A 70,788-nucleotide genomic window follows, 5' to 3' on the forward strand; every position below is an offset into this window, starting at 1 on the left:
TCTGGGGAACCAACATCTGAGGGGAAAGAGGTGGCCTGCAAGGGAGTCAGAGAATGATTAAAGAGCTAAGAAGAAAACCTGAAGTTTCATTCTACACATCACACTCTTTTTCATCTGGAAGACTCCTACTCATCCCTCAAAGTCCAGTTTAAATGTCCCCTTTTCTATGAAACCTTCCTGTGCACTCAACCCGCAGTCTCACACTCTTGAGTTAGTTGTCCTGATGCTTTGGCTCCCACGGCATACCCTTCTTTTCTTGCACTTACCATGATTTGTTTTGATTTTCTGCCTTTATATCTGTCTCCTGCCCCAGACTGTCAATGAATTTCCCTAAGAGCAGAGGTGCCCTGACTGCATCTTCCAGCCCAACGTAGCATGGGGCCTGACAGCTGGTGGTCATAATAAAAGTTAATGTTTGGTGATGGGTTATCCTGTACCAGGCGCTGTGCTAAGTGCTTTACATATGGTAAATCATTTAAATCTCATGCCAACTTTATAAGGTTGAAGAACTGTAAGAAGTGAGAAGTTATTACAACTCAAGTGATCTGTCTCTGTAGCCTGCATTGTTACCTGCTACGACAAGTCGTCCCATCTCTAGTGAACACTGAAAAATAAGTGTTTGTTGATTGAAATGATGGAAGGAGTGTTACCAAAACCGAGGAAAGAGTTTCAGGAATGCATTAGTCAGCTTTAGGTAAGTGTTGCTGCACTGACAAATAGCACCCAAAATCTCAGTTTACAGAACAAGTCCCAGGTCAGCTGCAGGTCAGCTATGGTTCTGCCATATAGCAGGGATGCTGGCTGATCAGGAAAAGGCCTGATCTAGAACATTGCTCCTCTGAGGGGAAAGAGAAAAGATAGAAGGTATGCTGGAGTGGGCTCGTACTAAGGAAGGCTGATAATACGCATCTCTTTCGGACTCCATGCTCAGTGATCACACTGGCAGGTTGAAATCAGTCATGGTGGAAGTATTTATACTGTGGAAATCAGCAAATTCTTGTTTGCCCCCTAGAGGGCCTGTTGTTAAATATTTAACAGCCCAGCACTAGAAAAGAACAATGATGGTAGTCATTAAAGCTTCTGCCCAGAAATGACACAGGTCATGGAAGCGCCACAGGTCACACATACTCCCATTTTACTTGCCAAAGCGAGTCTCGTGGCCAAGCTGCCATCGATGGAACCAGGAATATACTTTTCCCACCGGGACCGGCCTAGGAGGAGGGGCAGTGAATTATTTGTGAACAATGAATAATGTAGTCTGCCTCTCTGAAGGAGTCCAAGATGAAGACTGAAAAAAAGCCTCTTGGAATTGGCCTTGAGGAGTTTGTCCGTGACCTTTAACAAGGGAGTAGGTCCAGTTGGAGGCCGGGGTGGGGGTTGGATGGAGGGGATGAGATCCCTCATTCGTGAGGCTGTCCAGGGGAAAAGGAGGGACGGGTGAGTTGGTAACCAGAGGGAGTCGCCATTTGGAAGGCACGGTGCCTTCCAGAAACAGGCAGCCTATTTATCAGTGGGCCTGACAGTCATTTTTAGAACCAACCCATCTCTTTCTGCAAGTATGTTTCTTCCACCTTCATGCTACGGATGACACTAGGGGAGGCAAAGGAGGAAAGAGAAAGAGTCTCATTTTGAGGCTTCTAAAAAGCTGAGGTCCTGGCCTAAATGGGAGGAAATATATACATATACATATACATATACATATACATATACATACATATATACATATATATATATGTGTATATATATATATATATATATATATATATATATATACATATATATAAAGGAAACAGAGTCTGTGCCACACTGCTGAAAACTAGACACCTCTGCCCGGAGGGGAGAAGAGAGTCCGAGAGAAAGCCAGCTGAACTGTGCCATTGCTGGGCAGAAGCTTTAAGGGCTAACCACCATGATTGTTCTTTTCCAATGCTGTGCTGATAAGTGCTTAACAACAGTCTCTCTAGGAAGAAAAGGTATTTGTTGAACACTCATGGGTCACTGAGAAGAGGGTCACTGTGGCTTGCCCCTCCTTGCCCTGAGTGGCTTGCGGACTGGCAATGATAGGATTCCCAGACAGGAGTGGGCAAATCCTGGAGCAAAAGAGCATCTGTCACTTTTCTGGTGGTAGGAAGGGCCCAAGAAAGAAAGCACAGGACCTCAGAGCCCCACCCCCACCCCACCATGCAGGGCAAGGCCAAGGACTTGAGACACCCCGTGAGAGTTCCCACATGATCCCGTGTGCTGCAGGGGCAGCAGAATGTGTTGCTGCCCATTGTGGGTTGGCGGGTGGTGGGAACTGGTGACAGGTGGACTAGAAGAGGCCTTGATGGGGGTATAGGGAGCTTGCAGCAGGGACCTCAGTGGAACGATGACTGGAAAACAAACTGGAACAAGAACGCGCTGTGTGCCCTCTTGGGAGGAGCCTGGTGCGGTGGTTAGCTGCTGCCCCTGCTTCTACTACTAGAACAAGCCCGTAGTCCCCTAAAACCAGAGCTGATTCAGAATTTGGAATCCTTGTGGACGTTAGACAAAGGCGGTTCGGGTGCACGCAGCGCGCTATGTAACACTGTTTAGTACGGTCCGCGGGCAGCCCCATGTAATGAAATACCGCAGTATTTCTGCAGCAAAATGTATGGGGTACATAAAGATTCTAGAATCTCCTATTGTTTAAAGCAGAATGTGTTTCAGGTCGAATTCTGCTGTCAAGTTACTTTTGATGCCAAATTTAAAAAATCTTTCCTGGTTCCGTCCTGGGAGTCAGCCTGACTCCTTCCTTTTCCTCCTTGCGCTCCTCCAGATCCAAGGGGTCAGCAAATACCACCCATCCTATCTCCTTAACACCTCTCGCGTCCGTCTCCTTCCTTCCATCTCTCCTCCTGCATCCTGGCGCAGGTCACCTTCCCCTCTCACCAGGGTTATGGCAGCCACCTCCTGGCTGGCCGCCTGCAGCCTCCAGTTCTGCTCCATACTGCCCACAGAGGAGTTGCTCTGGAATGCAAACTTGGCCTGGCCGGGGTGTCCCGTCAGGGTAAGGATGTGATTAACTGAGAAATACCAGCAGATCTGAAGAATGTCAACGTTCTTTAATGGCCCTGGGTGTGGAAACTTCTCTTTTGGAGTCCATTAAGCAAGAAACAATTGCACACTCCCAGATGGAGGTACAGGTGGCTTGCAAAGTTCCACACTGAGATGTAAGCTGCTGCTGCTTTTCTGCAGGAGGAGGGTTCTGCTGGGTACAAGAAGCTCCCAGCCCCCCACCCCCGACTCTCAGGAGTCTGGTTCCATCCTGGCCCCTCCTGACTGCTCAGGCAGGAGCCGAGTATGTGCCTGCCTGCTGACCGGATACAAGTGATTTGTGTAAAACACATATCCCAGAGTCAGCTGGGGCTTCAGTTTGCCTGAGGGTTCTCCCTGCAACTCCCAAATCCAATGCTGACCCCCAGAGAGTGTGATTGCTCACATTCATGGCCCTGTGTCATGGGCTACATTGGCCCTGGCTGTCAAGAATCAAAGCAGGCTGGGGCGCCTGGGTGGCTCAGTCAGTTAAGCATCCGACTTTGGCTCAGGCCATGATCTTACGGTTCGTGGGTTCAAGCCCCACGTCGGGCTCTGTGCTGACAGCTCAGAGCCTCAAGCCTGCTTCAGATTTAGTGTCTCCCTCTGTCTATGCCCACTCGTACCTCTGTCTCTCCTCCAAAATAAATAAAACATGAAAAAATAAAAATAAAAAAGAACCAAAGCAGGCCAAGAAGCCAGCTCTCTTTGTGCCCACAAAAACCAAACAGGGTCCCTGGCCTGAGAAGCAGCTCCTGATCCCAGCGGTCTCATGTACGAGAGAAAAAACAGAGAAATGGCAGCTCCCGGCTTCTCATTGTTCTAGCTGCCATAAGGCTTTAATTTTACTCTTGCCTGTGGTGATCAAGATTCTCCATAATTCAATTTTATCGAGCAAGCATTTATACCAGGCCCTATGTTCAGCTCTCTGTATGCACTCTCACTGGGTCATCACGATGCTCTTGCGACATGAGAACTATTATTATCTCTATTTCGTGGTTGGGAAAACTGAGTCCCAACCTGGTTAGTTGGCTTTTGCTTGAAATCATCCAGTTAGTGAGGGCTCCTAACACCTAGCGTTTTCTTTTGTGATGGATTTTTACTGTTTTCCACAGATATCCGATGTCCCTCCCTATTGATATCCTTGCTGTCTTGTCCTTAGGCCAGACCATACGACTTGCTTTGGCCAACGAGATATGAGCAGAAGTAACATGTGTGCCATGTCAGAGTGGAAGCTTTTGAGAACCAGGGTGGGCTTCATACACCCTCTTTCCCTGCCTCGGCAGTTATGGCAGCCTGTGTTGAGAGGGAGCCTCCATTTTCCTAGGTCTCTGACCGCCTGCCTTGAGCAGAGACCCTTAGTTGATTCAAATGAGCCTATGTTATAGGCCAAGGACTTACTTTATTGTTTTAAGCTACTGAGATGTTCCTGGTTGTTTCTTCCTGTATCAAACCTAGCCAATCTTTTTTTTAAAATTATTTTCAATGTTTATTTATTTATTTTGAGAGACAGAGAGCATGAGTGGGGTAGGGGCAGAGAGAGAGAGGGGCACGTAGAATCCGAAGCAGGCTCCAGGCTCTGAGTTGGCAGCACAGAGCCTGATGTGGGGCTCGAACCCACAAACTGTGAGATCACGACCTGAGCCGAAGTCAGACGCTTATCCGACTGAGCCACCCAGGCACCCCAAAACCCAGCCCATCTTAACCAATCTCACCCTTATTTGGGGTCAGAATAAAGAGGCGGGACAGGAGACTCTCGCTCTATGGGCCAAGACCCACTTACTATAAGCTTGGAGTTCCAGTCACCTACACAGACCAATCCCTTCCCACCTGCCAGAGTGCACCCCTTCCTCTGTGCCCTTATCAGGCTTCACTGTCCCACCGGAACTGGCACCCGCTTCCCGATGTTCGTAACACGCTTCCTGCTCTTTTGCCACTCAAACCACAACACCGAGATGTGGTTTTCTAAAGAACTGGCGAAGTCCAAGCCACCTGAATGAGAAGAGCCTTTCGGCTACTGTTTTGAGGTCATTGTGGCCGAACGCTGATTTCCATGAAAGCTACCAGTACTCCAAGAAGATGTTAACCGTGACAACTGCACACGTTGTTGGGAAATGCTGCACCCTGGACACTCCCCGTGAGGAAACCCTTGTGGAATGAACCAGAAGTTTCATTGGAAAATGATGGTGCAAAACAGAGGGCACCGGGTTGGAAGTGCTCCTAGAACAACATGTATTGCGTGAGCACTCACTCTGCCTGACAGTCAGGACTCTGTGGTCCCTGTGTCAGGGATTCAGATGAGACAGACAAGTGTGGGCAGAGGGTGATGACACAGCGCGATAAGTGAGGCTGGCTGCCTAATTTAGTCATTTATTCATCAAATGCATATATATTGAACTCTCCTGATATGCTAGGGAACTGGGTATTAAGTGTAAACGAGACAGGGACTGTCTTTGCTCTCCTGACGTTTATAGTCTAACAGCCCTGAGAGAAATAGACACAGAGTGCTATTAACCTAATCGGCCTCTTTAGCAGAGGCAAATCACCTAATCTGGGGTGCGGGTGTAGTTCTAGGATGACTTTCTGAAGGACGTGACTCCAGAAGAGATTCCTGAAGGATGAGCAGGAAGGAGGCAGCAAAGAAGGGGGAAGGGCATTCCAGGCAGAGGGAACAGTTGAAGCAAAGGCCTAGAAGCATGAATCAGCTCCGCACATCTCCTAAGTGCAAGCAGCTGGGTATGACTAAAGCCCAGAGTTTAGACTAAAAAGGAACAACAGATCCAGTGAGCGACTAGGCTGACGGGGGCCACATCTGGCTGCTGGGTCTTGGTGCTTGAGCTTAACCTGAAGACGGTGGGAGCCGATGGAAGAGTTTGAGCTGGAGTATTTATTATATTAGTTAGGAAATAGACTCAGCTGCTATAACAAAGACGCTAAACTAACAATGGCTTAAACAAGATAGAAGTTTACTTCCTGCTTATGTGGAAACCCAGATAGGCAAGCCAGAGTGGGTGTGACCGAGGGGCCACAGAGTTCTGACTCCTGGGCATAATGGGTGCTTAGTAAATGTTGTTCTAGGAGCACTTCTAACCCAGTGCCCTCTGTTTTGCATCATCATTTCCCACTGAAACTTCTGGTTCATTCCACAATGATGAGGGACCGTGGTTCCTTCTGGTTTGTTCCTTTGACATCTTCAACATAAGGCTTCCGTCTCGTGGTCCAAGAAGCCAGCTCTGGCTCCTACCCTCACTTCTGCATTTCAGCCAGCAGGGAGAAGTAAAAGGGATGGGGGAATATATACTCCTTCCCTTTACAGGCATAAACCAGAACTTGCACATGTCACTTTCATTTATATTACACCCCCCAGAATCCAGTCGTATGGCCACTGCTGGGAGCCAGGGTGCTGGGAAATGTAGTTTCTCTTCTGGGCAGACATGTGCTTAGCTAAAAGGCGGAAGGAAGCTCTATTATTAACGAAGGATGGAGGCTGGGAAACGACGATCCATCTCCAACAGGGAGTGACAATCCTATTTGCCTTTTGGAAAGATCTCTCTTAGAGTGGGTGGAGGAAGGACTGGATGGTAAGAGATCAGAGACAAGGAAATGATCCAAATGAGGGTTACTGAGGCCTGAACCCAGGCAGAGACATCTGGGGTGGAGGAAGTGGACAGAGGCTTAGAGAGAGTTGGAAGTTGAACAGACCAGGACATGGTGACCAACTGACCAGACTTCTTCTTCTTTTTTTTTTTTTTTTTAATGTTTATTCATTTTTGAAAGACAGAGAGAGAGCACAAGCAGGGGCGGGGCGGAGATAGAGGGGGACACAGAATCTGAAGCAGGCTCCAGGCTCTGCACTCCCAGCACAGAGCCCAATGCAGGGCTTGATCTCATGAACCATGAGATTGTGACCTGAGCCAAAACCAAGAGTCAGACACTTAATCAACTGAGCCACACAGGCGCCCCTGTCTTTCTATTTTTGAATGATAATCTTGTATTGGACTCCAAAGCCCAGCAGGCAGGGCTTGTGGTGGGAAAGGAGGTGGACATGGTCTACCCTCTCCTCCCTGCCCTCTGGAGGGAAGGGACAAAAAGGAAAACAGGACCTGCTTCCTTAGGTGTTCCCTACTGGCCCTTGGCTTGTCTCTTCTTCACTGCTTATAAGGTGGCTGAGTTCCAGTCGTCACAGCTGCTCAGCTCATTGTCTATAGTCCCCTAGCATGGAGCTGGGGGCCGCACAGACCATCCTGTAGAAGGACTCCATGCCAAAGAGCTCTCCTCTGCTGGTGGCCTCAGGCTCACCTCTTTGCCTCCAGCAAGACTGCTGCCCCCATCACATCTAGCTTTTGCAGGCCCAACCCCGGGACCTATGGACATGGGCAGAATCTGTCTTTCTTCTTCTCGCCCACTGGCCACTCAGTCACACCCTTGGCCTTCTCTCTCCAGTGCCCTTTCCCCTATTTCAGTTAGCACCAGAGCAGGTCAGAAGTACCATGGCTTGGCTGACATCCATGGGAATGAGAAGTCAGTCCCTTTGGTGGCACCCCAAACCCAACGAATAATTCTCTTGGCTCTGCTCCAATTATCTAGTGCTGTGTAATAGACCACCCCAAACTTCATGGCATAAACAACCATCATTTTATCATCCTCATGGATTCTGTGGGTCAGGAATTTGACAGGGCACAGGGGGGATGGTTGGACTCCAGTTGTGGTAGGCAGCCTCCAAGATGCTTCCCAATGACCCCTGCCTCTCAGTATTTGTGCCCTTGTGTGTCAGTCTACTCCCACTTTGTATCAAGGTGGGTCTGGGGGGGCCAATAGAATATGGCAGAAGTGATAGTATGTCACTTTTGAGTTTAGGTTATTAAAGATATCGTGGTTTCTGCCTCTCTGTCTTTTGGATCACTCTGGAGGAAGCCAGCGGCCATGTTGTTAGGCACTCATACATGGAGAGGCCCACCTGGAGAGGAACTGAGGCCTCCTGCCAACGGCCACGTGAGTGAGCTTGGAAGTGGATCCTCTGGCCCCAGAGAAAGTCTAAGATGAGTGTAACCCTTGGCCGACAGCTAGACGGTGACTTTGTGAGATACTGAGGCAGAGCCACCCAGATATGCTGCTCTCGGATTCCCGACTGTCAGAAACTGTCAGCTGATACCTGTTTGTTGCTTGAAGCTGGGATGACTTGAAGGCTCTGTTGGCCTTGTCACCTGGAAAGCCTTCATGTGGCGTGTCCACGTGGCTTGGCTTCTCACAGCATAGTAGCTGGGCCCTGAGGAGCATCCGTAGAGTAAGCTTTCCAAGAGAACTTTTGGCCTTGCCTCAGAAGTCAAGCAGGGTAATTTCCACCTCATTCTGTTGTTACAAGTGAGTCACCACAGCTAGTCCAGATTCCAGGGGAAGAGATTTGACTGGTTCTCTTGATGGAGGAATGATAAGGTCACATTGCAGAAGAGCAAGTGGGATGGGAGATGGAGTGGCCATCTTTGCAAAATACAGCTGGAGCCCTGCTTCAGGGGGAGAAACCAATCCATTGGTCTGGCCCTCAAGAAGAAAGGGATACATGGCTTTTTACCGGCAACACACCTCCAGCCCTGGGGTTAGTGTTGATTCTGCTGAAATGGCAATTCCTATCAAACCCTGAGAGGAGCCAGCCATCCTCTGAGCTTGGAAGGTAGAGTACTTCCTGTGTTTTCTTCTCAGCTCTGGATCCTGGTGCTCATTTCTGGATAAACAAGGTAGGTCCCCCCTGGCACCTTGTCGCACAGAGGCCCACTTCCTTTTCCCTCCCAGTCACAGTGCTTACGACTTTACCTCAGTCAATCCTGTGCTCACCAACTAGCTAGGAATTATGACCCCATTTTGCAGAGCAGGAAGTAATCTGACCAAGGTCACATAGGCGGAAGCGGTATGCAGGGACTCAGCACCATGACCTCTAAGTCCATGCTCTAGGGCCCTGGGATTCGAGAAAGCCTACTGGGTGTTGGAGCCTTAGCCCTGGTCTCATCAGGGCCCTGCTGTAAGTGAGGCCAGTGTGAGCAGTGTGGGAAGGAGGGGCTCTCTGCCTGATGGTGGGGGCTAATTGTCAGGCATGCTGTTTGGGTGAAAGGGCCGGAGAAACGAGAAAGGAAGAATCCATTTCAACTTTTCTTTTCAGGCCTCTCCCCGGTCAGTGAGTTTTTCAGTGGCCAAAGGGTGACCTCCAGAATGACAGGCCTGGACTCACTGCCCCTCTTCACTTGTTGGACTGAAACCCCCTCTCTGTCCTGGAACCTCTGGTTGGACAGCCCTCTGAGCTCCTGGGACCTGTGGATGCCGGGTCTTGGGGTGATTTCCTGACCAAGCGAACAGGTCTCTGTCCAGTGTCCATCCTTCCCTGCCCCGCCCCTCCTCTCCCTGCAACCCCTACTTCCCATCATGCCACACCCCTAGATCCCAGGAAGGGACAATTCCTAGCAACTATGGCCTGCCAGGCACAGAGCTCATGTTACAGACCCAGAAATAAGTGAGACACTGGTCACAATCTAGTGGGAGGAGAAACATGGGGCATTATCTGCCCGATGTCAAGTTAAGGGCATGTTGAATAGGGTAAGAATCACACAAAGGAGAGAGTGGCTAACTCAGCACTAAAAAGGAATGAGCCATTGGAATACACGACAACATGGATGAATCTTAGAATCATCATGCAGAACAAGAGTACAGACTGTATGATTCCATTTTTGTGAAGTTCCAGGCCAGCTGAAACTATGGATGATACACAGATAGAAATAAGATCAATAGCTGCCTGGGATGAGGGGGGTTGGCTGGGAAGAGGCAGGAGGTGATGGATGTTCTGCAGAGTGTGCTGAGGAGGAGGAATATTCTAGGCGGTGAATATGTTCTAAACCTTGATAGGAGTGTGGGTCACCCGGAAATAGTTACTTGTTAAAGCTCATCTGTACACATAAGCTCTGTGAATTTCATGTAAATTACACGTGTGATGGGCAGTATTCAAAATAGCCCCCGGTGACCCCTCCCCCCGCCTCCTGGTGTGCACGCCCTTGTGCACACCTTGCCCCCTGACTTGTATCAGGTCGGTCTCTGTGGCCCGTAGAATATGGCAGAAGTGATGGTGAGTCAGTGCTGAGACTCGGTTATAAAAGACGCTGCTGTTCATCTTAGTCCTCCCTCTTTCATGGCTTGTTCTGGAAGAGACCATGTGCCGAGCATCCCCGTGGAGAAGTGCCTGTGGCCAGGATCTGAAGCCTCCTGCCAACAGCTGGGTGAGTGAGCTTACAGTAAGTGGATTCTTCAGTCCCCGTTAAAGCTTTCAGGTATCGGCCTCCTTGGCTCACTGCTTGACCACAAACTCACAAGAGGCCCTGAACCAGACCACCCAGCTAAGTTGCCTCCTGATTTTTGACTCTCAGAAGTTGTGTGGGTTAATGAATGTTTATTGCTTTAAGCCATTAAGTTTGGGGAATCACTATAAATGATGAATACAATATTTCAACAAACCAAACGTGTGGGGGAAAAGAGCTTCTAAGTGCTCTCGGCCCAGCTGGCTTTTCCAGGGACTTTCAAGTGCTTTCTGTGACTCAGACTTCTGGGCTCAGTCTCTGGAACCCAGAGGTGAGGGTCCTGGAGCTCTGTCTAGACATTGGGAACTGGTGTCTCCAACGTGGCCACGGCTCCTACCCACGGCACCAGCCCAGAAACAGCTGCACACAGTGGCCAGCCCACACCTGCTGTGGAGAGAGGACTCTAGAAATGCTCCTCCTTCCTCTCTGCCTCATGCCCATGCGAACCTGCAGGAATCCATGCAGGGCTCCGGAGCTAATAACAGCTACTATTTTTGGAACACTTTCTATGTGTCAGGTGATTTGCAAAGTCTTTTAATTTACTCTTCCCAATACTCCTGGAAATTACGAACCCTATTTTACAGTGGAGAAAACAGAGACGGCACATTGAAGCCAACTGCCAGGGTCACAGAGCTATTAGGGTGTGGCAGCTTTATTTATGTATTTATTTTTAATGTTTATTTATTTTTGAGAGAGAGAGAGAGAGAGAGAGTGGGGGAGGGGCAGAGAGAGAGGGAGACACAGAATCTGAAGCAGGCTCCAGGTTCCGCACTGTCAGCACAGAGCCTGACGCAGGGCTCGAACCCACGAACCGTGAGATCACGACCTGAGCCAAAGTCGGATGCTTAACCGACTGAGGCACCCAGGCACCCCTGCTTTAGACTTAAATCCAAATTTGTCTAGCTCCCAAACTGAGAGGCAAGGAAGCAGCAACCCCAGACCTGAAAATACTTTTCTTATCTATTTCCTGTGAGAAAAAAACCCATGCATTCTTCCATCAGAGACAAGGCCACACTCTCAACCCAGATTCCACAGAGCGATGGTATAAAGAGACTGGCCAATGGTACCTCAGCACCAAAAGTCTCAGAGACCATGGGAGTCACAGAGTCACAGAGGCAGGAACTGAGATCAGAGAGGGAAGTGACTTTTCCAAGGACTCCTGCCCAGGGATCTTTGGACCATACTGCCCTGTCTCTGTCACATAAGAGGGGAATGATTGCCATGTGGGAGAAGCATAATAGGGTAAAGGATGGCTTTGGGGTAGGGGAATGAGAGAGAGGGAATTCACAGGTAACAATGGTGAAATTGACAATGGCTAGGGGCTATATAAACCAGCATCACAGATGGTCCCATCAAGAGCCTAGGCAGCCCCAGAGGACATCACAGAACAGCTCCAGAACCGTGCCTGGCTTGCGGCAGGATCTGCTAACAAGCACTGCGTTACTCATTTGCTGTAACCTTGGGTTGCCCTATTCACTCACTCATTCATTCATTCATTCATTCATTCAATAAGTATTTATTGATCATCTGCTATCTGCTAAGTACTGTTTTAGGAGCATGGGATATTTCAGTGAACACAAAATCCTTGCCCTTATGAAGCTTCAAATACGTAGATGTAATATATAAATTCCAAAGTATCCTAGAAAGTGAAAGGAGTAAAAGAAGAAACAGTAGGGGCACCTGGGTGGCTCAGTTGGTTAAGCGTCTGACTCTTGGTTTCAGCTCAGGTCATGATCTCACAGGTTGGTGAGTTCAAGCCCCACCTCAGGCTTTGAGCTAACAGCGCAGAGCCTGCTTGGGATTCTCTCTCTCTCCCTTTCTCTCTGCCCCTCCCCTGCTCGATCTCTGTCTCTTTCTCAAAGTAAATAAATCAGCTTAAAAAAAAGGAGAGAAGAAAAAGTAAAGGTGGGGGGGGGGGGGGGTAAGACCCAAGAGTGACGACAGTGCATACGGAGGGGGTGGATTGACATCTTTACAAGGGTGACTGGGTCAGCCTCCTTGAGAAGATTTCTTTTGATCAAAGACTTTAAGGAGGTAAATAAAGTATGCCATATCCAAGTGAGCCACGTGGACATCCGGAGGAAATATGTACCTGGCAAAATACACACTGATATATTAAGGGTAAAGGGAAATTATGTCTGCCACTTACTCTCAAACAGTTCAGAAAAAAAATTATATGGGCACAGAGATACACATGGACATACAATATGTATGTGTATACACACGTATATAAACATACACGTACACAGAGAAAAAGAATGATACAAATAGTCTTAAAGTGTTAATATTTGGGGAACTTGGGTGAAGGGTATGTACTATTTTTAGAAATTTTCTGTAGGGACCCCTGGGTGGCTCAGTCTGTTAAGAGTCCGACTCTTGGTTTTGGCTCAGGTCATGATCTCACGGTTTCATGGGTTCAAGCCCCGAGTTGGACTCTGCACCAGCAGCATGAAGCCTGCTTGGGATTCTCTCTCTCCCTCTCTCTGCCCCCTCGCGTTCACGCTGTCTCTCTCTCTCTCAAAATAAATAAACAATAAAAAATGTTAATTATAGAAATTTTCTGTATGAATTTTCAAAATAAAAATATTTAAAAAAGAATTTATATTATTTAAGTTTCTTTATTTTAAGAGAGAGAGAGAGAGAGGGAGAGAGAATGCCCGTGAGTGGAGGATGGGCAGGGAGAGAGGAAGAGAGAATCCCAGGCAGGCTCCACGCTGTCGGCACAGAGCCCGATACAGGGCTTGAACTCATGAACCATGAGATCATGACCTGAGCTGAAATCAAGAGTTGGACGCTCAACCAACTGACCCCCCAGGGTGCCCCAAAAGAATTTATGTTATTAAAAATAGAAGAGGAAAAGCACTGTAGCAGAAGGAGCAGCCTGTGCGAACTGTAATTCAAAAGAGTGCCTGAGGGGCACCTGGCTGGCTCAGTCAGTAGAGCGTGCTCTTGATCTCAGGGTTGTAGGTTCTAGTCCCATGTTGGGTATAGAGATTACTTAAAAATAAAATCTTCAAAATAAAGAGAGAGAGTGAGAGAGAGCCAGAGTGTGCGAAGGGAATACTCGGTGCTAGCAAAGAGAGAAAGGGAATATACTGGTGTTTTAGGAAACAACAGCCTATTTTTCCTTTGGGGAACCACCCCTTCCCCACTCCTCTTCCATATTGATCCCATCTCTCATCTGGGGGAGCAGGTAGCTCTCGACCCAGCCTTGGCCAATCAAGACGTGCACCTCAAAGAACAGGGCCAACAGGACAGTCCCGGGGTCCAGAGCTTTAGTGGGGTGAGAGCCTGCCTGAGGAGGAAACCGATCCAGAGGAAGGCAGAGCTCAGACCCGAAGCAAAGTCTGTGTCTGAACTTGAACCCTTCAGTGGCTTCGTTACATATGGCAAAAATAAATTCTCTTTTTGCTTGAGCCAGTGTGAGTGTTGGGAGTTTCTTACTCACAACAAAAAAAAAATGTGTTGACTGATCCAAAACGTCTGGAACAGCATCTCTGAGGAAAGGATGCTTAAGCAGAGACCTGGAAGATGCCCAGTGGGGCAGGTGAGGAGGTGGGGAAAATGCTGCAGGCAAAGGGCTCCAGGGAAGGAAAGGCCGTGGAGGGTTGGAGGAGCTAGAAGATGGGGGCCTGGTAGTGGAAGGGAGGGTGAAGAGCTGGGCAGAGAGGAGGCCGGAGCTGGGTCCCTGATGGAGGGCCTCACAGGCAGGATCTGGGACATTATCCCAAGAGCAAAGGAAAGTCTTGCAGCCTTTGAAAGAGGGATCGACTTAATTTGCATTTTGACATTATTTGCATTCTAATAACACTCTGGGGGCTGTGTGGGGCCTAGATTCACTGGAGGTAAGAGTAATGCAAGGGGATTACTTAGAAAATTATTGCAGACCTCCAGGCTAGAGATGACGAGGACGACTCAGACAGAGTTGGGGCCGTGGGAACTACAGAGACTCGATGGCTTTTGTGGCAGCCAGTCTCCCAAGATGGCCCCCAATGAACCAATTGAATCTGGGACAGCTCCATAACCCACTTTAACCAATGGAATGTAGAGGAAATGACACTGTGCCTTTCAAGGGCAGGAGGTCTGGTGTCCATGTTATTGAGGACTCTGCCATGTGGCCTCTGTGAAGGGGCCTTCCCAAAGGACCCAGACTCTCTCCCTGGACGCTAGGTGTGGCCGGAAGCCTCAAAGAAGAAAGCACTCTTTGGCTCCTTCTGGAGTGGGTTCCACTGACCCTGCCTCTGACCTATCACCTGAGCACAGTCTCTGTGTCTCTGATTTGTGCGTTGACTGGAGGCCTAAGGGTTCGGGGCTGTTTAGTCAGCAGTGGGGGAGGGGAGCAGAGAGCCCCCGGGGGTACAGACAGGGCTGCCTGGCTACGCTCTTCCTGGAGGTGAGTGAGCAGTTTTCCAGACGAGAACACGACTACTACAGTGACTTAGAATTTAAGCTTGGGTGAGGCTTGCATGACTCAGTGCTCAGCACTCGGGCCTCAGTCCCAGTTTCTCTGGGAATGGAATGGAATGGGACAGAATTCTACCACCCACCCCCTTACTCTGGGCTGACTCTCCCTGAGCCCCTGCCCCCCTGCTGGGTGTTCCTCAGCTCGGGTCCCCAAACAAACCACCCTGGGGGGGTGCTGCTTCTCCCACCCTGCCCCAGCAATATCCTTCAGACACATTTTTGGATTTTCTCCTCTGGTCTCCTGCATCCTTAGCTCAGGGTAATCACACTAATGACTACTACTTAGAAGGCATTTGTTAATGTATGTGCCGGGCACTTGGCAAAGCTTATATATACTCGTGAATTCCTGACCCCAATTCTAGGAAGTAGGCATTCTCATGCCCATTTGACAGATGAATACAGCGGGGTTCACACAGGATAAGTAAGTTTGCCGAGGTCACACAGCCAGGAGATGGGCTGAGGCTTACGTACCCCTGAAATGTGTTCTCTTGCTACCTGGAGACAGTACAGCCATTCAGCCCAGGTTGGTTTTTGTCCCATCCTGCCTCTTGGGGACTCTCTCAAGAGTATATAGCTTTGACCTCTTGGCCTGCGGGGTTTCAAGTTCATTTAGGCAAGGGTTCTCAAAGTGTGATTCCTGGGCCAGCAGCCTCAGCATCACCCGGGAACTTGTCAGAAAGGCATATTCTGGAGCCCGCCTCAGACTTACGGAATCCCAACCTCTGGGGTGAGGCCTAGAAGGAAGTCAGTGTTAACAAGGCCTCCAGGTGATTTTAATGCATGCCCGTCTGAGAACCACTGGAGAATTCAGGAGAGACGACAGCCTTTTCTGTTCCGCTGCCTGGGGCTGGCAGCTGGAGAAAGGGAGAATTTTCGGCTGCGTATTTTTTATTTGGTTGCCATTGTTTTCTTGTCACATTTTGTCAGAAACAACTCAGGTCTGGCGCGAGAGAGTGTGTGAATTCCTTAATTGTTGCCACTATTACGATTTTTTTCACATTTGTGTTCAGCCTAGAAGAGAGTGAAAATAAAGAGATCCAAACTGCGAAATTCAGCATCTTAACATCTTTGTCTGTCTAGGGAAGGGGTGTGACTATAATCCCATGTGCAGTCAACGCACTTGAATTTTGCCTCCTCAGTGCCTCATCCTGGACCTCTGTCCTGCCTGCCTCTGTGTCAGGGGACATAGACACCACACTAATACCTAGAATTCCGGGTTCCAGGGTTTGGGTCCACGGTCTGCTCCACCATTTCAAGTTCCTGACCATGTACAGCCTTGAGGGTGAGTCCAGGCTCTGCCATGTGCCAGCTGTGTCCTCTTGGGAAAATCACTTGGCCTCTCTGGGCCTCAGGTTCGTCCATCGTGAAATGAGAGTAATAATTCTCACCTCGCAGGCTTGTTGCGAGGACGGAGGAAATGTAGGTAGCATAGTGGTGCCACACATTTGCCGGGTGACCTTGAGCAGGTTAACCTCTTCTGCTTGTTTTCTCCCCTGTAATCCCCACAGCATATACCTCATAGGCCGTGAGGTTAAAGGTTATATCCGGGGCACCTGGGTGGGGCAGTCGGTTAAGCGTCCGACTTCAGCCAGGTCACGATCTCACAGTCCGTGGGTTCGAGCCCCGCGTCAGGCTCTGGGCTGATGGCTCGGAGCCTGGAGCCTGTTTCCGATTCTGTGTCTCCCTCTCTCTCTGCCCCTCCCCCGTTCATGCTCTGTCTCTCTCTGTCCCAAAAATAAATAAAAAACGTTGAAAAAAAAAATTAAAGGTTATATCCATCTTACAAGGTCGTGTATTCTGCAATGTTAGCCATTATTATTATTAAAACAATTTTTTGATGTTTATTTATTTTTGAGAGAGAAAGAGAGACACAGAACACAAGCAGGGGAGGGGCAGAGAGAGAGGGAGACACAGAATCCGAAGCAGGCTCCAGGCTCTGACTGTCAGCACAGAGCCTGACATGGAGCTCGAACTCGTGAACCGTGAGATCGTGACCTGAGCTGAAGTGGGACGCTCAACCGACTGAGCCACCCAGGCACCCCAGCTATTATTATTATTAAGCACATAATACAGTAACTAGAATCTAGAAGATGCTCAGTAAATGGTGGCTAGTGTTATTCTTAGTTTCCATTTAAAAAAATTTTTTTTTTGTTTTACATTTATTTATTTTTGAGAGACAGTGAGACAGAGCATGAGTGGAGGAGGGGCAGAGAGAGAGGGAGACACAGAATCCAAAGCAGGCTCCAGGCTTTCAGCTGTCAGCGCAGAGCCAGATATGGGGCTCAAACCCACAAACCATGAGATCGTGACCTGAGCCGAAGTTGGACACTCAACATACTGAGCCACCCAGGCGCCCCTAGTTTCCATCCTTAACCTGCAGACAGCGCTGACCTTACGATGCCTGAGGCTGCTTCCCCTTCTGACTTCTGGTGGCTTCGGGGTCTCCATCTCACTGATGCCTTCCTGGAGTTTGCAATTTCTTCCAGTTCATCTTGCGTCTGACTCTGAGTTTCAGCCTCTCTCGGGGTCTCCTGTCATTTGTTCTTGGCCTGGTCTTAGAATTCTTCGTTCTGGCTTCACGCCTCATTCCCAGGACCCCAGTCATAGGCCTAAAATTTGCCAGACCAGAGTTAAGTCCCAGCTCTGTTACTCACTAGCCATGTAGCCTCAGACATATGCTTTAGCCTCAATTTTCTCATCTGTAAAATGGGACTATTAATGTGTATCTTGCAGGGCTGTCCAAGGATTAAATGCAATCATTGTAAATACTCAGCATGGTTGGTGCCTGTCACACAACAGGTGCTCCACAATGTTTATTTACTTCTCTGTCTGCTTCTCCCTGTGGTTCAAATCCCGGAACCGCTCTGAACGGGTATACCGGTCTGTAAAAGGGGGAAGTAATGTTTCCAGCCTCCATGTGATATCTAGTTTTTCTTTCTAATTTTTTTTAAAAAAAATTTAGGGGTGCCTGGCTGGCTCAGTCGGTGAAGCGTCCGACTCTTGGTTTTGGCTCAGGTCACGATCTCACAGTTCATGAGTTTGAGCCCCACACCGGGCTCTGCACTGACAGCACGACATTCTCTCTCTTCTCCCTCTGCCCCTCCTCTGTTCTCTCTGTCTCTCAAAAATAAATAAACTTTAAAAATATTTTAAAAATTTTTGAAAACATTTTTAATGTTTATTTATTTAAAAAAAATTTTTTTTTTAACGTTTATTTATTTTTGAGAGAGAGAGACAGAGCATGAACAGGGGAGGGGCAGAGAGAGAGGGAGACACAGAAGCTGAAACAGGCTCCAGGCTCTGAGCGGTCAGCACAGAGCCCGACGCGGGGCTCGAACTCACGGACCGCGAGATCGTGACCTGAGCTGAAGTCAGCCGCTCAACCGACTGAGCCACCCAGGCGCCCCAATGTTTATTTATTTTTGAGAGAGAGAGAGAGAGAGAGAGAGAGAGTGAGTGGGGGAGGGCAGACACAGGAGGACAGAGGATCTGAAGTGGGCTTTGCGTTGACAGCAGAGAGCCTGATGCGGGACTTGAACTCATGAACTGTGAGATTGTGACCTGAGCTGAAGTTGACCGCTCAACTGACTGAGCCACCCAGGTGCCCCTTTAGTATTTTTTTTAAGTTTATTTATTTATTTTGAGGGGGAGAGAGAGAGAGAGAGAGAGAGAGAGTGAGAGAGAGCGAGCGAATGGAAGGGGCAGAAAGAGAGGGAGAGAGCATCCCAAGCAGACTCCAGGCTGTCAGTGCAGAGCCCAATCTCATGAACTGTGAGACCATGACCTGAGCCAAACTCAAGAGTCAGATGCTTAACCGACTGAGCCACCCAGGTGCCCTCTTCTTTAGTACAGTAAAACCTTGATTTGAGAGCAACATTCGTTCCAGAAACATGCTTGTAATCCAAAGCACTTGTACCTCAAAGTGAATTTCCCCGTAAGAAATAACGGAAACGCAGACAATTCATTCCACAACCCAAAAATATTCATGCAAAAGTGATTACGATACTGTAATATAAATACAAAATAATAAAGAAAATACAAAATATAAAGAAAACTAAATTCACCTGCACTTACCTCTGAAAACCTTTGTGACTGGGATGAGGGAGAAAAGAGAGAGGAGGGTTATGGTGGAGGACGACTTTCACTATCACTGACGGGAATCGCTGCTATCTGTTGGCTCAATGGAATCTTTTTCTTTTCACGCAACGTTAACAAGGAGCCTATCTAGTGACACTTGCTTTTGCCTCCTTTTGAGGATTTCACAGAAATGTGATGTTGCTTTGTTGTTAAACAGATTCCTCCCTCGCGCTGTGACAGCCTTATTTGGGTGGTGTTTTCTACAAACTTTTGCACAGTTTCCCACGTTTCCCACGTCTCCCTAATCTCATTTGAAGTGAGGGATTCCTCCACCTTTCCCCCCTCCTCCTCTGCAGAGGAGATGTCCCCCATAACCTCTTGCTGTTGCCGGCGATGCAGATCCGTCAGTTCGTGGGTGCTCGTCTCCTGGCCATGTTCCTCCACCAGCGCTTGAATGTCGTCCTCATTCACCTCCAGTCCCATGGTCCTCCCCAAGGACGCAATGTCATCGACAGCTGGCAGCTCCTGTTCGTGAGCAAGCCCCTCCGAGTCAACGAGGCCACAGTTTCCTCCAAGCAGAATTGAGGGTTCTCTTGCTGGCCCCCTCCCAGGCTTTATCGATGATCTTGAGGCAGTTCACAATGTGGAAATGATTTTTCCAAAACTCTCAGAAGGTAAGTTTTGTTCCTTCGGTCACCTTGAAGCATCGCTGAAATAGTGCTTTGGTGTGAGGCTTTCTAAAGTTCGAAACGACCTGCTGATCCAAGGGCTAGAAGATTGGAGTGGCGTTGGGAAGAAGGAATGTGACCTTAATGAACTCGAATTCCTCCAGTAAGTCGTCCTCAAAGCCTGGAGGATGAGCAGGAGCGTTATCCATAACCAGCAAGGCTTTGAGTGGCAGATTCTTTTAGGAAAAAAAAATTTTTGTACACTTATTTATTTTTGAGAGACAGAGAGAGAGAGACAGAGCGCAAGCTGGAGAGGGGCAGAGAGAGAGGGAGACACAGAATCCGAAGCAGGCTCCAGGCTCCGAGCTGTCAGCACAGAGCCTGACGCGGGGCTCGAACTCACAAGCCGTGAGATCATGACCTGAGCTGAAGTTGGACGCTTAACCGACTGAGCCACCCAGGTGCCCCCATGGCAGATTCTTTTAGGACCAAAGACCTCGTTGGTCCTCTCAATGAACAAGATATGAGTGGCCCAAGCCTTGCTGTTGGACCTCTACATAACGTTTAACTGGCCCTTCTGCACCTTGCGTTTCTTGAAGGCTCATGGATTCTCAGGATGATACATGAGCAGGGACTTGACTTTGAAATCCCTGCTTGCATTAGCACAAAACAAGAGGGTGAGATGGTCTTTCATGGGCTTGTGGCCAGGCATTGCATTCTCTTCTTCTGTAATGTAGGTCCTCTCTGACACCTTTTTCCAAAAAAGTCCCGTCTCATTACAGTTAAAGACTTGCTCTGGCAGGTAACACTTGGAAACCGTGAGCTTCTGGAATTCTGTAGCGAGCACCTCAGCTGCCTCAGCGTCAGAACTCGTAGCCTCTCCCTGCCTCACGACACTGTGGATGCCACTTTTCCTCTTAAAGTTATCAGACCACCCCCTGCTTGCCTTGAAGCCTTCTTCCTTTTCTGTTGACGTACGTGGTGGTGGTTTGCTTACAAAGTCGGCGTACAAGGCTTTTGCCTTCTCGGAGATAAAGTTCTTAGTCACACTATCGCCTGCTACTTGCTCCTTGTGTATTCAAACCAGAACACGTGGTCATTGCTTTGATATTCTCGTGACTTCTTTTGCTGCGTCCAGCCCCCTCATTTCTTCTTTCTTCTTTAATATTGTGCCGATGGCCAACGTAGCCGTCTTATGAAATCTTGCAATTTCGGCCCCTTGCATACCTCACGCCTACTTCTCGGTGATTTCCCTCTTCACTTCCACCGTAATCATCTTCTACTCACCGCCTTTCTTTTCACCCTTCTTCTGCATGGGGGCCATTGTATATGCTCACACGGATGCTGACTACAGTACGGTATTAATAAACTCTTGTCATCAACTGTGTTTAATGTAACTGACAATAAGGCAGCAGAGGAGAGGGTCTATATCGCCAGGCAGCCTGACCTAGAATGAAGCAGAGCATTCCTAAGCCTACTCTTGTATGGAAAAGCAGAGGACTGTTGTCCATAGGTGCTTTGAAGTGACAAAAAATACATTAGTGCCAATTGTGGGCACCTTCCAATGTTCTGAAAAGTCACTGATTTCTGCCAAACACCATGGCCTGAGACCGAACATCCGAACACGGGAGACAATAACCCACAACCCCTGAGAGAGACAGAGAGAGAGAGAAGAATCATTGGCTCAGTTGTGATCATGGGACGTTTGGCATCACGTACAACTCATATTGCAAGACATCGCTTGTTTATCAAGTTAAAGTTTATTAGAAATGTTTGCTCGTCTTGAGGAACACTTGTAGAACAAGTTACTCACAATCCAAAGTTTTACCGTATTTTGACTTTATTGGGGTGGGAAGAAGCAACAATGTGTCCCAACTAACGACTACACCTCCCCCATCCCTTCCTTGCAGCTACATGGCCCTGAGTATCTATGTTTTAGCCAGTGATGTGAAAGGAAGTGTTGGGGTGGTGGGATGGGTCAGATTGTGTCTCCACCCTTCCCCGCCCCCAATTGCGTTAAAGTTCTAAGCCCCAGCACCACAGAATGTGATCTTATTTGAAGATAGAGTCTTTACATAGTTCATCAGGTTAAAAGGTCATTTGGGTGGGCCCAATACGACCGGAGTCCTTACCCAAAGGGGAAGTTTGGACACAGAATCAGACACATACACAGGGGAGATGCTGTGAAGGCACACAGTGAGAAGACAGCCTTGTGAGCAGGAGAAGACTCTCCCCTAGAGCCATCAGAGGAGCATGGCACAGCTCACACCCTGATGTGGGGCTCGTTACCTCCAGACCTGTGAGACAATAAATATCTGTTGTTTGAAGCCACCTGGGTTTTGGTACTTTGGTACAGGAGCCCTAGGAAATTAACAAATGTGCGATTTGGTGATGGCTGCCTGAAGTGAGCCTTCCTGATGCCTACCATATACAGTGCTGGTGTTTAACGTAGTTAACAATCAGTATGGAGATGGGCACTAATCAGAGAAGATACCGGGCATGAACAACTTGTCTGGTCATATTGGTTACATGTTAGTCCTGAGAATGCTCCAGCAGCCATTTTGGGCCATGAGGCTAGAAGCCAGGGAGGAGCTGAAGATGGCAGAGTTGAAAGAGGGGAGGAGCCTTGGTTCCTGATGACTTTGTGGGGATGCCACACCAGACTTGGGCTGCCCACCTCCAGTGTTATATTGTGAACATGGTAGAATAAACCTGTGTTTGTTTATGGCTTTGTGGGTTGTGGCTTTTTATTTTCTTCAGCCAAACCTAAATTTACCTGATGTCCAATCCCACGAAGGATTGGGAAGCCAGAATGAAATGATGAACCAGAAAGTGTTTTGTAAACTCTCCAGTTCTATGCACACGTAAGGCATTTTTATTATGGTGGTGTTTGTGACTAGAATTATGATTGGTTTAGGAAGAATGGATTGAAATAGACTGACATGATCCTGGCCAGAGATCAGAGGCTCTTTGTTCTGCTTCAACAACATGTCTTTGAGGGCTGTGCGCAGATAAGAGTGGTAGGTGAGCCTGGCAGGAGAGGAGCCACCAGCCTTTGGGTTGGATGCCAGCAGGATGACTGGGTGACTTTTGTTGAGCTGGGGCCAAAATACTCAGGCACTGGTTGGCAGGTAAGCATAAAGGTTGCATCAGGATGGATAGGTTTAATACAGGCTCCACCTTCACTTGCTTTGTAACCCTGGGCAGGTTACCGAATTTCTCTGAGTTTCAGATTCCTCATCTGTAAAATGGGAACAATTATAGCCCCTATGATGTAAGGTTGTCAGGGAGATTCAGTGACATCACATATCCAGTAGGGAAAAAGATAAATCCACAGTGTGTCTGTATCCTGTCCAGGTTATAGATTTTTCTGCTGTGACTACTAACCCTTGACAAATTACAAATGAACAGAGTGGATTCTAGCTTGTTTCTTCTTACCTTTATTGATTCATTCAGCAAGAATATTGAATGTGCCCATTATGTGCTTACTATGTACCAGGTGATGAAAAGAGCTAGTGAGGTGGACTTAGACCATAGTATCCAGGTACAGTCAGCTGTTCTCAAAGAACAACTAAAAAAAAAAAAAAAAGTACAGCCAAATTTGTTTGAGTGCCCCTCCTCTTCTCTTACTGTCATCTTTTCTTGAGGTCTCCCTTCGAGGTTTCTGCCATGGCTATGCTGGTCTACCCCCTCCCCATCAGTAGATGTTCAATTCAAAATAGATGCCACTAATTCCTACTATGGTGCAAATGACTACAAATCTCTCAAAGCATGGACCTGCAAACGACCCATCCTGTAAAGCTGGCTGCCCCTGAAAGACTGTTCCTATGTATAGAAAGCAAGGAGGTTCCAGGCAGAAGGACCTAGAGAATTCATTCAGTCTGAACCCTCTCAGTTCACAGTGGGGTAATCAAAGCAGGCACAAGTAACTTGGTCTAAGCAGGATGACCCAACCAAGGAGTCATGCAGCCAGGCTGAGCAGGGAGCAGAAAACGGCTTTTCCATACTCCATGGTGTACACCATATGTGCGCTAAGCACTTTCTGATTAGGTTGTGCAGAATGCCCTAGGGAGATACTGAGGCAGGACAAACACATACATTAGACCAAAAGCCCTTTGGCTGCACTGATTTGAAATGCTGCCCTCATTATGTATCAAATTATCCAATACGCAGAAGACTGTTCTACAGCTGTCTCTTCCTGCAGAGCACCATGATGTTTTAAAGTCCACAGCTTTATAACATATTTTGATACCTGGTAGAGGAAGTCCTCTTTTTTTTTTTTTTTTTTCCTCCAAGAATGTCTTGGCTGTTCTTATACAATCACTGCTTCAGATAAACTTTTAACTTCTTCTTCTCCTTTTTTTTTTTTTTTTTAAGTAGGCTCCATGCCCAACATAAGGCTTGAACTCACGACCCTGAGATTAAGAGTCACGTGCTCTACTGACTGAGTCAGCCAGGTGCTCCTCATATGAACTTTTGAAATCGCTTTTGAGTAACACTGATACTGAATCTTCTTCAGCACTTTTGTTTATACCAGTCACTGGGCACTCTGAGAAGTCAGGCACTCAATTCCTGCCCTTGGGAGCTCACAAAACAGCTGAGAAGTGTAACCAAACAAGAAGTGTAAAACAACGGGAATCTCATGCTTTGGGTAACAAGAGCCAAATGAGTGAGGGGGACACACAGATATAACCTTTGTGAGTTCCATTGTCCCTGCAGGCTAGGAAGGTCATGGGAGGCTCAACAGGGAAGGTGACATTATAGTGAGTGTACTTTGATAGGTGAACAGGAGTTTGTCAGGTATAGAAGAGAAGAAATGTTTTGAGTTGAGGAATTCAGAGAATGCTTCCTGGAGGAGACATTTCATTTGAGAGGTGAGTAGGCATTTGCCCCATTCAGAGGGTGGCATGAAGGAAGGGATTGCCCTGAGCTGGGAAGGTCACAAGGAGGCTCTCTGAAGACATGTTAGCTGGGTTTTGAGTTGGAGGAATCAGAGAAGATGCTGGAAGAGGTTAATTAAATAAAAAGGATTTTATTAGAAAAGGAGATGACAAGGAGATGACATTTGACCTGGGCGTTGAGGGTTGAGTGAGCAGATCACCAGGGGAGAGGAGAGTGGAGGTCGTCACAGAAAACATTTCCCGGAGCAAATAGGAAACCTCCTGGCTTCCTGCCCCTCGCTAACATCCAAGATCCAGGATCTAAGCGTCCCACCGCGTAGGCGCTGGGGATTCTGAGGCGGCGGCCCTGCAGTTGCCATTTCCCAGTGTGGGGAGCCGCGAAGCCAGCTCCGCTGGGAGGGCTGAAGCTTACACAGGTTTGCGAAACAGGGTGGCAGAGCTCAATGCTTTTTGTCGGAATCGACCAATGGGATGGCGGCACCCGGTTGCCAGGGCTACAGAGGGGGCCGAGAGGGGCGGGTCCTGGGCCCAGGGGCGGGGCCCGGGCGGGGCTTATATAAGCGGACGGCAGGCTGAAGGAGGGGCGTGGGGTCGGTGGCTGCTGGGCGGGCGGGGCGCAGGCCGCGCGGCCCGAGCCTGGGGGGAGAGGGCGAGCGGAGGCGCCGAGGAACCGATTCACTCGCTGGGGAGACCTATGGGCCGAAGCCGTGTAAATGCGTTTTAAGGCGAGTGCGGGGAGTGGCTCGGGGAGCCTCCGGGAGCGGGCGCCCTCGGCTCCTCCAGTGCTGACCTGTCCCCGGCCCCCTTGCCTCCTCTCAGCAGGGGCCTCGGCTCCGCAACTGCCACTCCTCCTCGGGGTGTTGCACAAGTTTCGAGGTCACCGGCGACCCCCCCTAGCAGCGCGCCTGGCTCTGGCCCCCGCGAAGGAGGACCGGGCTTGGTAAGGCGGTGTGGGGGGCGGGTCCTCGGCCCTGCACTCGGGAGGGCTCACCAGGACAGAACCTCAGCCTTCGGCTCCCTCCCGGGAGCCTGCGACCCCCACCCACCATGTGGCCCCATGCACCCTTAGAACCCTAGCACGTCAGGACCAGCCTGGCCCTCCATTTCCAAACGGTGAAACTGAGGCTAGGGAGTACCCAATGTCACGCAGCAGAGGACAGACTCGAACCTAAGCTCTTGCTCTCGGGCTGAGACTCCTTGGTGGGGCCACTCTCTTAGTTGGGCGTGGTCAAGACTGAGGGTCCCCTGAAAACTTCCCCACTGGAGCTTCTTGGCTTTCCTGTACCCTCTCGTTCTTTCCCTTTTTGCTAAAACCCGAGTTTCATAACTGGAAAGGACCTCCAAAATAATACATTCATTTTACAGATTGGGAAACTGAGGCTCGGAGAGGCAGTGAATGACATCTAGGCATGTAATGCCTTGTCGCAGTACAGGGTTCCTGATCGTCCCCACACTTCCCAGTGAACTCAAGCTCCCCGGGCTTGTGCTGGCGGCGGGTGTGACAGGACTGAGAGCCCTGGCTTGGGGGAGGTCAGAGAGGGCAGCGGAGGGCAACCCCCTCCAGCAGCTCCCTCACTCTACACCTCCCCTCCCTGCAGTGTGTTGCATACTTTCTGAGGCGGCGGGGCTGTGGCTCCATCCAGCCCATCGGCTCCTCCTTCTCGGCATGGCTGGCTACTTGAGCGAAACGGACTTTGTGATGGTGGAGGAGGGCTTCAGCACCCGAGACCTGTTGGAGGAGCTCACTCTGGGGGCCTCACAGGCCACCACGGTGAGCCGCTGGGAGCGGGGGTGGGTCCCCTGTTCCCTGTGCAGGCCCAGCTGCCTTCTCCCAAAGGACTTCTCAGGCCTTCATCTTCCCTCACTTATTTGCTGTTCAGTCCCTGCTGTTGGCCGGAGACGGGCTCATTGTATCCCCATTTCCTTGTCCTCGTCCCCAAACTTTGCCCTTCCTGCCTGCCCTGCCCTGATGAACCACCACCACCACCTACCCAGCCTTCTGGGTCAGAAACCTGGGACTCCTGCTTCCCCCACCCACACCCCTCTCATTGGCGCATCACCAAGCTCTGACCACCACCTGTGGTCTTCCGAGGCCCTGGCTTTGTAGATCAGGCCTCATCTCTCTAGAGGCCCTCTAACCTCCTCCCTGCCTCATCCTGCCTGCCTCATCCTGCCTGCTCCCACTTTATCACGGCCACGCTCAAACTCAGAACTGTTTGGCGGTTCCCCGTGACCAGCAGGGCCAAGCCAGAACTCTCTGTCTTCACAGTCCCTCTCCCAGCTTTCCCCACCATCTATCATGCTCCATCAGAGCCCAACCACTGCTGGTATTTTCCCCAGCGATGCCATGTGCTCTGTTGTCGCCTCGTTTTCCTGGGCTCTTCCCTCTGCCTGGAATGCCCTTCTGCCGGCCTCTCTCGCTCTGTTTCTGTCCTTCCTCATTACTCATCAGTGTTACTTTTTCCTACTCTCCCAGGCGGATTTTTTATGTCCCTTTCTCCGTGGCTTCCACTGCCTTCTGTAGGAACTCCAGTCGAGTTTATTGGACGGGCTTGTAATTTCTTAAAGGGTTTTTTGTTCTCTTCAAGACCCAAGCCCTGTCTGGTCATCTCTGTCCCTTAGCATAATGTCAGACACCAAATGGGCTTCAGTAAAAAAGTCTCCATAAACAGGAAACTGAGTCCCAATGAGGGTTGAAGTGATGCTGTCTCACCCACAGTCTCATTCATGTTCAGCCCTCAGCAGATCTGCTGCCCAGCTCACAGGCATGGGTTGCAGTGCCGTGGAATTAGCTCAAGGCTTCAGCGACCACCTATATGTGGAAGACAGTGGGCTGCAGGCCATAGCTTTGGCCCGCAGGGATTTATCAGATGAATGTGTACACGGTTCCGATACTTTGGAAGCGTGTGCAAAATGCAGTGAGAGCATTAAAGGCAGAATTGCTTTATTGGTTTGGGGGAGGTGGCATTTGAGCTGAAACTTGAAGGTGGATTGCCTTTTCAGAGAAAGGGTCTTCTGCGTGAAGGGCATGGTGGGAACCAGAGCTTGGAGTTGGGAAAACACTCCAGCTTGCAGCTGGAGCTTGAGCTGTAGCGAGGGGAGGGGCTGGAGCCAGATCACAGAACCCCTGAACGCAGGCTGAAGAGTCTGCCTTCTGTGCAGAGACTTTTAGAGCAGTGTGGCTGTGGCGGAGCCGGGCTCAGGCTCGGGACAGGTACCTGGGAGGACCATAGATGGCCCGCAGCAGGAGGGGGCTGAGCGGGGCCTCACATTTACCCTTCTCGTGCAGGGTGATGTTGCTGCCTTCTTCGTGGCCGACCTGGGTGCCGTCGTGAGGAGGCACTTCTGCTTTCTGAAGTGCCTGCCGCGGGTCCGGCCCTTTTACACTGTCAAGTGCAACAGCAGCCCAGGTGTGCTGAAGGTCCTGGCCGAGCTGGGGCTGGGCTTCAGCTGTGCCAACAAGGTGAGCCCGTGCCCCCCACTGGCGCACTGCCCCTCGCTGCCTACTCAACACACACATGGCTGGGCTGCTGCGGGTGGCCCCCCCCCCCGCCCCGCCCCGGGGAAGCAGGGGTGGCCTGCAGTTGGCCCCTGCCCTCTGGGAAGGGCCACCCACTCGGGAGGCGGTTAAGGGATGAGGGAGGGCAAAACAGGCATGGAAGTTCTAAACTGGAAACTTGTGTGTCTCTGGGTAGGTGGGTCACCTTTTCAATGGAGATTTTCAAGCTTCTTGGCCTAGAGCTATACATGGTATAAAATGTTCGATTAAAGTGAAACAAAACGAAAACACCTTTTATCATTATTTGTTTGTTTGTTTTATAGTCTTATTAATGTGTGACAGTACATTTTCTCAACTATTCCTTTGAGAATTCTGTTGTGTTGCCCATTTTGCTGCCCTTCTAATTCGATTAATGCTGTTGTCTTAATCGCCTCTTGCTGTCTCTAGATTTATTTTGCTTATTTACTATCATTCTCTAGTCGTTGAACTACGATGTGCTGGTCAGTGTGTAAGTTGGGATGGCAACACGGTGTTGAGCAAGCCAGGCTCCCTTGTCCCAGAGTTGAGAACGCTTAGCTTATCATTTTCATCCTGTTCTTAGTTGATAAAAGCCTTTAAGCTATAAAATTTTCTTCAGAGCATAGCTATGGATATATTTATTCATTCAGCAAACCTTTTTTGAGCAACTATCATGGGGCCAAGTCCTATTTCAGGTGGGGATTTAGAGAGTGAATGAAACAAACAAAACAAAAAGGCCCCTCTTTCATGGAACTTGCTTTCTAAAAAACAAGTTCAACAATGAAAATCTATATTATTTTATAAGATGGTCGATGCTACGGGGAAAATTGAGGTGGGGAAGGGAAGTAGGAAATGTTGGGAGGGAGGATTATACTTTTATATAGTTTGGTCAGGGAAGGCTTCACTGACATTTGAATACAGACCTGAGGGAAGCAAAGGGTCAAGCCAGGTGGAGAACTGGGGGAAGAACATTCCAGGCAGAGGGGACAGCAAGTGCAAAGGCCCTGAGGTGAGAGCAAACCCGGTGCGTTGTTGCTTTGTGATGTTGTCATTACTGTTATTTAAAAAAATTTTTTTAAATGTTCATTTATTTATTTTGAGGGAGGGGGAGAAGGGCAGAAGGGGGGTGGAGAATCCCAAGCAGGCTCTGCATGGAGCCTGAGGCAGGGCTCGAACTCACGAACTGCAGGATCATGACCTGAGCTGAAATCAAGAGTCAGACGCTTAACCAACTGAGCCACCCAGGTGCCCCATTACTGCTATTTTTTTAATGGTTAGTAATGATTATTTTTAGGGGAACTCCTTTTAAACCCTTGTCAGCAATATGGCTGGGAATTCGTGGATCAGTTCTAGCAGTTTTTTGGTGGAATCTTTTGGGTTTTCCATATAGAGTGTTATGTCATCTGGGAAGAGTGAAAGTTTGACCTCCTCCCGGCCGATTTGGATGCCTTTTATTTCTTTGTGTTGTCTGATTGCTGAGGCTAAGACTTCCAATACTATGCTGAATAACAGTGGCGAGAGTGGACATCCCTGTCTTGTTCCTGACCTTAGGGGGAAAGCTCTCAGTTTTTCCCCAGGGAGGATGATATTAGCGATGGGTCTTTCATTATACGGCTTTTATGATCTCGAGGTATGATCCTTCTTATCCGTACTTTCTTGAGGGTTTTTTATCAAGAAAGGATGCCTTATTTTGTCAAATGCTTTCTCTGCATCTATTGAGAGGATCATTTGGTTCTTAGCCTTTCTCTTATTGATGTGATGTATCACATTGATTGATTTGTGGATATTGCACCAGCCCTGCATCCCAGGTCCAAATCCCACCTGGTCGTGGTGAATAATTTTTTTAATGTATTGTTAGATCCGGTTGGCTAATGTCTTGTTGAGGATTTCTGCATCCATGTTCATCAGGGAAATTGGTCTGTAGTTCTCCTTTTTAGTGGGGTCTCTGTCTGGTTTTGGAATCAAGGTAATGCTGGCTTCATAGAATGAGTTTAGAAGTTTTCCTTCCATTTCTATGAACAGCTTCAAGAGAATAGGTGCTAATGCTTCTTTAAATGTTTGTTAGAATTCCCCTGGAAAGCCATCCAGCCCTGGACTCTTGTTTCTTGGCAGATTTTTTTTTTAATTTATGAAAAAAAATTTTTTTAACATTTGTTCATTTTTGAGAGACAGAGTGTGAGTGGGGGAGGGGCAGAGAGAGGGGGAGACACAGAATCCGAAGCAGGCTCCAGGCTCCGAGCTGCCAGCACAGAGCCCAACGCAGGGCTTGAACCCATGAACCACGAGATCATGACCTGAGCCGAAGTCGGGTGCTCAACTGACTGAGCCACCCAGGCGCCCCTGGGAGATTTTTGGTTACTAATTCTATTTCTTTACTGGTTATTGTCTGTTCAAATTTTCTATTTCTTCCTGTTTCAGTTTGGGTAGTTTATATGTTTCTAGAAATTTGTCCATTTCTTCCAGATTGCCCAATATATTGGCATATAATTGCTCATAATATTCTCTTATTATTGTTATTTCTGCAGTATTGGTTGTGATCTCTCCTCTTTCATTCTTGATTTTATTTATTTGGGTCCTTTCCTTGTTCATTGTGATCAAACTAGCTAGTGGTTTATCAATTTTGTTAATTCTTTCAAAGAACCAGCTCCTGGTTTCATTGATCTGTTCTACCATGTTTTTGATTTCTATGGCATTGATTTATGCTCTAATCTTTATTAATTCGTGTCTTCTGCTGGTTTGGGGTTTTATTTGCTGTTCTTTTTCCAGCTGTTTAAGGTGTAAGGTTAGGTTGTGTATCTGAGACCTTTCTTCCTTCTTTAGGAAGGCCTGGATTGCTATATACTTCCCTCTTATGACCGCCTTTGCTGCATCCCAGAGGTTTTGGGCTGTGGTGTTATCATTTTCATTGGCTTCCATGTGCTTTTCATTTTCCTCTTTAACCTCTTGGTTAGTGAGGAGGATTCTAGAAGGGGGCCCTGGAGGAGAAAGAAGGAGAGCTAGCCTGGGCAGGATGACAGGGGTAGGAAGATTCTGGGTGGGAAAGAGGTGTGCACCATGGTGGAACAGTGAGAATGAGAAGGTTAACCTTTATCAAAGACGAATGTTCATGCTCTTAGTGAGTGAAAGCTGAGTCCACCCCTATTGTCACTGCAAAGCCCCTTTGCGTTAGCACTTGCTTTGCACACCTAGTTTCGTGTGTGTGTCACATGAAGGGAGGTGCATGGGGAGAGAGATAGCCATTTTACAGTTGAGGAAACCATCGGCCAGCCACGCACAGCTTGCCGGTAGCAGGACCAGGACCCCCCCCTGCAGCACGCTGGGGGCTCTGCTCCCAGAGAGGAGGAAGGGGATCCTTTTCCAGCCTTCTCAGTCTAGGGTCAAGGACCTCCTGTGCATCTGGAAACCCAGAGGTGGTACACTGTGCTTGGCCCTCTGGCTCAGGGCCGGTCTCCACAAAGAGCAGAGTTGTGGGGTGTTAGGGCTCAGAAGGATCCTGAAGTCCACAGGGACATTAAAAGCATGTACCGTTGCTGAGTGCTTCTGTCGGGCCAGGCACTTTGCTGAGCGTTTTCTGTAGGTGATCTCATTTTATTATCGCAACAACCCTGTGAGGTAATTATTATTACCCTGATTCTGTGAGGAAGCATTTAACATACGGGAAAGGAGGCACAGAGGGTGAGGGACTCACTGGCAAGTGGCCGCTTGAGTAGGGCCAGTGGCAGGGGGGTGGTCTCCGGCTCTCTCACTGCATCTTTCCATTGTCCTTGGGGAGAGGATGGCAGAGCTGGGCCCCAGCTGGTGACCATTGCTTTAGCTAACGAGTGGGCTGGGAGAGGCCAAGGCCCCTCCCCGCAGGCGGGAAGATCACTAGCCTTTGGGTACATTCACTGAGAGGTGGCTCTGGGATGCACAGCTTTTCTTGAAAGGCCAAGGCTGCCCTCTTCTGGTGGGACATCACTAGTGGCTACGCCTGACAGCTCCACGCCTTGGCCAACGTTGAGGGAGGGTTGACGGAGGGCCGGGTGTGAGCAAGGGCCGGGTGTACAGTTATGCCACAGACAGGTCAAGGGCACAGGCCATGCCTCGCGTGGGGCTACAGTCCACCCACCCACCTTCTCAAGGACCTTCTGTCACTTCCCCTGCCCCCATCCTGCCTTCTCTTGCAGTCTCTATCAGCATCCTCCCATCTTAAAAAGCCTTCCCGGGACTCCATACCACCCCCCTGCCCGGTCCCATGCTCCCACTTGACGGCCAAACAGAGTTGTCTACACTCGCCTGTCTGCGTGCACCTGGCTCTTTGCTTCAGCACCTGCATCTGAGCCACTGCTTCCCCACTGCCACTGTCACTACTCTGAGGAATCTCCTCTTACCAACGTCCCCAGAGATCTCCAGGATCCAGTAAGCACTTTATTTTCAACATTCACTTTGAATTATTCAAATCACCCGTTGATTCACTTACACACACACATAGGCCATTGGCTTTATGTCTCCAGAGATAATCACCATTATGAGTTTGAGTTTGGTGGGTATGTGGTACTTAAAAAATACTTACAAATATGATCCATAGAAAATATACAAAATATAAAAGATATTTATGTGGTGGGTACTGTGTCTCAATAGCTTTAAACTCAGCAGGTGTTGGCAATCTGTCCATGTTGATGCATTTAGACCTTGTCGGGGACACAGGTCCTCTTATTAGCCTGATTCTCAACAGCATTCAGCACAGTGACTGTTTGTTTTTGTGATAATAACACTTAATGTGAGATCTACCCTCTTAGCCAATCTTCAAGGGTACAATATAGTATTCTTAACTATATAGGCAGAGTTCTACAGATCTCTAGGACTTAATTCATCTTGCAGGACTGGAACTTTATGCCCACTAAATAGCAATTCCTCATTTGTGACATTCTTTTTAAAAAAACTCAACAGTCACCTATGCTCCCAGTTGTAAAGCCTTCAGCAGCAAATCAACTGATGGGGGACACAGCTCCGCACCTGCCCCACCTCGCACGGGGCGCCTCTGACACCCGACACCCTTCTCCTGTACAGACATGAATTGCGAGGCAAGGTTTGCTGTGATGGGAGTGATGTTATAATCTGTGTATCGTTCCCCCTCTTCTGGACGCATTCTTTCTCCTTCCCTCTCCATAGGTCCCAGGTGCTGACTTCCTGCTCTCAAAATGGGAGATTCCTCTGGATTCTGTCTCAGGCTCCCTTTCTCTTGTAAACTCTCCTTCCTCTTATGGAATTTCATCTCCTTCCACGGCCCTGAATACCATCAATGTGCCACCACCTCCCGCATTTTGATCTCCAGCCCAGACCTTCTATCCAGCAGCTGACTTGATACCACAGGGTGCCCGGAACCCGGGTGTTCAAATGCGCTCATGATCTCCCCCTTCGAGAAGGGCCCCTCGGCCTGCAGGGCGTGGAGTCAGACATGCCCACATTGCAATCCACCACCACGCTTGCCAGCCCTGCCTCCAGAGCACAACTCCCCCATCTGTTACCTCACCCAGGGCAATGGTGACCGGTCCCTCCAGAATCCTCTCGGCCCTTCCTGAGCCCTGAGTTCACATGGTAGCCAGAGTGATACGCATTTAAACCTTGCATTTAAAATGCAAATCTGACCATGTCGTTTCCCCTCGTGAAACCCTTCAAACGGATTCCCGTGACTCGCAGGGTAAAATATAAATCCACATCAGCCCACCCCCCTGCAGCCTTATCTTCCCCCACTGCGCTCCCCCTGCCCAGGCCCCCCCAGCGCTCTCTCTTCCTTGACTAGGCCGAGCACATTCTGCCTCAGGACATCTGCACGGGCTGTCTCCTCTACCAGAAACATTCTTTCCTTCCTTTTCCCCCTGGATATGACCTCCTGTGGAGCTCAGCTTAATTTTCTGACCCTCAGAAAAGCTGTCCTTCACTCCTCACACCTGGGTCTCACCATCCCACTTTCCCCAACCTGAAAGCTTCACAGGGTCAGAGACTTTATTTTACTCACCACTTGTTTTCTTTAGCACCAGTCATAGAGGCTGGCATGTTAATAGATAGTCAGGAAACACTGGTCAACTCAGTATTGAGGTTGAATTTTCCATTACAAGTACTGTGGCTAGGAACTGGTGTAGGCTAAAGTCTGGCAGTCCTGTCAGCTTTGCCACTCGAAAGCTGTGAGACTTTGGACAAGTCACTTAACCTCTCTGAGCCTCTGTCCTCTGTTTCCTGTCTCATAAGATTACTATGAGGATTAAATGAAAATGTATATAAAATATATTTTTTAATGTTTTTATTTATTTTTGAGAGAGAGAGAGAGAGAGAGAGAGAGTGACAGGACATGAGGAGGGGAGGGACAGAGAGAGAGGGAGACAATGAATCCGAAAGCAGCCTCCAGGGTCTGAGCTGTCAGCATAGAGCCCAATGCGGGGCTAGAACTCGTGAACCACAAGATCATGACCTGAGCTGAAGTCAGATGCTCAACCGATTGAGCCACCCAGATGCCCCATGTATATAAAATATTTAATGCAATGACTGGCATATGGTAATCCTTCAATGAGTAACAGTAGTTACTGTTTAAGTATAAGTATATATATCTAAGTATATACTGTTTAAGTATAATCGAAGCTAAATCCCAAGTCCCAAATTGCTACCATTGCTTCTTCTCTTACCTCATGTGGTGAAGCTGGGAGCAAAAACACGTTTTCATGTCCACTCAGACTCAGGGTCTTTGAAAGCAAGCTGTGACGGCTGCAACGCCAGCCCTGTCCCACTTTGCTCCTTACTACCTGTGTTTCTGCAGGCAGGTGGAGTCCTCTGAACTCGATTTTGTCCTCTGTAAAATGTGGCCAATAAATACTTCATAGGACAGTTACTGGCATCACATGGGATAACTCACAGTAGTACCTCGTGCTGAAAAGTTGCTAAATTTACATTAGAGTCTTATTATAATTTTTTTTTTTTTAACTTTTATGTTTGAGGGACAGAGAGAGACAGAGAATGAGCAGGGGAGGGGCAGAGAGAGAGAGGGAGACACAGAATCTGTAGCAGGCTCCAGGCTCTGAGCTGCCAGCATGGAGCCCAATGCGGGGCTTGAACCCATGAACTGTGAGATCATGACCTGAGCTGAAGTCAGACGCTTAGCCGACTGAGCCACCCAGGCGCCCTTTGAGTCTTATCAAAAACTCAGAGTGGCTAAAAACGGCCCTGTGCCTGCTATAGCATTTCAGAACTGGCTTCCTCTTGACTTCCTTCCCTTAATCATGGAGAGTCAGACTTGAGTTTGAAAGCTGGCCCTGCCTCCTTGTTGCTGCATAGCCTCTCTGAGTACTAGTTTCTTTCTCTATAGAGTGGATCCAGTGCCCCTCTGATGATGGGGTTATTCTAAGGGGTAAATAAGATAGTTAATCCAAAGCAAGGGTTGGCAAACCATGGATGGTTACCACATCCAGGCCACCGCCTGATCTTGTGATGCTTGACTGGGTCACATCCACGCTCGTTTACTTATGCACTCTCTCTGGCGGCTTGAGTAGTTGTCACACAACCTACATGGCCCACGCGGCCTAAACCATTTGCTCACTGGCCCTTTACAGAAAAGGTTTACTAACATCGCATTCGGTGCCTGCTTGTGGTGGGCGCTCAGTGACGATGGCTGCTCTCATCATCATCACTGTCTGTACCATGAATGCAGCAATCTCGTGGAACGGTGTTCCGTAAAGGTGAGGAAGACGAGGCCCCTCGGGGACAGGGGCTTGCCAGGGTCCCCCGGCACAGTGGTACGCGCACAGCAGGACTTTGGATGTGGGATGACTTGGTTCGGTGAACTCTCCACCACATCAAGGGATATTCTTTAAACGTTAAATCTGTCAGGAAAATGTGTCACATGCCTACTGTCAGGGCCGTTATGACTCCATGTCATGTCTTTGTGTGAATTAGGAAATATATCCCTTAAGACAGTTGTTGTGATGAATACACTGATTTTGTCAGGATGAGAGGCTTTACTGCCGGGAAGTTGTAACAAATATATAAATCTACCATATGTATCCTCTGCGGATGGGACGTCCCCCCCCCTCAACTGCACAGTGTGCTACCTGCGTGGCTGGCTGTGGCAGCCTTGCCTGTCCGACAATGGTGAACCAGCGTGAGTCCCGATTTTCATGTCTCTGTTGTGTGAAAATGAGGCCCCCTTCTTATGGACGTCCCCATGCGTAGCTATGACTTTGCCCCTCGTTTGTGCTTCTCGGCTTCTGTGGGCCCGGTGGGCCCTGAGCCTCCTCACCTTCACCTTTGGGACCCCACAGGCAGAGATGGAGTTGGTCCAGCGTATTGGCATCCCCGCCGGTAAGATCATCTACGCCAACCCCTGTAAGCAAATTGCACAGATCAAGTATGCTGCCAAGCATGGGGTCCGGCTGCTGAGCTTTGACAACGAGCTGGAGCTGGCAAAGGTGGTAAAGAGCCACCCCAGTGCCAAGTAAGCCGAGGACCGCTCACGTGGGGGGCTGGGCCGAGTGTGAGGACAGCGGGCATGGGCGGGGTAGTGGTGGAGCAGAGGACCCTGCCCTGGACCCGGCCACACTCACGGGAGGCTGGGGCGGGCACTCCTGGACTGGACCCAGCATGCCAGGGCCTGACGAGGACAAAGGCAAGAGTAACCATTACAGCCCGAGCAGAGCAAAGCCCACGGTATTATGGAGGTCAAAGTCGCGGGCCGAGAGCAACAGGGGGTGGTCAGGAAAGCTGCGCCAAGGAGGTGGCATTTGAGGTGCACCTGAGGGGTGAAAAGAACTAGGAGGGCGCACAGACAGTGCATCAGAGTGAACTGCTGAAGCAAGGAACGCATGGAGGTCGGAAACAGCAGGGGGCGTTTGAGACATGAGCAGGAATTTGGTGTGGCTGGAACATACCATGTGTGCGGGGCGAGGGCAACAGTGAATGTTGGTCAACACGGTCACAGGGCAGGGGCCTGGTGCAAATGGGCTCTGGCAGGGGTCAGGGCTGGACATTCTGCTCGGGCTGTGGCTTGCACGTGGTCACTTGAAACCCTGGGGATTCCAGGGAGGGCCTCCTCGGGATGATTTAAATCATCATTTTGTCTGTTTTAAATGATATTGGGGTTCTCAGTAAGACTGTGTTTAAAAAGTGGTGCCTCTCATGCAAGAAAAGTTGGAAAAGTCCGGCTGGTGTGGAGGCTGGTTGAAGAGGCGGAGCTTCTGGAGAGGACTGAGGAGGTCGGGACCAGGGCAGGGGCCTAGGGATGGGCCCAGGGACGTTCAGAGAATGGACTTGACAGGCCCTGGAGGCTGACCGGCAGTGCAGGGACATGAAGGGGTCAGGGACCTGCGGGGCGGGCAGCTCTGAGTTTACACTCCTTTTCTCGGAGAGGACGTGGCTGGGGTAGGGGGAGGTGGGGTCCACCCGGCAGAGGTACCTGTCTCCTCAGGATGGTTCTACACATCGCTGCTGAGGACTCCCCGAGCCGCCTGAGCTTCAAGTTTGGGGCGTCGCTGAAATCCTGCAGACACCTGCTTGAAAATGCCAAGAGGAGCCACATGGAGGTGGTGGGTGTGAGGTGAGTACCTGGAGGCCCCACCACCCCTGCCAGGCCTGCTGCCCCTTTCCCAGGAATTAATCAACTCTGTACAAGAGCCCCCTCAGGGCCTCCAAAGGAGGCCATCGAGTCCTGCCATCAGAGGCACAGAGTCCTCAGGCCACAGGCCTAGAGTCCTGCTATCGGAGACTTTCCTCTCTTTGGAAAGAAGGTTTGGAGTGTCCCGCTGACTCAACCCCATGGTCCCCACAAGGTCTTGTCCTTGGAGGTTCCCGGAGAGACCTGTCTTTGCAGGAGTTAGACCAGCCTGTAGGCCAAAGGTTATGCAGCCACATCTTTGCTCTGCCTCTTTTCTTGCAGGGATATGGAAGAAGTCATAATAAAGGCCTAACAGTATAGTTTTCATTGATCCTGTGCTTAGGATATGCCAGGCACTGTGCTAAATGCTTCAGGTACATTATCCCACAGCCCTGTGGGATCTTATCCCCACTTTATAGATGGGGAAACGAAAGCACAGGCAGGCTACACCGCTGACAGGTACATACAGACCTGGCTGACGGTAGGGCCCTGGTCCTCATCCCAGAAGGCTCAGCCCCAGTGGCAGCACAAAGGGATGGGAGGGACACCAAATACCAGCGGACCTTAGATCTGGTCTCTTGTCCACTCCTTACTTCCACAAGACCCTTGGAAATGCATTTAACCTTTGAGACCCTCAGTCCCTACATCTGTAGAATGGGCACAGTGTCCAATGTGCCTGTCCAAGGTTGCTCCTGGCTGGGGCTGAGCTGGTGGCACCTGGGGCCCTGCACGTAAGCCAAGTCTCTTCCTCCCTCCTCAGTTTTCACGTTGGCACTGGCTGTCCTGACCTTCAGGCCTACACTCAGTCCATCGCAGACGCCCGGCTTGTGTTTGAAATGGGCAGTGAGCTGGGCCACAGGATGCACATCCTGGACCTTGGTGGTGGCTTCCCTGGATTGGAGGGGGCCAAAGTGAGATTCGAAGAGGTAATCCTGGGGTCAGAAGTGTGGTACTGGGCTCTGTGGGGGGTGGGGGGTGTGTACTGGGCACTGTGAGTGGGTCCTATGTGCTGCATACTGTGCTTGGTGCCTTACCTGGATTATCTTTTTTTAAATGTTTATTTATTGAGAGAGAGAAAGAGAAAGAGCAAGCACGTGAGTGGGGAAGGGTCAGAGAGAGAGAGGGAGACAGAGAATCCTAAGCAGGTTCTTCGCTGTCAATGCAAAGTCTGATGCTTAACCTACTGAGCCACCTAGGAGCCCCTGAACTATCTTATTATTAGCCCTGTGTTACAGCTGAGCAAACTGAGGTTCTTGGAGGTTATGTCACTTTCTGAGTCCCAGCTCTGCCTGTCTCTAGCCCATGCACAAATTTGAAGCTTAACCAGTGTTATTTGCTAAGTCCTAAAACTCTTTGAGGGCCTGGTACGCTCTGTTCTCCCTTGGGTGAGCTGATGAGAAATGAAAGGGGAGGGCGGGAAAAGGAAAAGCCCACCTTCTGTGTACTCCTCTCAAGATGAAATCAAGAAAAAATGTGTCGCCGCAATCCCCACTCTAACCACTAGGGGTCGTTCTCCTTAGTAAGAGCCTGGTCCTGGAATATCCACATCCAGGGACTGACCCTAAGAAAATAACCCCTGATGGACACAAAGAGCTTCAAAGATGAGCATTGTTGCGGTGTTCATAACAGAAGTCCAGTGGACTTTCCTGGTCCATCTAACACTCGGGAATTGGTTAAATTATGAAACGTTTGTATGACTTACCCACTGAGGTCATTCACAGAATCTGTTGAGTAAAAGGTTATAAATATATATATATATATATATATATATATATATATATATATATATATATATATATATTTATATAGCCCTATTATGTTTATAATAAAAATGGCATTTGTATCAAAGAGAAAAAAAAGAAAGGGACTACTCCAAAATGTTAACAATGATTAACAATCTGCATGATAGAATTAAGGGTGGTTTTGATCTTTTTTCTTCTCTTTATTTTCTGTGAAAAAAAAAAAACATGTCTTTTAACAGATTGGTCATTTATAAATTTTTTTTTTCAACGTTTTTTATTTATTTTTGGGACAGAGAGAGACAGAGCATGAACGGGGGAGGGGCAGAGAGAGAGGGAGACACAGAATCCGAAACAGGCTCCAGGCTCCGAGCCATCAGCCCAGAGCCTGACGCGGGGCTCGAACTCACGGACCGCGAGATCGTGACCTGGCTGAAGTCGGACGCTTAACCGACTGTGCCACCCAGGCGCCCCCAGATTGGTCATTTATAAAAGAAAGTTCCATATCAGGGCTTCTGGAATCTGAGACTACCTCCTCCCATAATGTAGGCGTTGAGGAAGTTGACTTACATGAGTATAAGAGTCTTGACCCAGCTCTCTCTGCCTCCTACCTTCTTGGCCAATTGTCTGTAGTCCCCAGCTGGGAACTTAGCAGCTGCCAAGTCCTTCTTTCTGAAATCAAAGAAGCTTTCAAGAAATAGACTTGGAAGGGTGCCTGGATGGTTCAGTCAGTTAAGTGTCTGACTCTTGATTTTGTCTCAGGTCATGATCTTAGGGTTTGTGGGATTGAGCCCTGTGTTGGTCTCTGCACTGACAGCATGGAGCCTGCTTGGGATTTTCATTCTGTCTCTCTCTGCCCCTCCTCTGCTCGTTCTCTATCTCTCAAAATAAATAAACTTAAAAAAAAAGAGAAAAAGTTGTTAAAAAAAAAAAAGAAATACACTTGGAGCTATAGCAAGTCCTTAGTATGTAAACCCCACATTTCAAATATGTAATTGTCTCCCATCCCCCTACCACCAGATTTGTTCTGTGATCAACTCAGCCTTGGACCTGTACTTCCCAGAGGGATGTGGTGTGGACATCCTTGCGGAGCTGGGGCGCTACTACGTGACTTCGGCCTTCACCTTGGCAGTCAGCATCATCGCCAAGAAGGAGGTTCTTTTGGACCAGCCTGGCAGGGAGGGTAGGTGCCAGGTGGGCAGCACAGCCCCATTTTTTCCTCAAGCTAGGGACAGTGGCTGGCCGAGCAAGGTCTGGTTTTAGGGAATGGGGAATTTGAAGGATGGATCCTTGCTTTAGGGAAACTTACAACCAAGTCCTTTCTTACCTCCAAGATACTTATTATTGTTTCTTCCTATGCATGTTTATATCTTGTGAAGATTGAGATCAAAACAACCTCAGGGAGAATAGATACTTTACTAACCCATTGTACAGATGAGAAAATTGAGAGCCAAAGAGAATACAAGTGAATTGCTTAATAGGAAAAAGTAAAGCCTGCATTCGACCTCATGTCTGTCTCCTCTCCAAAGTACAGACTCTTACTCATCCTACTGATTCTCATAACATAATGAAAATAATTAATAACAACTTATATTTGTCTAAGTCTAGTTATAGATGACAGAACATAGGCATAGAGAGGTCGAGTCACTAGCCCAAAGTCACACAGCTGGTAAGGGGCAGTGCCTGGATTCAAGTGCAGGCTGGACTGACTCATGGTTTTCTGCCCACACTGCAACATCAGCACTCATTTTTGCCTTTTCAGATAGATCAATTCTCCCATCAGCCTCTTGAGTGAGTGGGGTCAGGGACTCTGATCTTGGGGTTTTGTCTTCTGCTCTAGGACCCCAGGCAAGAGAGCTGAGGTCTGTGTGTCTTCCCCTGAGAATCCATTTGGCAGGGTGGTGGGCTCCAGGTAGAAGGTTTTCTGTGTGTGCGTGTACCTGTGTGTGTATGTGTGTAGAGACGACATTCTTCTGGCTTCCTTTATAAATCTGGGTGATTGCCGTATCTAATCCAGCCAGGAGACCTGGTTTCTCATTTCAGCTCATGCACTTGCCCCATCGTGTGTGGGGCAAGTGGCTTAACATCTTGGGGTATTGAGTTTGGCTGGGCTGCTCTTTTGCCTTTGCTGGGCATCCAGGGGCTCAGATGCAGGCAGGAAGTAAGTCCTGGGCAGGGTTGCTCAGCTGCAAGCGTGAGTGTGCACAACATGAACCTCATGTCATAGGAGGAGGCAGGACCCACCCCATAGTTGAGGAAGGGGCAACCTTTTTGCTTCAGTTACCTATCATCCTTGCTGAGCCTACCATTGTGCCAGTTCCCCAGCCCCAGCCCCCCTCACACTGCTGCTTGTACTTCCCCTGACCCCTCCCCTCCCCACAGAGGAAAGCGGTTCCACCCCCAAGACCATCGTGTACCACCTCGGTGAGGGCGTGTATGGAATCTTCAACTCAGTCTTGTTTGACAACACCTGCCCTACCCCCATCCTACAGAAGGTGAGCCTACCCCACGTGGGCCTGTTTTCAGTTGTGTGTGTGTGTGTGTTTAAATAACATTTTGGGGGTGTTTTTATTTAATTTTCAAAAAGTGAAACATTCATTATAGAAGACAGTGGGATGAAGGAGATTATCATCCATAATCCTACCACGTAGAGATAGACGTTTTGAACATTAGATTTTTCAGTCTTTAAAAACTGTATTATATTTAAAAAAATAAAGTTGGATTGTATTGTTTTGTAACTGCTTTTTTTCCCACTCAATATGGGGTATAGCTCTTTCCATACCATTAGCTAATCATTGACAACATGCTTTTTGAAGACTACGTATTATTTTAACTCATCTAACCCTAGTGGTTTGGTTTCCTGTTTTTGAGCACCGCAAGTATATCTTGACATCCATCTCTGATCAAGCCCTGGAGTGAATTTCTAGAAGTAAAAAGAAACAGTTCGTCTTTAATGGGTTTTTCTAGGTTAACAAGGGAATAGGAATGGACAAAGAGGGGGAAGACAATCAGGCACACCGTTGTATTTTTGTCTATGTAGCCCCTTTTCTGGAAGGGAACTCAAGTGCCTAACCAGCACCTAGACCATCATGAGTGCTCAGGGTGTTTTTGTTTTGCTCTCTCTTTCCATCCTGTCTAGTTTTTCAAGACCCACTCAGGTGTCAGCTCCTCTTTGTAGCTCTTCCTGCCCCGCGTCTATCACAGGCAGAAGGAGCCCTCCTACCTCCAGGTGCCCAGGCCACAACTTGATTGCATCCTCATTCTGTAGCTGGGTTGTTAAATGTGGTTTCCTCCGGCTAGTCTGAGTAAGCCTCCCTGATGTGCTCAGGAATTCACTTTTCCACTGTGATGCACTAGCCCTGCCTGCATTCTTGTGGTTTCCCACATCCTTCTGCACTGAGAAAGAACCAGGCTGGCCTCGGCCAGCCATGCCCCACGTCATACAGGAGGGTGGCAGCTGCTTCTCAGTTCCTGTCTCCCTTAGACCCCCTCCGCCTTCCAGTGCACCTCTTTCTGGTCCATGCAGTCCCTGATCCACTCCCTGTTCCCTTCAGCTCCTCAGATGAACGAGTGGGCCCAGCCCACTACCACACCCCCCATCCAGAGTCTCTGTTTTGATTAATCTCCAGTTGGTGTTGCCGTCTCAGGCCCCACGATGTTACTGACCCTCTTTGTGGTCTGTCCTGTTTCTCCTCTGGATGATGTTGAAGTTTCTTCCTTTGGGCTGTCAACCACTTACCAGGTCCAGCCATGTGACCAGATGCGGGGTCGGGCCCCAGTCTGGTGGTGGAGACAGATGACAGCACACATAATAAGTTAGCTACAATTGTGTTGGGAGTGTGTCAGAGGGACCCAGGCTGGCTGGGGTTTCTGTACCTTCTTCCCCAAGGAAGATCCCCTTCACTAGTCAGGATGGCAGCTTTGCATCCCTGCTCTTTGTTCCCCAGGACTTTGTGTTTGGACCTCATGTACAGAAAGTTATATTCAACATAAATCTTGGTTCAAAGTATACTTATCATCATTGGAGCCTACTTGGCCCTTTTTTGTTTGCTTGCTTTCTTTCTTTTTAAAAATTAAATAAGGGGCGCCTGGGTGGCTTAGTCTGTTAAGCATCTTACCCTTGATTTCAGCTCAGGTCATGATCATGGTCATGATCAGCATTAGGTCATGGTTCATAGGTTCGAGCCCCACAACAGGTTTTGTGTTGATGGTGTGGAGCCTGCTTGGGATTCTGTCTCCTCCCCACCCCCTCTGCTCCTCCCCAACTTGAAGGTGCATGCGCACACACACACGCACACAAACACACTTTCTCTTTCTCTCAAAATAAAAGACATGAAAAAAAATTAAGAATTTAATAAATATTTGAGTACTCTCAGTATGCAAAGCACTATGCTGAGGCCTGCACAGAATAGTAGGTGAGAAAAAAAGGTCTATGCTTTGGAAATACAATTCTGCTGGGTAGGGGTGTGTGTGTGTGATTAGTACCTAGGCCACAACAGTGTCATGAGAAAAGTACAGAAAACTACAGAACAAGTATTATTGGACTTTTTAAAAAAATATTTTAGTATATATCTTTAAAAGGAAAAGACTTTTGGGGCACCCTGGGTGGCTCGTCAGTTAAGTGTCCAACTTCGGCTCAGGTCATTATCTTGCGGTTTGTGGGTTCAAGCCCTGTGTCGGGCTCTGTGCTGGGAGCTGGGAGCCTGGAGCCTGCTGCGGATTCTGTGCCTCCCTCTCTCTCTGCCCCTCTCCTGCTTGCACTCTGTCTCTGTCTCTTCCTTTCAAAAATAAATAAACATTAAATTTTTTTTTATTTTTAAAGGAAAAGACTTTAGAAAAATCATAATATCATTATCAAATTAGAAATGAACAATTCCATAGTATCCCCTATCATCTTGCCTCATAGATGGGTTTTCTAGTTGATGTGCTGAAATCAGCAGCCAAAAAAGGTTCACATACTATATTTGGTTGAATTGTCTCTCTACTACCTATTAGTCTCACCAACATTTTTTTTTTAATTCTTTATTTGTTGATGAAACTGACTAAAACTGGTCCTAAAATTTCCTGCATTCTGGATTTTCCTGATTGGTGAATTCTCTGGATCCCTTCACTGCTATTGAATACGTTATGCTGTGCCTTTTTCTTTGATACTAGGTCGTTAGATTGAATGGTTTCATTAGATTCCCAATCAGTTTTGGGGTAAAAATGTTTCACGGGAGAACGTGTCTCTGTAGTATAATACAAAGTGTATTACTTTCTTTTTAGTGTAATAAGCATTCTTAACATTTTGCCACCTCATTCCTTTGTCTCTTCTCATGCAAAGTACCCATGTGTTGACTCATGTGTTACCATTTTTTCATATAGGTTTTTCTTTTTTTTAATGTAGTTTTTTTTCTATTGTAGTAAGAACACTTAACATAAACATCTTGTAACAGACGTTTAAGTGTATAATACAGTCCTATTATCTATAGGCACAGCAGGTCTCTAGAATTTGTCCATTTTTCAGAGCTGAAATTTTATGTCCATTGATTACCAACTTCCCATTTCCCCTCCCATCACCCCTGGCAACCATGTTTCTATTCTTTGTTTCCATGAGTTTGACTATTAGATACCTCGTATAAATGCAGTCGTGCAGTATCTGTCCTTCTGTGACTATTTCAGTTGACATAACATCCTTAACGTTCATTCACGTTGTTGTATATTGCAGGATTTCCTTCTTTTATAAGGCCGATAATATTCCATTGGATATATGTATATACAGCATTTTTTAATTCATTCGTCTGTCAACGGACATTTAGGTCTTGGCAGTTGTTAATAGTGCTGCAGTAAACATGAGAGCTAATACCTCGTAAAGACCCTGATTTAAATTCTTTTGGATAAATACCCAGAAGTAGGATTGCTGGATCTCACCATAGTTCTATTTTTATTTTTTTTTTAAGTTTATTTATTTTGAGAGAGGGAGAGAGAGAGAGAGAGAGAGAGAACGGGGTAGGGGTAGAGAGAGAGGGAGAGAGAGAATCCCAGGCAGGCTCTAGCTGTCAGCACAGAGCCCAGTTTGGGGCTTGGTCTCACAAACTGTGCAATCATGACCTGAGCCAAAATCAAGGGTCGGACCTTAAATGACTGAGCCACCCAGGTGCCCCAGGTGGACTTTTAATGTATAAACATTTTAAGCATTCATTGAGTGGTCTAAAATGACATATATTTAGGGTTAAAGATACGACTTAATAAATGTGAATTGGCACTTTATAAATACAAGCTATAGTTGGGTGTGGAGAGGGGCCCAGATGAGGTAAGTACCACAGAAGTTTTATAAGAATCTTGGGAACCAGAATTCAGGGTACAAGCTTCAGTCACTCCACTCTACCTGAAGACCCTCTCTCTGTTGACAAGATTGGGCTTTCTTACTTGCCATTGTATTTTATTCTAGTGTTTTATGGTTAAAAAAGCAGGACTCTGTCTTGAGTGTATTGCAATAGCATTTGTCAAGTGTGGATCTGGTTAGTTTTTATCTTAAAAATCCTTAAGTAATGATTCCTAATGCTTTTTTAAAATTACTCTTTGCCATACTATACACTAGTTTTATTTTATTTTTTCAACTATGTCTTGTCTTTATCCTGACCTTTTGATAATTTTTTTCCTTGTTCAGCCTATTCCGTAGTGTTTTGACAATAGCTTTGTACTGTGTTTAGAAAACCAGTAGGGTGCCTTCTATTTCCAGCAACGTGGTAGTCTAGATACTCTCAACAGCCGCCCCACTGACAACAAAGAAAACGGGATCCTGACTTACAAGAAAGCAGGGGATCCTTCAGAGGTCAAAATTAAATCAAAGCAGGCATCTCCACTTAGAGTGAAAGCCAGTCTAGTCTCCACCCAATAACCAGAGAGATCCTTTAAAAACGTAAGTCAAATCATGTCTGGTTTTATTAAAACTGCCTAAAACCCTACTCTGGTTCCCATGCCACTTCAGATTAAAGCCAAAGTCCTCCAGGGGCTTCTAAGGCCCTCTGTGACCTGCCCTGTCTCTTCTCTGATCCCCTCCCTCACCACTCTCTGGTCTTGCTCATCCCATTGCAGTGACCGCAGCCTCCTTGCAGTTCCTCAAACTCCCCCAGGCACATTCCTGCCTTAGCACCTTTGCACCTGCTCTTCTGCCTGGATCACCTTTCTTCTAAGTACCACATGGGCTCACTCTTTTACCTCCTTTCCATCTTTGCCCAAAGGTCATCTTCTCAGTGAGACCTTACGCTTTATATAAAACTGCAACCTGCCCCTCCCCCGCTCTGTTCTTTCTTTTATTTCATATCATTTATTATCTCCCAATATACTATATAATTTACTTCTTTATTTTGTTGTTTGCCTCCCTCCTGCTAGACTGTAAACCCCATAGGACAAGGACTTTGTCTATTTTGTTTGCCATTGTGTCCCAAGCACATAAAATAGTGACTATTCAAATATGAGTCAAATGAGTTAATTAACCTAGAGAGAAAACCTAACTCTGAAACTGGTTTCTCTCTGGGAGTGTATGCTGAATCCTTGTAGCATTGATCTTCAGTTTTGATAGCTGCATGGGTTCCTAGGGACTCAGTCAGGATGGGGAATCTGATAGGATCCCTCACATAAAGCTGTGGACCCCTCAAAAGTACATCATCATTAGTGTAAGGGTAAACCAGAAAACACGTGTCCCACAGAGGAGGCCAGCAAACAACAACAACAACAACAACAGCAACAACATGTCTTTTTGACCTTGGTAGTGGTTGGAAGAGGGCACAGAATTAAGAATTTACAGCCATAAGCCAGCCTTTTCCTGGCTTTGTTGCCCAAATTCATATTGTCTGATGTGTTGTCTGATAAACCTCAAGGCTAGAATTTATTTTATCTTGCAGAAGCAAACACAACTTCTCTCTGCAGTAGAAATATTCAGCCTAGGCTTCTAAGAATTCTCACAAGTGCCAAAGTACATGAGCTCACATTAAAAAAATCACAAAACACAAAGAAATAGGTCACCCTGAAGGAAAGCCAGCAGAAGTCACAGACAGCAGAATCAGTCCTGCAATTATTTCATGTATTAGAATTATCATATGTTAAAGATAAAACAAAATATTTACAATGTTTAAAGAAATAAGAAACTGAAAATTACACCAAAGAATAAGCAAATATAAAAATATTATCTAACAGATTTAAAAAGGATTAAATAGAACTTCTAAAAATGAAAAGTATGAAAATTGTAATAGTGCACAGAGTAAGCAAAGCTATTAGAGACAGTTGAAGAGAGGATTAGAGAATGGGAAGACAGAGCGAAAGAAATTATGCCAATGTAGCACAAAGACATGGAGACAGAAAATAAGAAAGGCACAGGAAGTGGCAGATAGAGTGAGAAGGCATAATGTCTGAACTATAATCATAGTTTCAGGAAGAGATTGCATGAGGACACAGAAACCACACCAGTAATTTGAACAGGGAAATTTTAATATAAAGAATTGTCAACATTTATATATGGTTAATTACTAAAAGGGTCAAAAGCAGTTACAACCACTGGTAAGAGAGAGTGAAGAAGGAAGCAACTCAGAGGAGGGCTCCCCCTTCCAAAGCTGAGGTTGAAACCTTTGAAGAAAGGCTGTGACTGTCACAGAGACATGCAGCCTGCCAGTGACAAAGAAACTTGTCAGAGGGTGCCCACCACAACTGACTCATAGGGGCAGCCTGCTGCTGAGTGGAGAGGAAACTTGCTGGAGGGTGTGGGCCAAGGTTGAACTGTGAAGGCCACTGAGGTAAGAACTACCAGACCCTCATATGCTGAGCCATAGGGGGCCACAAAGAAAAACAGCATACTAAAAGAGGAAAAGTCTTTTCTTCCCGATCTTGCCAGCAACCTCTGTTGACAAAGCCTAACTTAGAGCTACCTGGCAAATAAGGAAAGTCTATAGCGTTCAGCTCCAGTACCACAAAGCAAGGCAAAGAAGGGTGGATTGGGGGCTGAGAGATAAAAAGTTAATAACTGGCAGAGAGTCAATAGACTGGGAGAGAGTAAGACCTATCTTCAGATTTAGGAAATCCAAACAAATCCCAAACATTAGTGAAACTGAATACTATGGACAAAGAGAAGATCTTAAAACTAGTGAGAGAATTGAGACAGATAGAAGACTACCTGTAGAATAATGACAGACTTACAGCTTATTTTTCTCCCATAACAATGGAAGGAGGAGATCCTGGAGTAGCAGCCTTAATGTATCAACCTAGAATTTTGTATCCAGCAAAATTGCTTTTCAAGAATGAGTATGGAATGTAGGCATTTTCAGACAAAGCAAATACTGAGAGACATACCTTCACAAACAGAAGTTCTAAAGAATATACTTCAGGCATATGGAAAATGATTCCAGATGGATGGTCTGAGTTGCAAGAAGGAATGGTGACCAAAGATAGCTAAATATTTGGGTATATCCAAAGGATCATTGACTGTCACCACCACCCCAACAATAACAGTTAATTTGTGGGGTTAAAAATAGGTTTCAGGTGTGATTAGGTTCAGCTGTGAGTAGATCCCAACTTACATGACTTGAATGAAATACTGAGGCTTATTTTGCTCATGTAGATGTCTAGACACAGGCAATCCTGAACTGGTATAGTGGTTTTAGAGTCATATGGAACCATATTGCTTCTACTTGTACCTATTTCTAGGTGTTGTCCTCATCTTGGTAGATACAAAATGAAGTGCCAGCCCTTACAGGAAAGAAGACGAAGTAAAGCCGATGTGCCAGTTGTCTTTTAAGGAAACTTCCTAAAAGTAGCCACATAACACTTGTGTTTTACAAGTACATAGCCATGGGGCTAAGATGTTAGTCCCATGGCCCTAACTACCTGCAAGGAAAGTTAGCAAATATGGTCTTTATTCTAGGTGGTCATGTTCCTAGCAAAAACTGAGGGTTGGAATTGCTGGGGTAGGCAATTAGCAGCCTCTGCCACAAATAAGATCAAATAGAACACTGGACAACATGAGAATGTAAGTAGGGAGGTAAAGTGACCAAGTTGGTGTTCTAGGGTTTTTAACTGAGAGGAAGATATTGATTAATTTTAGACTTTAGACTCTAGAAACTTGATTTTTGATAGGGCTTGCAAAGAAGATCACTGGGGATTGTTTAATATATGATGCTGGGACACCTGATTGTCCACATGCAAAAAATGAAATTGAATCCCTATCTCACAGCACATGTGAATATAAATCCCAGATATCAATATAGGAGAATATCTGTCTGACCTTGAAACGAGGAAGAACAGTGAAAAATCTCTTAAAAACCAAAAAGGAAGAAACTGATGTTTGTCTACACTAAAATGAAGAGCTTCTGTTCATCTGTTAGCAAAAGGAAAGAGGGAATCACACACTGTAAGAAAATATGGAAACACATATATAAACTGATAAGGGATTAGTAGACAGAATATATGGAGGATTCTTATGTAAGAATCTTAAGAAAATAAGAAAAGCAATACAAAATAGAAAGCAACAGAAATAAGGCAAAAAGACTTTAACAGGCATTTCCCAGAAGAGGAAATCCAAATAGAAAATGAAAAAGTGCTCTACCTCCTTGGTAATCAAGGAAATACAAATGAGGAGACACCATTTTCTACTGACTAGATTAGAAAAAAACAAAGCATGACAATATCTAAAGTTGGTGAGGGTATAGAGTAGTTGGATCTCTTAGACACTGACAGGAGTTGGTATTTCTACTTTGGGAAACAAGTTGGCATTACTCAGGTAAAGTTAGACGTGTGTATAACATATCTTCCAGCAAGTTCCCATATGTATTTGGGGAAAAATACAAGAATGTTCACAGGAGCAATTTTTATAATATAAAACATTGGAAACAACATTAATGTTTGTTGGCAGGGTAATAAACAAATTACCGTGTATTCCATATAATGAATTCTATGCAGCATATTGTGAATTATGGCTATATATATATATATATATATATATATATATATACACACACCTGTATATACAGTCCCAAGATTCATCCAACTAATATATATATATTAGTTGGATGAATCTTGGGACTGTAAGTTTCAACAACAAAAAAAGCAAGTTGCAGGGATTATATACTCTATAATTTCATTTACATAAATTTCAGAAGTGTACAAAACTAAATACTATGCTTGTGGAAAACAAAGCAAGAGAATAATGAAAACAAAATTCAGGATAATGGTTACTTCTGGAGGGGTTAGGGAAGTGGCATGTCACTGGGTGGGCCACGCGGGAGTTTCAAAGATATTAGAAATTTTATATTTCTTTAGCTGGTGGTGGATACACAGATATTCATTTTATCATTTTTCTTTACATCTTACACATGGTATAAATATTCTTTTGTAGGAATTAAATATTTAACAAAATTGAGTCTATCATTATTGCTTATTAGTATTCTTTGATAGGCTCACATTTATTCTTTTATCATGCCATGTCTAACATTCAGAAAAATATCTTGGGGGTTTTAATTAGTAGTAGTCTACTTAATCTATTAAATTGGGAAGAATTCTCTTTTTTGCTTTACTAAGTTTTTCCAGTTAAGAGAGTGTAGAGCTCTTGTATTTTATTTCTCTCATTAAGGTTTTATTATTTTCTTTGAATAAGTTATTGTGGCCCAAGTACATCCAAGAATTTAATAACGTAATGCTTTCATTATTATTGTGAATGGAAACATTTCCCTGTGTTTTTGAGCTGAGATAATGGCTTGCATGCCGAGACTCCTTCATTTCCTCTAATAAATTACCTCCTTCCCTTTGGATCTTCCAGGTAAGCAAACATGTCATCTGCAATGTGATATTTTATTTTTTTTCATTTTCTATATACTATACCTTTTAAAATATTTTTTTCCTAATGGCTATTAGATGATATATAAGATAGGAATGGTGACAGAAAGCTTCAGACTTGGAGTCAGAAGACATGGGTCCTGACTTTACCATATACTGGCTAAGTAACTGACCTTAATCTCAGCCTGTTTCTCTGGTTTCTTCGTCTGAAAAATGAAGGGCTGAACTTAATTACTCAGGTTGCTTCTGGTTCTGAAATGAGGCCATTCTAATGTATTTCCATTAAGTTAGAGTTGCCTCTTTATTTTAAATAGTTTCTCTGCATTGTGGGGTTTGACTTTGTTTTGTCTGTAGTTTTAATCAAGAATAGACGGTATAGGCTATTGAATGCCATACTGACATGTACTAGGAAAATTTTAAGTGTTTGATCTTATTTCTTCTGTGGATCCACTTACTTATTGGGCCTCTTTGAGGAAGGCAGCCCATTGGTGCAGCTAGGAGGCCCCTTGTCCAGGACCACTCGGAGTTCTGCTACTAACATCCTCCAGAATCTGCAGCAGGTCACTTCCACTCTCTGACTTTCCTATCCGTAAAATGGGAATTGCAGCTGCCTCTCAGATGAGCTGTGAAGTAGTGGTGGGCATGCTCTGCCCTCTCACAGAGGGGGGCCTCGTAGCATATTGGGCAGCTGATATTTTTACAGGTGCTTGTCCATTTCCACTCAGTTTCCAGACTCATAAAAAGAGCGAGGACTTAACAAGTGTGTTGCCACATGCTTTTGGAATATTTATTTTGCACATTTTTTTGTTTTTGTTTTTTTAATGGCTTAAAATTTTTTTTAAGTTATTTTGAGAGCAAGAGAGAGAGAGAGAGAGAGAGAGAGCACAAGTCGGGTGGGGTCAGAGAGGGAGAGAGAATTCCAAACAGGCTCTTGGACTACACTGATAGTGCAGAGCCTGACGTGGAGCTTGAACTCACAAACCATGAGATCATGACCTGGGCTGAAGCCAAGAGTTGGACGCTCACCTGACTGAGCCACCCAGGTGCCCCTAAAAAAATGGCTTTAAATGGCAAAAGGATAGCTTTGCATTATTCCCTGCGAAGTTAATTTTTTTTCCCCACTGATTTTTTATTTATGCCACTAATAAGAAGAGAACTCATTATAATGCAAGTGTGTCTTTTCTTTTTACTTTACTGTGAAAGAACCTTTGGAACCTCTTTTCTCAGGATCCTCATAGATCCATATATAGAATTTCCCCCCAAAAGCTTTAGAAATTAGCTTAATGTTTTTTAAGAAGTGGAGCTAAGGGAAATACTTCAGAGCAATTGAGATCAATTTTACTTATTAACAAAAAGCTCATAAACAAGAACATTAAGTTATATGAACAAGGATGTATTTGTCTCCCTTTTTTAGAATATGAACTTCCCAGCCCCTAGATCAGAGCCTGGCACCTAGTAGGTGCTCAATAAGTATTTGTTGAATGAATCAATTAATGAATATAGGATAGTTTGAATTTCTGACTTTTAATATGTGCATGTTTTTCTTTATTAATGAGACTAATGGCTTACTAACTTCTCATATACATGAATATTTTTTCTGCCTATGGAATCTGTGGCTTTTCTTTCTCAATTTTATGCATTCCTGCTGCTGGCTAAGGAATTGAAGCACCTTTTCTTTTTCCTCATTGGTCTTCTCTACTACCTCCTTCTAGACTCTGGATGGCTTCTATTCCTCTCTCCCTTCCTTTCTTTCTCTCCCTTTCTCTCTCCTTCCTTCCTTCCCTTTCTCACCACTCATATTTGCTATTCATTCATTCATTCATTCATTTTATTTATTTTAATTTTTTTCTTTCTTAATGTTTATTTATTTTTGAGACAGAGAGAGACAGAGCATGAACGGGGGAGGGTCAGAGAGAGAGACACACAGAATCTAAAACAGACACCAGGCTCTGAGCTGTCAGCACAGAGCCCAACACGGGGCTCGAACTCATGGACCGCGAGATCATGACCTGAGCCAAAGTCGGACGCCCAACCGACTGAGCCACCCAGGCACCCCTTCATTCATTCATTTAAAAGATATTATTCATAAAAGCACTTACTATATGCCAGATTGCTAGGCATGGAGGAGACGGTGGGGTGAACAAGGAGGTCATTCATGATCTCTGGGGTCATGGAACTTATAGTCTGACAGGGAAGACAGGCCTGAGCAGATACATTTCACAAATACCTAATTATAAATTTTGACAAAGGCCATGAAGGCAAAGTTTGTGGGTGGAGCATGGAGCTTTAGCAAAGACTTTCACGAAGCCATTGTAGCTGAGATCTGAAGGAAAGTTAGGAGTTGGTGGCGTTCCTCAGGGAACATCATGGGGTGTGCTGGGGCTGGGGGAAGGGAAACAGGGTTTCCCTGGGAGCCCAGGGCAACTGGAGTGACTGGAACATGGCACAGCAGGGATGGACAAGGGGACTAAAAGGCAGTCAGGGTTTGCTCACGTCCATCTTTTGGTCATGACTTCTCCTCTAGGACCTGCCTGGCAGGATCCCACACTGTGACAAATTGCACTGGTTGTCAGCAAATGGTCTGTGTTACAGAGTTCTTTCCTGGATTTTTCAGTCATTTAAGAAAATACACTTTATGTAATTGGTGGTTGTGTCTTTGGGCAAGCCACTCAATCTCTCAGAGCCTCAGTTTTCCTGAATGGGAGGAATTTCTGTCTACCCCATGGGGTCCTCTGTGACCTCTGCCAGGCCACCCTGTGATTATCTGTTGGAGGCCCATCTTCCTCCCCTGTCTGAGAGCCCAAGGGAGGGTGGGGTCTACTCACCTATGTACTTCTGGCTTCTCCGATGGGGCCTGGCATGGCAATGAGAGCAACTGGGAGGCCTTCATAGAAGAGGGAGCCCCAGGGCTGGGCCCAGAGGTCAAGGTGGATTTGAGGAAGGGGGAAGAGCTACAGAGGTTCGGAAAGCGGCAGATATGCCAGTGAAGACTAAAGCGAGGAGGTGGTAACAATAACAATAATGATAGCGCTACCTTACTGGGCCCTTGTCATATGCCAGATACTGTTATGAATGCTCTACATATGCTCACTTATCCTTTCAGTAACCCTAGGAGATAGGTACTACAATTATTCCCATTTTACAAATGAGCAAACTGAGGCACAGAGGGATTAAGTACCTTTCCCAAGGTCACACAGCTAGTAAGTCTTGGAGGCTGGCTTTAAGACCAGGCATTGTGGCTTCAGAATGTATAAGGCAATGAGCGCAGAGAAGCTGGAGGGCCTTACGTGCCCATCCAGTCTTTATTAAACTGGTTATGGGAGCCATGGAAAGCTTTTGAGGGAGGAATGCTAAGGCTGCGCTCAATGTGACTATCCCTGTCTCCTGCAGAAATCATCCATGGAGCAGCCCCTGTACAGCAGCAGCCTGTGGGGCCCTGTGGTCGATGGCTGTGACTGCATAGCTGAGGGCCTGTGGCTGCCGCAACTACACGTAGGGGACTGGCTGGTCTTTGAGAACATGGGCGCCTACACTGTGGGCATGGGTTCCCTCCTTGAGGGGGCCCAGACATGCCGAGTCACGTATGCCATGTCCCGGGTGGCCTGGTAAGGGGGCCCTGAGAAGGGGGTTGGGGAGGAGAAGGGAACAGGTAGGGAAAGGGGGTAAATCTGAGAATTGAGACTGGCTTGCATGTAATCCAGCTTGACAAGTGGCTCTTGGCTGCTGATTCCAAGTGAGGCCTGCACTTGGCACCTTGCCATGACCATGAATGAGATGGAGCCTCCCCTGAGGAGCTCAGCACCCTGTGAGAGACACAGACAGGTAGACAGGCACTCCTCATAATACCGGGGGGCGAGGCTGGGCTGTGGAACCTGAGAACCCTCCCTGATGCCCAGACCGACTTCCCCAAAGGAAAGAAGGTGGTAGATGAATGGGAGCTAGCCAGCAGGACACAGTAGGGGGCTCCAGGCAGAAGGAACAGGGAGTGAGCATGCTGCCTTCAAGAAACTGAGGCTGGCTGTGGCTGGAGAGGGAGCAGGGCTGGATCTGGGAAGGGCCTTGAAAGCCGAGTGAAGGGCTTTGAGCAGTGCAAAGCATGGACTGATTTGAAGCAGGGGAGTGACGTGGTCAGGTTTGGATTTTAGAAAGACCACGGTGGCTACTCGGGGGGGGGAATAAGGGAGGACAAGGGCAGATGTGGACTGAGAAGACCAGTTGGGTGGCTGCTCTGTGGCCCGGGAAAGACTTGCCTGCTGGCCGAGCCTCACAGGAAATGCACACAACACTAGCCCTGCTTGCCTCACTGGGCCAGTGCTGGGATTCAGGGTGGCAAGGGGGGCACAAGGCAGACAGAAGTCACGTTTGTTGAGCCTGTCAGGCCTTAGGTCAGGAATCATATGATTATTTCCTCTCACCTGCACACAACTCTGCGGGATCCGTGCTATCACAGAGAGTTTTGGTCAGTGGTGAAGAGCCCCCTTTCGGGGCTGGGAGATGCCTGGGGAGGCAGGAGCAGTTGGGGGGACTTCCATGTTGGGCCTCAGGAGTGAGTGCTGCCTGTGTCCTGGGGGACACACTAGATGCTTGAGGGACCCCCTCCCCCCAACAATGTAGCAACCCCCGCTTGATGGGGCGCAGCATCAAAGTCACATTTCATTCATCCAGTCAACAGTCCTTGGTTGTACCTCCTCCCCGCAAGGGCACAGGATGGACTGATGCAGCCATTGTGACCTCAGGGATATTGTGACAAGGCCTGAAACAAACTTAAAAAATCTACCACACAGGCCTCCTTATCCCATCCCAGCTCCACCTTAAGCAAACAGAGGAGGTTGTGGGGAGTCAGTTTATTCATTACTAGAAACAAAAAATTTTGATGTATTAAAATGACCATGCCGAAAAATTCCCCATATCAAAGAAGTCCCGGCAAAACACCCTGCTTTCAAGCCTGGCTCTGTGCTGGGCCCTGGGGGGAAAAGAGCACCTTAGACAGCACGGTGACCTGCACACGTGGACACTGGCGCAGAGGGCAGAAAGGTACTGGGGAGTGAGAGACGGCAGACTGGGGAGGGGTGGTCAGGGCTGATGGGTACGGAGGAGCCAGCCAGGCGCAGGAAAGCTGAAAAGGAGGAGTCTGGGCCGAGAGATGCGGGGGCTTGAGTCCAGTCCATTCACAGAGCTGCAAGTAGTTGTGCCTGACTGGAGTGGCCTGTGCGGAAGACTAGATGGAGGAGGGCCTTGCAGGTCCAGGTTGGACTTGATCTTGAAGGCAGTAGAGAGCCACTGATACTTTTTAAGAAACGGGACCAATCCGTTTTGAGCGATGAGGAGACAGACAGAGGGTGCTTGGCCTGGGGAGCCTTCCGCCAGAAGGGAACAGCCTGATCACCAACTGCACACATCAGCAAAGAGGGAGGCCCTCCTGCAGGTGGGAGACTGGGCTGAGCAGCGTCTGAGAGCAAACAGAAGCTGATGATGACTCAAGGACAGGAATTTGCCTCCTGGAAAGACGAACCTGGGCCTGAATCGTGTGGTGGCAGGAGCAGAGCAGGGAGGCCGTGTGGCCCCGGCTAGAGATGGTGGCAGCACTGGGAATGGAGAGAGATGGGTGCCTGTGAGGGAATTCTGGAGCTGGGTTTGGCAGGGATGGACTGGGTGTGAGAACAAGATTCCCAACTTGTGTCTGAGCAGCTGGTCAGATGGTACAGCCATTTATCAACCTGGGTAGGTAGGTTCGTAGGGATTTTGAGAGGGGGCAGGAGATGATTTTATTTTTTAAAGTCCTAAGCCTGGGCTATAAAGATTGTGGGATTTAGATGGAAACAGTTGGGTTGAATCCTAGTTTTACCACCTTCTAAGGATGTGACCTTGCGCAGGTCACTTCTCTCTGGGTCTCAACTTCCTTACCGGTAAAATGGGGATAATAATGCTGCGCTTATATGATTTGGGGGAGGATACAATTAGACACTGTAAGTAAAGTGCCTGGCACAATGTCTGGCGTATAGTGTGAGTGCTCGATAAATGTGGGTTCCTCTCCCCTTACTGTGGAAGTGGACCATAGGGGAGAATAGAGCGGTGCGGGGAGAGTTCAGCAGACCTGCCCCACTCCTGCCCTAGGCTGGGCTCTGGGGCCCATGTGGGAACCCTATACCGAGGGGGCTGGGTCTTCTGGTGCAGGGGCCTTCAGGAGCCTCTGGCCTGTGGGCCCCATGCTGGCTGCCTCCAGTGCCCCTCTTTTGCCTGCAGGGAAGCCCTTCGAGGGCAGCTGCTGCCTGCAGAACAGGACGAGGACACCGAGGGCATGTGCAAGCCTCTGTCCTGTGGCTGGGAGATCACAGACACCTTGTGCGTGGGCCCTGTCTTCACGCCGGCGAGCATCATGTGAGCGGACCCCGTTCCCCCCCACCCCTGGAGAACTCTAGCGGGGCCGCAGAGATGCCTCTGGGAGACTTGGGGAAGGCAGCAAGCAGGGGCACCCTCTGGCCAGGACTCTGGTGCTCACTCTGCTGCCCCCCATGCCCCACCTGTAGTGTTTCTGCCCTGTAAATAGGACCAGTCTTACACTCACTGTAGTTCAAGTATGCAACATAAATCCTGTCCCTTCCAGCTGTGTCTGCCTCCTCTGCAGCGCAAGGGGCCTGGTCAGCCAGGTGTGGGGGTGTTCTTGGGGGTCTCCCTTGGTCTCCTTCCTACTTTGTAAATATGAAGCAAATAAATATTTAGGTTTTTTTTTTTTTTTTTTTTAATACTTCAGTGAAATCTAGCAGTTCAATTCACAAAGCAGCCTGGGCTAGGCCAGGGCCTAGTCCACCCTACACTGATGACCCCATGCCCTCTGCTTCAGTCCTGACCTGGCTGCAGTCTCTCCCACTGGCACCCAGCTTCTCCGACTCATCTCCTTCCTCTGCATAGGCCGCGATGCCTGGTGTCATGAGGAAGAGTGAGCTGTTAGGGTTGAGGTAGGGGTCAGAGCTGCCTGCCACCCTTCAGCCCTAGAGCTGCATCTCCTGACTGGTGAGGGGCCTCGGTGTGAACCCAATACCCAGCCTAAGGCCTGGCCCAACACAGGGGCAACTGAATATCTGACACGGCTCTGGAAATACATACCAAAGATAAAGAGCAAAGAGATGGGTGTTTGAGAGGTCTTGAGGAGACTTGCACCCTTACTCTCCTTGCAGGTCTGCAAGGCAGTAGGAGTAATACAAATACATGGAGGTTGGTGTCACTTACTCAGGCAGTAACTGCCATAACAGGGTGGCCCCGGGGCACTGCCACATCCAGTGCCAGGGGCCCTGAGAGGGATGTCTTCTCGACTGGAAGTCTATCATCAGGATAAAGCCTCCTTCACACTGCTAGGGTCCCAGGCTATGCACCTGGGGTACGTGAGTTGCTTAACAAAGGAGTTCAGATTTAGAGTTCCCCTCGCTGCTACAGGGGATTCAAAAGATTTTTCTTCTGCAATTAAAAACCATTAAAATGTAATTCACGTGCCTTAAAATCCACCCTTTCAAAGCACGGAATTCAGTGGTTTTTAGTATAATTCACGGAGTTTGTACAACCATCACTACTGTCCGATCCCAGAACATGTATGTTACCTCAAAAAGGAACCCTGTGCTCATCAGCATTCACTCCTCTTTTTCCCCTTCCCCAGCCCCTGGCAGTCACTCATCTACTTTCCATCCCCATGGATTTGTCTGTTCCAGACATATTAATAATGTTTTTATACCTTCACTTGAGCTTCTCTCTGGGTAAGCCTGGTATGTGGGTTGTTGTTGTTGTTGTTGTTGTTTTCCTCCCCCACACTGCCAAGCAATTCTCTGACACCAGCTGGGTATCCCACAGTTCAATTCAATTCTGACACTATCTGCTTAGAGATCACTTCAGATCCCATAGGTTGAGGGTTCAGTCCTAGAAGACTTCCTCACTGCCCCCCCCCCCCCCGCCTTCAGATACCAATCACCAAGTCCAGGCTGTGCCTTGTGTTTGGACCAACAGGCTGTAGATTGGAGGTCCCAATGACTCTCTTCCTTGGGTTCAATTAATTTTCTAGGATGGGTCACAGAACTCAGGGAAACACTTTACTTCCTATATTCCTGGTTTATTGTGAAAGGATGTAACTCAGGAATGGCCAGAGGAAGAGCTGCACAGGGCAAGGTGTGGAGAAAGCGTGCACCTCCCTCCCAGCACCTCCATGTTGCACCAGCCTGGAGGCTCTCCAAACCCTGTCCTTTGGGTTTTTATGGAGGCTTCATTACCTACACGGGACTGATGAAATCATTGGCCACCGGTGATTGAACTCAATCTCCAGCCTCCTCCCCTCCCCAGAGTTTGAGGGTAGGATATAACAAAAGACACCTTTGTCACTCTCATCACTTAGGAAATTCCAAAGATTTTTAAGATCTCTGTGCCAGGAATGGGGGTGAAAACAAAATATACATTTATTATTGTAAGTCATAATATCATATCTCGTCATCCTGTCTCAGCATCTCAGCCAGTCCTGGGTCCTGCGTGTGGCTCTGAGGTCATCTAATGAGGCAGTGTGTTCTGAGTGAACTGGGTGCTTGTCAAAAGCAGAGATATCTTTTCCAGGCTTGGCCTACTTTTTGATACTTTGACACTAAATAGGCTGACAGGACACCAAGAGATTCAGGGACCAATCAGGAAGGGTCACTCTACTGCCCCTTAGTTATTCACCCACAACCAGGTTTTACATATTACCATGCCGGACTCAGCCCTCGTCTATGAGGCCATTTCTGAGACTTCTGTTTTGATGCCCAAGCAGACCTGGACCCACTCCTGCTTTTTTGGAGGAAAGGGAAGGAGAGGGCAAACATAGGTTCTTCTGCTGGAAGCGGGTGTCTGCTTCCAAAGGCAGCAGATGCCCTGCTAAGACCGCTGGCTGCAGTGAGATCTAGGCCTAACTCATTACCTTGTCTGAGGCAGGTTCACTAGGGAGATGCGTCTGTGGCTTTTAAAGTGACAGCAGCTGGCAGGGAGTTTGAACAGATTTCTCACTGGAGCCTTTCAAAAGGTTTCATGTTCCATTTGCTGCAAGAAATGTGTGAAACTTACTTTTCTGAGAAAGCTATACAGAGAAGTTGATGTGACTTACTTGGTAATAAACAGTCATTTCTTTTCAGTTGTTTTTGTCATTTCCATCTTTTTTTGTGTGTGGAAAGTATTAAACACGTGGAGAATGTTGAGGGCCTTTCAGGCCTGTACAGGGGAATCTGACCGGGGTCTCCTGGAGCCTGGGCTGCACAGGCATTTGCCTCCTTTGAGTGCCTCCCTAAGCAAGCCACTGGCAGTGAAACTGCGTGCCATGCTGGCTGCCCCAGAGGTCACTTTCCTGGTGGCCTCTCCCAACCCCATCCTGCCCTGGGACCTCACCTAAGGGACACCCTCCTCTCAACACCTCCCCATAATCCATCTGTGCCTCCTCCCGTGGGCTTACTAGCTCACTTACTTATTCCGGGAGGTTAATAGACCCGCTACTGCCACTCCTGGAACAAGCTGTCACCTCTCACCCAGGGACTGGCCCCTCCTTCCCCTCCACTGTCCACTCTACTCAGCACTGGATCCAGTCACCCCTGATTCCCATTTCATCAAGAATAACATTTAAAGTCCTTGTCCAACTTCTTCTCTGGCTCCCTTTCCTCCCTTATTCACTACTCCCCAGACATACTGGCCCCTCTATTCCTCAAACACTCCATGCACGGCACCCATGCTGGGCCTGCATTTACTGCCCCCTCTCTCTGAAATGACCTTTCCGGGTTATCTGTGGGGCTCACTCCATTCAGGTTCTACTCCAATGTTTTCCCCAGGCAAGGGCTTCTCTGATGACTCTTTAGAAAAGGCCCTTTCCAGGCTCTCTCTTCTCCCTTAACTGGTTTTATTCTTCACAGTACCTATCAGCACTCGACACACTCCCTTACATGTTGGTCTGTGCATCATCTGTCAGCTCCTCCGGAATGTGAGCTTGGCAAGAACTTTTATTTTTTTCACTGCTAGGTCTTCATTACTTAGAACAAACTAGGTGCTCAAAAAGTATATGTCAAATGGACAAGTGAATAAACATAGCAACTTGACCTGTCTGAATACGTTTCCTCATTTGTCAAATGCGCCTGCCAAATTGTCCTCAAAGGGTTACTGTGAGGATTAAGTAAGAAAATGGTATAAAGCACCCAGCTCAGGGCCTGGCACATCATTAGGTGCTCAGTAAATGATGTTGAAAGGAAATTCCTTGAGTATTTACTGTGGCCATGCCCTGCAGTAGATGCTGGGGATGCAGAGGAGTCCTCACGGAACTCACAGGGCAGTGTGGTCATAGAGAAGCCTGAATGAGAGTAAGGAGTCTGATCTTAATTCTGTAGGCCGTAGGGAGCCCCACATGATTCTGGAACAGAAGCATGACAGGACCTCGGAAAAGATAATTGAAAGTATATTCAAAAAGATCAGAGGAAAGAGACCTGGTGGGCTGGTGGTAGCATGCACTTCCTTCCCCCGACAGCCTGGTTAAGGGCCCAGCCAGGGAGCCTTACAGAGGTCCAAGGGACACAGTTGTCACCTCTGTCTACCCTTGTCCTAGAGGGAAACTGTGGCTCTCTGGGTGTCATCCCTCCCCTTGGAAACAGACCTGCCCGGGCCAGCTCATTCCAGCTACAAAGGGACCACAGGGAAGGCAACAGGATGGGAGTTCCCACTCAACACTCTGCTCCATTTTAAATTCCCTTCCTGGCACCTCTGGAACGAGCAGCTAAACCTGTATAAATTCAACCAGCAAAATGATTCGATGCAGCTTCCTAGCAGTCAGAGGTATCTTTCTGAAATCTGAATCTGATCTTGTCAGTCCTCTGTTGAAATCCCTCAGTCAATCCCCACTGTGATGCCAATAAAAGCAAAATTGGCTGAGATCTCTGCCTACCTCACCAATCTCATCTGCCACTCTGCTTTCACCATGCTCCGGCCTACTGGCCTCTTTTTAGTTCCTCACAATTACAGGGTTCTTTCCTGCCTCCAGGCCTTTGCCCTTGCTGTTCCTTCTGCTTCTCCTGGGCTGACTTATTCTCATTTTAAAGGGTCACCTTAAATGTCACCACCTTGGAAAGGCCTTTTTGAATACCCTCTACAAAATGGCCCCCTGTCCATGTTAGGTGAGGTCACATTTTATAAGAATTAGATCCTAAAGGCATTATTTTAGGTAAACAAAACAAAACCAAAACAAAAAACAAAACACCACCACATCAGGATTGTCCCTGAATATCCTTAGGAAGCTATCCTATTGGAGATAATACACCATTTCCTTTATTTCTGTTCCTCTGACATGCCAGGCACCATTTCTTTACAGCCCCAAATAGCTCCATGATCTCTTTCTCCCCCTCCTTCAGGTCTTCGCTCAAATGTTACCTTCTCAGTGAAGCCTTGCTCACCACCACTCTTTAAAAACTAACATTCCCACCCCAGCATTTTGTTATCTCTTGGTACCCTTCCCCTTCCCCCACCCCGCCCCATAGCTCACCTTCTGACATACTATACTGTCTATTTGGAATTAAGCTCTTAAAGGCACAGATTTATTTTGTTCACTGCCCTGTCCCCAGTGCCTAGAACTGTGCCCTATACATAGCTGTTCCATAAATAACTGAAAGAAGGAATCTTTCAGATCTCAGCGTAGGCACCTCTCCCTTTTCTCCTCCTCTGTGCCTTGGTTAGGTATTGCTTTGTAAGCATTCATAGTATCCTCTATCTAATCATACTAAAGAGCGGTTGATCACAAGGTAATTTTTGTCTACTTTTTCTTCTTGCCAATCTGTTAACCCCACAAAGATATGGAGTATCTCTTAATTGCCAGCGTCACTTGGAGCCTGGATTTGTGCCTGTAGGCTAAATGTTTAGTGTCTTTTGAATAAACTAGTCATGGAGGGCGGGGCGGGTGGGCATCTGGCCCCTTCGGCTCAGCTCCAGAGCAGCCAGGACCCTGCGGAGGGAGGGTCCTTAGGAAGGAAGGCACACACGGTGCCACAAGAGCTCTTTCTGCTCCTCCACTTAGCTAGGTGGCCTTGGCCTAGGACTGCCAGATAAATCTGAATTCAGACAAACGACGGACGCTTTTTTAGTAAACGATTATCCCGTGCAGTATTTGGGATACTCTTACAGAAAAACGTCACTTGTTTATCTGAAATTCAGCTCTAACTGGGCGTCTTGCATTGTATTTGCTAAAACTGGTAACCTTACCCTCTCTCTGGGTTTCGTTTTCCCCATCTGTGAAAGGGGGTATTTCTGGGAGACCAGCCTCGGGCGGCCCCCCAGGCGGAGGAATGCTCCCATAGGGGCTGTCCCTCCGCTGAGCCGTGTGGGAGCGCGCTGGTCTCAGGGGAGTTTCTCGCTGAGTGAATACGTGCAAGGCCCTGCCTGCAGGAGCTCGGTTTTCTCACTTAGCACCAGTCGAGGGCGGAAACGATTCCGCCAAGGCTTCAAGGAACACCGAACGCACGGCTTCCAACCGCGGCGTCCGCGGATTTCCGGTGGCGTGATGTCACTTCCGTGCCAGAGAGCCTCCTAGGCTTCGAGCCTCGTGCTATCGCGCCCTCTGCCGGCCCGGAGGAGAAGCTGACTTCACCAAAGGGAAGAGAGAGCGGAGTCCATTGGTTGAAAGACGGACGTTGCTACCAGCCTCCACCAATGAAAAACCAAACCTTTGCCGTGGGCGGGGCTCCCACAGGAAAGGGGTCAGGCCGGGACGAAAGCGGCGTGGGAAGGCGGCGACCTGGTCTCGGCCGGGCTAGAAAGGCTCAAAGTAACACCGGAAGTGGGCATGTTACCCACCAGCTACTTCCGCCTCGCTTTACAAAGTGGGAGGGTCCTAGAGTAAAAGGACCCGGGATCTGTAGGGTGCCGGGAGGCTTGTCTTCAAATTTCCTCTATGTCTGTCCGTTTCGTACCCGAGAGGGTCACGTGATGAGTTCACGCAGAAAAACAGGGGCTTTGAACGAAATCTTGAGCCGGAGGCCAAGGTGATTTTACATTTAGAAAGAATAGAGTGCTTACTGTGTGCCATGCCCCGCCCTCGCCCCTCGCTCGCTTTATTTCATTTCATCCGCGCAAGCCTGTGAAGTTACTTTGACAGGTTCCGACCCCTCGCTGCCTGTGTTGTAGTCCTGGTTCTGTCTGTTATTGCCTGTTTCCTGGGGCAGGTTCACATTTTGTGCCACAGTTTCTGCGTCTGTGAAATGGCATACTTGTCCTTACCTCATACCGTTGTTCTAAGGATTAAATTAATGAGCATTTAAAGCGCTTAGAACTGCACCTGACTTGCTAACCATAGCAACCATTTAAGTTATTTCCATTTACAAGCTAGGAGACCAAGGCTTAGATAGGAAGTAGCTTGGCTAGCACAGATAGTAACTAGTGAAGTCAGGTTGGGGCCTCAGCAGCAGAGGTTCGCAGACGTTATTGTGACTCAGCTCTATTTCTGGGTCTTACATTCCACAGTTCAAATTCCTAGGAAGAGAGAATCTGAATAGTTTAAATCAGGTATGTCTATTCCTGGGTCAATCCACTAAGGACTCTTTGTGAGCTGCTTGCTGTACATTTCCTCCCTCTACCCTCCAGCCTTTATATTCCTAAAGGGAAGTCTGAGTTCTGTAACCTCTAGGAGTCAGCAAACTTTTTCTGTTAAGGGCCAGATAGTAAATATCTTATGTGTTACAAGCCATACTATCTCTGTTACAACTGTTCCACTCTGCTGTGTACAGCAAAAGCAGTCAGAGACAATACATAAGTGAACGGATATATGACTATGTTTCAATAAAACTTTATTTGTAAAACCAGGTAGTGGGTCATATTTTGCCAACTCCTACACTGCACTTTCCGTTTTTGCCTCGTTTACTATCCTCTTCCACCTTTCTTCCAGCAAGCTGCTAGTCATTCTTCAGTTCTTGGTTCAGATGCCACTTCTTGGAAATTTCCTTAACTCTCCTTTCCTGTCTGGTTAACGGCCTCTTCTCTATGCTTCCACAAACTCCTGTACCCCATCCAAGCCTTCTCATTGTCATTGTTCTGTTCCAAGCACTAGATTACTAGTCTGGATCTCATTTATCATTAAGAACCCAGCACCCAGCACACCTGGGTATCATTGGATGGGTGGAAGGAGCCGTGAATCTGTGGCTGGCGGACAGTCAGAGCAAATGTTTGAGACCTTAGGGCAGTGGTGAGAATGCTGGGCTTTTGTATTAGGTGTGTGAGACCCACTCCCTCTTTTTGTTGCTCCTCTGAATCCCAGAGCTCAGGCAGTGGGTAAGATAGAGGAGAGGCTCCAGGTTGGACAGGGGTTTGGGGCCCTGGCTATTTCCATGCCATCCAGGCTTTGCCTGTCAGGGGCTTAGGCCATGTTCCCCAGAAGAACCATGTAATAAGCAGAAACTCCATGACCTCAGGAAAGCAAAGATGATGTGGGTGTTTTAAGATATGACAAGTGGAAAATTCCAAGTACACTAAGCCTTGGATAATCTGATAAGCCAGTGCCCAGTTGGGATGAAATCAGGTATGCTCTCATCCAGTCCCTGGAGAAAGACTTCCTGCCCTTGGTGAGGTTCCCTGTGGAGACCCCACCAGGCCAGGGAAGGGGGGTTCCCAGAGAGATAGTGGGCAGCATGTGGCCAAGGGCAGCCTTGGTCTCATAGTCACCCAGAGCCACAGTTACAGGGGCTGCAGAATGGGCTTCCTGACCTGAGGGTTTGTGAGTAATGTCCAACAGAACCTGGACAAGGGCACAGGAGACTATGAGGCCATACAACATGGTTTCTTCTCATGAGAGGATTTCTTCTCTTGACTTAAGGGTCACATATATCACACCTTTGGGCAATGCAGATTTGATAGGGCTTTTCCCGAGTGTTATGCACAAGGAGACTGAGAATAAAACAGAAATGGAAACTCCTCAGTCTTTTGGCCCTTCAGTGGCTTACCTGCGCCCCTGATTGGGACGGTGGGCTGGGGTGGGCGGCCCAAGACCACTGGGAGCATGTCTTCCATAACATGCAGCTGAAGATCAGCAGACTGGATGAGGAGAACAGGGCTGGGACAATGATCACTGCAGGCTGCAAGCCACCCACGTGTGGCCAAAGGGAATGAGAAGTCAGGGCAGGGGTAGCAGACTGCTCCCAGGGGCAGGCAGTGCCCCTGCCCTCGGTAGCTGTGCCCACAGAATATTGGGGTCCCAGGTCTGGAGGAGGCAAGAACAGACTTGGAGGCAAAGATTGAGTGGCCTTGGGCAAGGAGCCAATAGTTCCTTTCCCCCAGTGGTTTACGCTTAGAAGTGTATGGTACTTGGTACACGGTTGTGGACTATTAGGGGAGAGAAGCGATGTTAATAACACCACGTGCTTTATATGCCTTGTCTTATCCAACCTGACAAGCTGCCCGTGATATTCCCCACCCCCCCTACCAGGTGGAGAAGCTGAGATGCAGAGGTTGGCTTGTCTGAGTTAGTAAGGGGCAGAGGCAGGATTTGAACCCAGGTCTGCATGCTGCCAGGTCTTCATGCTGTTGACGTGTTTCCCAAGAAGAATGGGCCAGCCCAGTAAGACAACACCTGGCGCGCAACAGTCCCTCAACAAATTCTAGCTCTCACTATGTATTAATATTAGATTGACCCATTTGGCCCTCAGAGTAAGGATAGATAGTATCATTCCCATTTCTCAGACAGGAAAACTGAGTCTAGGGAGGTGAAATGTCTTGCCTCAGATCACCCAGCTGGAAAGTGGCAAGGCCAGGATTCAAACCCGGGCTGACTCCTCTTTTCTCGTGTCTGCTAAGGTGCTTAGGCAGCAGAGGAATCCAGTACTACTGCCTTAGTTTATTCAGCTGAAGAATGGGAAGGTGTCCTTGGATCTTTAAAAGGCCATCCTATGAAAAGGAGGCCATTCTTGTCTGGGGGACACAGAAGACGGAGCTAGGAACAGTGGGGACACAAGAGGACCCACATAAGGAAAGTCCTCCTGATTATTATTGTCCAGTAGTGGGATGGGCTGTGGCAGAACTAATGAGCTCCCTGCCAACAAACATACCCAGGGATGCCACGGTTTGCGAGACTGCAAGGATCACACTCTGAGGGTCCTGGCACCGGCAGACCCGGAGGCCAGGGTCTCTGGCCCCAGAGCATGGGGGCTCTGGGTCCTGTTCCGTGGAACTGCCAGCTTGCTGTACCTGTCCTCACTGGGGCTCTTGTAGTAAAGGAGTGGGGCTGAGCAATACAGCTCTGAAACAGCCCCCAGTGCTCCGAGGAGAATTCTCACTCCTGTCTTTCTCTCTATCCTGTGCTTCAGCCTTACCAGCCTTTCAGCCTTCTTTTTGGACTCCCTGCCTCCAGCTTTGCCCTACCACATGCAAATATGACCCCACTTCTCCCCTGCTTCAAACCTTGCTGGGGCTCCTGGGTGGCTCAGTCAGTTAAGCGTGACTTCGGCTCAGGTCATGATCTCACGGTTCATGGGTTCGAACCCCATCAGGATCTGTGCTGACAGCTCGAGAGCCTGGATCCTGCTTTGGATTCTGTGTCTCCCCCTCTCTCTGCTCCTCCCCCACTCATGCTTGCGCGCGCTCTCTCTCTCTCGCTCGCTCTCTCTCTCTCAAAAATAAATAAACATTAAAAAAATAAAGCAAAACCTTGTCCTGGCTCCACAGTGTCCTCAGATGTCTCACAGAGTGGCATGGCGCAGCCCTGCTTTCCTTTCCAGCGGCATCGCTCTGCCTCCCTGCGTCACATTCAACCCTCAGCTACATAGCATCATTTCTGGCTACCTTGCACATGCTGTTTCCTCTTCCTGGTACACTTTTCCCATCCTGCAGTTCTTCCTCATCCTGCAGACCTCTGCTTCTCCAGCAGCCTCTTCTCTAGCCTTGCCTCTGCCCATGTGCTGTGACTCTTTGATAGAGACCTGGGATGCACCTGTCATTGCTTATCTCAGTGACAGCACCTAGTAGGCACCCTCTAGGGGTTTATTGGGTGAATGACTGAAAGAGAGAGGGAGAGAGTGGAGAGCACAGTGGGGCTGTTTTGGAGGAAAGTAGAGAAGGAGGGGAATCCTCTGGCCGGACCATCCCCACCCCACACGTAATGCCACCTTTTCTTTCTTCAGAACTTGCCCAAAGCAATACTTCTTTGGACTGAACTCAGGGAGGGTGAACCCAGTGTGGGCTGACCAAATATGACCTTCCTCACCTGGCCACTCCACCCCCATTCAGTTCTGGGTGTCTTGACTCCAGCTCAAGGGCTCTTTCTGATTCATCAACTTCCCTCCTTGGAAATTAGCCAGTGCTGGGCAGTAGGTGGGGGTAAGCTGGACTTACCAAGCTCTGCCATGAACTTGCTGTGTCACCTTGAGGAATTCACCTTCCTTCTCTGACCTCAGTTTCCCCAACTGTAGCAAGGAAACAGATCCCTACACATATCGCAGGATGGTATGGGAATGGGAAGCTGACAAGGAGCATGGGTTTGGGAGTCACCCAGCCCTGGGTTCAAATCTGAACTCTACTGCTTAATTGGAAAATCATCTTAACTCTCTGGACTTAGTGTTCTTATCTGTAAAATGGGGATAAAAGTAGTACCTCCTCTCAGGATTGTCATAAGGATTAACTGAGATGACAGCTAATAATAATTATTATACTAATAATGCTTCAAACAAGGCTTGGTGCACAATTAGATTCAATAAATCATAAGGTATGCAGGGACTTGGAGAGAAAATAGAGCATTTGGAAACATGGCTTCGAATTGGGTTATAGAATTCCAGAGTTGGGAAAATGCCTTAGGAACCACATGGTATGTTGGTGAGGTCACTGAGATCCACCCCCACCCTCACCACCCTCCCCCCGCCTGGAGCAGAGAAGGGTCTTGCCCAAGATCACGCTCAAGTCCACATTATTTGGCTGGAAAATTCCTGGGGCAGAGGGTGAGCCTGGGCTGGGAAGCTAGGTATTTGCTTTAGGAACCAGAAAATGTTCAAGTGGCTGAGCTCCCTCCCCACCACCCCTAGCATGGGCTTGACCCTGTTCCTTGCCCTGTCCCTTGAGTATGGGGGAAAGCTGGCTAAAGAGCTGGCTGAAGTACAAGGGTAAGTAATATTTTTCTTGAATCCCACATGCCACCACTTGAGTCTAGAGGCCTTCCTCTGCCTCAAAGTCCACCCGAGCCCTCCCCACCCCATGATGGGAGGAGCCCAATGTTCAAGAAAGTGGTAGAGGAAAGGAGCGGGGTTCTACTTACTGCACAGGAGGGTAATCCGTGGAGCAGTTGCAGGGGGGCTCTGTGCCCATCAGTGGGGTGTTGGGGCCTCAGCTCAGGAGGGGTGGAGGTAGGCAGGGGGTCAGGGCATTCCCCTTTCTAAAAAGGAGGGGAAGACCAAGGTTAGATCCTGGAGCAGCTGTGGCAACAGGCTCCCTACTCAGAAAGGAGGGCAGGAAAAGCAGGCCTCCAGGGGCTCTGAGATCAGACATCCCTCTTGGTGTTAAACTGATGCGTAGAAGACTTTTTGACAACCTGGAAAAATGAATACGATCTATTATAAAGTGGGGAAAACAGGCTATGGAGCAATAAGAAAGTGTGTTCTGATTCTTGTATATAAACATATTCACATGGGAAAAAAGACTGCAAATGTTATCACCCAAGCACCATCAGTGGTTATCTCTGAACAGTGGCTGATGGATGATTTTTCCTTTTTTGTGTCTTGACTGTATTTTCTAAATTTTCTATAATGAGCACGTAATAAGAAAAAGATTTACTCAGGGTGCCTGGGTGGCTCAGTTGGTTGAGCGTCTGACTTTGGTTCAGATCATGATCTCGTGGTTTGTGGGTTCGAGGCCTGCATTGGGCTCTGTGCTGACAGCCCGGAGCCTGGAGCCTACTTCGAATTCTCTGTCTCCCTCTCATTCTGCCCCTCCCCCCTCAAAAAATAAATAAACATTAAAAAAATAAAAATAAAATAAACAATTTACTCAGGAAAGCGACATACTTTAAATGAGCAAGCCTTTGACCAACAATTCCATTTGTAGGAATTTACTCCACAGAACTCACAGAAACATGAAGAATGATCATATTTTCATAAAAGAAAGCTCTAGTTTTGTTTATGCATAAGCAAAAATGCCTGGAAGGACCAGAATCAAACTATTAACAGCTGTTGATTTCTGGGAGCCAGATGAGGGAGTTTTCTGCTTTATAGTCTTTCATTTATTTGAATTGTTAAACAATGAGGGTAAGTTATTTTGTAATTTTTTAAAAAGGCAAACAATCAAACAACATTCCTGGTCTTTGCTGGCTCTCTCTGGTTCTCCCAGTGTGGAATCTGGCTGGGATGGGGGGCAGGACAGTGGGCTCACCCTGTGGGCTCAGTTTCCATCCAAGCATCTTTAGGGAGGAGATTTCTCTGGTCTCTAAGATTGCCCCCCAACTTGGAGCTGGGGTGGCTTCAAGATCCAGCTTTGGCACTAGCCAGTTCCAGCCAGCAACCATTTCTTGAGCCTGTCTCTGCACCCAGTGGGCAGAGCTGGGGTATGTGATCCCTGCCTCAAGATGTTCGTGATGGTGGGAGATTGAGTTCTTCTAGGTCTGAAAGCCTGGGATAGCTGCACCT

General features: G+C 47.8%; 1 protein-coding gene and 1 long non-coding RNA gene across 5 annotated transcripts; one reads left to right on the top strand and one right to left on the bottom strand.

Moving 5' to 3' along the window:
• The first annotated feature begins 25,320 nt into the window (after nt 1-25,320).
• On the top strand, nt 25,321-57,775 carry AZIN2 (antizyme inhibitor 2). Of its 4 annotated transcripts, XM_042951113.1 has the most exons (11): nt 25,321-25,438; nt 25,864-25,905; nt 26,097-26,269; nt 27,788-27,961; nt 36,304-36,476; nt 37,446-37,574; nt 38,392-38,557; nt 40,391-40,553; nt 41,753-41,865; nt 54,563-54,777; nt 57,416-57,646. In XM_042951113.1, the coding sequence occupies exons 3-11, from the start codon at nt 26,165-26,167 to the stop codon at nt 57,552-57,554; spliced, it is 1,377 nt and encodes a 458-aa protein (XP_042807047.1). In that variant the 5' UTR covers nt 25,321-25,438; nt 25,864-25,905; nt 26,097-26,164; the 3' UTR covers nt 57,555-57,646. The 4 variants fall into 4 exon arrangements, with proteins under 4 accessions (XP_042807047.1, XP_042807046.1, XP_042807049.1 ...); XM_042951112.1 differs by lacking the exon at nt 25,864-25,905 and having other exon boundaries at nt 57,416-57,775; XM_042951114.1 differs by lacking the exons at nt 25,321-25,438; nt 25,864-25,905 and adding an exon at nt 25,971-25,994.
• Nucleotides 54,434-55,858, bottom strand: LOC122227009. The gene is made up of 2 exons (XR_006205846.1): nt 55,588-55,858; nt 54,434-54,975 (listed from the first exon to the last, which is right to left on the bottom strand). It is a non-coding gene; the product is annotated as an uncharacterized LOC122227009 (long non-coding RNA).
• Nucleotides 57,776-70,788: the final 13,013 nt, after the last annotated feature.

This window comes from Panthera leo, chromosome C1, assembly GCF_018350215.1.
Source record: "Panthera leo isolate Ple1 chromosome C1, P.leo_Ple1_pat1.1, whole genome shotgun sequence".
Lineage (NCBI taxonomy): Eukaryota > Metazoa > Chordata > Mammalia > Carnivora > Felidae > Panthera > Panthera leo.

Excerpts from the sequence above, each read along its gene's own strand:
- AZIN2 (XM_042951112.1), top strand. The coding sequence starts at position 26,165 with ATGGCTGGCTACTTGAGCGAAACGGACTTTGTGATGGTGGAGGAGGGC. Across the intron at positions 38,558-40,390 it reads CCAAAGTGAGATTCGAAGAG|ATTTGTTCTGTGATCAACTC; the intron begins GTAATCCTGGGG and ends CCCTACCACCAG. Across the intron at positions 41,866-54,562 it reads CTACCCCCATCCTACAGAAG|AAATCATCCATGGAGCAGCC; the intron begins GTGAGCCTACCC and ends TGTCTCCTGCAG.